Source organism: Schistocerca gregaria, chromosome 3 (assembly GCF_023897955.1).
Source record: "Schistocerca gregaria isolate iqSchGreg1 chromosome 3, iqSchGreg1.2, whole genome shotgun sequence".
Lineage (NCBI taxonomy): Eukaryota > Metazoa > Arthropoda > Insecta > Orthoptera > Acrididae > Schistocerca > Schistocerca gregaria.
In genome coordinates this window covers 919,136,591-919,208,679 of record NC_064922.1, presented here as the reverse complement: position 1 = coordinate 919,208,679, position 72,089 = coordinate 919,136,591, and the positions used below count along the sequence as shown (strand labels likewise).

Genomic DNA, 72,089 nt, shown 5'->3' with positions numbered 1-72,089 from the left:
TAGACCGGCAAGGGAACTTGCTGTTCCAACAGGACAATGCACGTCCGCATGTATCCCGTGCCACCCAACGTGCTCTAGAAGGTGTAAGTCAACTACCCTGGCCAGCAAGATCTCCGGATCTGTCCCCCATTGAGCATGTTTGGGACTGGATGAAGCGTTGTCTCACGCGGTCTGCAAGGCCAGCACGAACGCTGGTCCAACTGAGGCGCCAGGTGGAAATGGCAAGGCAAGCCGTTCCACAGGACTACATCCAGCATCTCTACGATCGTCTCCATGGGAGAATAGCAGCCTGCATTGCTGCGAAAGGTGGATATACACTGTACTAGTGCCGACATTGTGCATGCTCTGTTGCCTGTGTCTATGTGCCTGTGGTTCTGTCAGTGTGATCATGTGATGTATCTGACCCCAGGAATGTGTCAATAAAGTTTCCCCTTCCTGGGACAATGAATTCACGGTGTTCTTATTTCAATTTCCAGGAGTGTATAACATCGTATTTATTTCTGACTGCATATAAATGATTGTAATTATTAATGAAAAATATCGTAAATTGCTGTGTAATAGCCAAGGGAACTTTGTTTAAATGTATCGATAGCTACGAGGAAATGGCAGTAGCTGTGCCGTTGTTTATCTTTGCGTATGGAGAATCTCTATCGCGTAGCGAGCAGAGAGGACGCAGAGCAGAGTGCGGAAATGTTTGTTAGGCGCTCCCGCAGTCGCAGTGTGCAGCTATTATCGTGCCGTAGTATGTGCACCAGAGTTGTCAACTCGAAGGTACTGAGAAGACGGTAGGAGTGGACAAGCGGATGAAGCTGCAGTTGTAACTGATGCCTGTCGCCGGTTGGGGTGGCCGAACGGTTCTAGGCGCTTCAGTCCGGAACCGCACGACTGCTACGGTCGCAGGCTCGAATCCTGCCTCGTTCATGGATGTGTGTGATATCCTTAGGTTAGCTAGGTTTAAGTAGTTCTAAGTTCTAGGGGACTGATGACTTCAGATGTTAAGTCCATAGTGCCCAGAGCCATTTAAACCATTTATTGCCTGTTCCATAATTATCTGTGGCTCAGGAGACTGCTCGGGGTTCTCAACCAGCAGCAAGAGCAGCCGCTCAGCATTGTTGTCGTCTACATTCGTCATCATAGGCACAGCTACAACACTACAAGGCAGTTAAACGAAGGGTTATAAACTTATATAGGCATTACCCAAAGACATTTCTTCCGCAAAGAATTACTAACTTGAATAATAACGTGCAACAGTTGAAACTTCTAGAGCACCTGGGTTGTCATTGTTCTCAGATATTATTACCAAGCAGGGTCCCTCTCCTTTCCAGGCAATCACTGAGTGTCTTATAATTATGAAAATTGATTAACTATTCATTGACAGTTTTGTGTGTTTGCTAATGACCAGTTTCAGTCCAAATTTTCTGCCTTTGTAACTGTTCATTCTCTCATTGCATAACAGAGGCTTGATTAATTTTTCAGTTTTGGATATTAACAGAAAGAAACGTAAAATTTCACTGACAAAGCTAAAGACTAAAGATGCAGCACAAATTAAGAGTGCACAATTTTATTTATTCTATACATAGATTAGCAAGTGGCCTGTGCTGGCTTGGTATGTATTTTATTGTTCTTATATTAAAAATAAAATCAGTTGCTCATTTTTTAAAGGTAATTCGATTGAATCTTTTAGTAATCAAAAGTAAATTGCTTCCCCTTTTCTAAACTTTACAATGAGTTGCACAGAAGTTACTGAAAGTGATTTTTTGACATAACGAAGTTTTAGTTACATTTATTTAACCAGTATCTCCATTTAACATTACTTTCCAAATTTAGCATTTCAGAATAACTGCAAACTCAGTGGTTTTTGTTTAATTTTTTTTCTCGTGAACTGTTGTGCTGTGGAAAAGTGTGACAACCTTCTGCTGGCACGCCAGTAATTATTTGCTTAAATTTCTTTGCCATTACCTTTCTTAAGGTTCTGGAGATTCATTGCCCTAACGGGCTGGTGACCGTTTAATTATAACCTTTTTAGCTAATTAATGTTTTCTTTGTATTACCAGTAATTTTTATAGTAAATATTACATGGTCTCCTCCCCCCCCCCCTCCTCTGTTGTTCGTGAGCGATTGCAGTATATTCCACCAATTTCAGAAATATCACCAGTTTTCGATTAGGTTTAGAATAGATTATTTCTTCAGAAGGTTCTGTCGTACACTTTCCTCCAACTAACCGGTGTTATTTTCCTTCGGTAACAACAGTCCTACGCACTGTAAGATTTCGTTAGGCAAATGCCATCACTGTCAGTTATATCGCAATCCAGTAGGCCGATTAGGATGGGGCAGGTTACAGACGTTGCATCAGCTTACACTTTAACAGAAACGATAAGGCTGTATGGCCAGTCGTTACTATAAAGTACCGACCGAATAAATTAAATCGAAATTTTTTGAAGCCCCATTTATAGCAAGAGCGTTTTGTTTGATAGCTATGTATATTCTCTCACAGTAATATTTCAACATACTCGTGAGTAGAGCTGACAAAATGCTTCATCCAAATGGCATTCTGCTGAAATTCGTAACATATAACGTTATAAATTAACATGGTGACTGGCTGATTCCTGCTCTCCCACTACAATTCTATCAGCTAATTCTTGCTAGTAAAATATAAGACGTTTAATATTTTACACATTAAAGTGGTGGAGCATCCCATCTAGATTTTATTCTCCTTGCGATAAAATAATGTTGTACACAGCTCTTGCATCAATGTCGATTCCGTCAGAAACTCTTTTTTATTTATTTATTGTGCACAAAATGAATTGAACTGCGATCGTCTTTTCCATTGTAAACCTCATCTGCATTTGATACCAGCTCCCTGACTGCTTCTGTCGGAAGTATCCTTAACATTCCCAAATTCGCACCTGCAGGGACCACTTTATTGCCACTAAGATATCCTGTAAAACAAATCTGATCGATAACCTATAGATAGATGCAAACATGACCAAAATGTAATTTACACCTCACTTTTGTCGGTGCTGCAATATCCAAGATCGGTCCCACATTTTCACTATAAAAAAGCTATGATCATTATTTTCCTTTTGAATCTTGAGCTTCAACAGCACACGAAGTGGTTTGCTCTTATTACCAACAGTACTAACCATTGTAATTCTCTGAAGAAATTTACCGCAACCGCCTTCCACTGTGTGCCAGAATCCATCAATCAGACAGTTCCAATCCCACATGCGTCGATATTGTCACGTAGAAGAAGATGTAATTAGATGAATGACGAACACTAACGTCACTTAAAGAATGTTTGTTCAGTACTGAAAATACAAGAGCTCGGAGCGAACTGCCTCCGGCCAGAACATATACGGTATATATACAGTTACAGAACATTCCAGTACAATGATTCTTGACATTTGTGGATACTTCTAACATGTACTCGAACCGAATATAAAAATTAAAATTTTACATTTCAGGTGAATCTTGAACTCACGACCCTCCATGCAACAAAATGGTTCAAATGGCTCTGAGCACTATGGGACTTAACATCTATGGTCAGCAGTCCCCTAGAACTTAGAACTACTTAAACATAACTAACCCAAGGATATTACACAACACCCAGTCATCATGAGGCAAAGAAAATCCCTGACCCCGCCGGGAATCGAACCCGGGAACCCGGGCGTGGGAAGCGAGAACTCCATGCAACAGTCTACTATCATAACCACATTTTCAACTTCATAAGTTACATCAGACAACTGTTTTAAACCTTATAAGGTGCAAAGTAGAGCCTGAGGAGAATCTCAGAGAGACCAACCTTCCAAACAAGAGTGAAGATTCAGACGTGGTCACCAGGCTGGTAGACAACAGGGCGGTGGCTCGCGTCGTACCTTCGGCGATCGTTTTCTTGAGCCCGCAGCGTGCGGAACTGCCGAGCTTCCTCAGCTCTGGTAAACACCTGGCCGATGTAGTCGTCGTCTACGTCATCAGTATGTAACGGGAACACAGTGTCCATCGTCGTAGTCGCCTCACGGCCATGCGCGAGAGAGAATGGCGTAAATCCTGCGGTGTCTTGTTTGGTGGCGTTGTAGGCAAACGTCACGAAAGGTAGCACTTCATCCCCTTTGGTCTGCTCAACACTGACGAACGTTGATAGCATGTCGGCCAAGGTCTTATTAAGGCGTTCAGTAAGCCCGTTAGTTTGCAGATGGTAGGCAGTCTTCATGTGATGAGTAATGTTGCACCGACAGTTTATCTCTGTCACAAGATTCGATTGAAAAACTTTCCCTCGATTCGTAATTAACGATCTTGGGGCACCGTGTTTTTTTACAATGTCATCCACGATGAAATTGGCTACTTCGAATGCTTCGGCTGTTTTCACGGCTTTTGTAATGGCATAGCATGTCATATAATCAGTGCAAAGAATAATCCACTAACAGGCGTTGGAAATCGTCCGAGGAGGTCAATCCCAACCCGCTGAAAAGGCGTTTTGGCTGGTGGAATTGGTACGAGTCGGTCAGGTGGTTTCCGAGGAACTGCTTTCTCCTCTTTCACTCTCAACAGTGCGACAAATAGTGACAGACACTCCTAAATCAACCTGGCCAGAAAAATCTCTTGCGGATCCTATCGTATGTCTTAATAAACCCTAAATGTACGGCCTAAGGTGTGTCATGGAATTTCTGTACAACATCTAAGCGCAGGTGTTTAGCAATCATTGGTACCCACCTCTTTCCAAATGGATCAAAGTTTTTCTTGCAAAGTAATCCATTAACTACCTTAAATTGTCCTTTCACATCCTCTGACCGATTTAAGACAACCATAATTTGAGATATCTTGGCTTCCTTCTTCTGCTCAACAGAGAGATCCTGGAGTGCAGCGAGACAGTCACTATCTTCATCAAAGTCTTGAAGATCTTTCACACGGTTTCTTGAGAGGCAGTCGGCATCTTGGTGTTTTATTCCACTTTTGTACACTATGGTAATGTCAAACTCTTGAAGACATAGTGCCCATCTGGCGAGTCGTTCTGTTGGATCCTTAAGACCTGTCAACCAACAAAGCGAATGATGGTCTGTAACAACTGTGAATGGCCTTCCGTAGAGATACTGTCGAAATTTGCACATGGCCCAGATCACAGCAAGACATTCTCCTTCTGTAGTTGAGTACTTTCTCTCGGCTTTTGTAAGTGCCCTAGAAGCATAGGCTATAACCTTCTTTCCCATCCGAAATTTGCACCAGAACAGCATCGATTCCATACCCACTGGCATCTGTGTCGTCAGAGCTTTTCGCAGCACACCGTAAGCATCTTGTTGAACACCACCCCAGATAAATTTAGCATCGGCTTTTAACAGCTCTAGGAGTGGCCTGGCTTTGATACAAAAGTCTTTGAGAAAACGACGTTAACAAGAAAATAATCCGAGGAAGCTTCTCACATCTCAAATACTTTTAGGAATAGGAAATTCCATTATAGATCTCACTTTTTCTGGGTCAGGCCACACACCTTCGTTTGACACAAGGTGTCCAAGTATTTTGATTTCTTTTACTCAAAAGAGACACTTTCTTGGATTAAGTTTCAGTCCACCTTGTTGGAGACACTTACGAACGGCCGTCAGTCTGTTTACGTGTTCATCAAATGTCTGTTAGATTGCGATCTGTTGAATATGGCTCGAACTCGGGTTTCTTGCCTCGTAAACGGCGGCACTGCCGTGGCTTGATGGAAGCCACTGTGTCGTCGATAATGTGCACTATCACAAGTTCCAATACCCGGCGTCTCCGCCAGAATAATGTCACGTAGAAGAAGGTGTAATTAGATGGATGACGAACACTAACTGCACTTAACAAAGGTTTATTCAGCACTTGCACATACAAGGGCGCGGAGCGTACTGCCTCCAGCCAGAACACATTACGGTGTATATACAGTTACAGAACAGTCCAGTACAATGATTCTTGACATTTGTGGATACTTCTAAAATGTACTCGAACCGAATATAGAAATTAAAATTTTACGGTTCAGGTGAGTTTTGACCTTACGACCGTCCAGGTAACAGTCTAGCATCGTTACCACTACACGACGGCGCCTGAACTACTCAGATTTTTCTGTGACAACAGCAATAAACAGTGTAAAGACTTATTCCCTTGTTCTCTCATTTCCTTTACGTCACAATCAGGTTCATACTGTGTCACATAGGTCTTAGGGCCTGTGATCCATTTCCCGATTTGTGAGCTGCAGGTCGGGTCTCGTCCCATAGTAGCTTCAGTTTACCTAGTTGTACAGAGGCTGGCCTCGTTCATCATTCATCGAGCGTTCCAGTCAACGTTCAGAAGCTCTACACTTTTGATTTGGTTACTGGTTATCGCAGTTATTTTGGTAGCGGTAACTGTCATTATGTTGGTGATCATCTCAAGATCACATTACGTTTCCTTGATGATTTTACCTATTCGTTTGCCGATAATGTCTGTTTACTCTTGGCGGTGGTTCTGAAAGTCGAATCTTTCCTTGAAAACTTTTGTCATGTTCCCGCCGTACTTCGAAAGCTCCAAGGTGGACAAGGTAAACTTCATCAAAATCTTTGTTTTGAGTTGGAGCTGATTTCTCCCTCACCGCCAACTACTTTCTTCCTCTGTCTGTCTCTCTCTCTCTCTCTCTCTTTCACCACGAGATCTTTACCTTTAATCTGGTCGCCAAGATTCTGCTCTCCGTGTCTCTGCAGAAATTCTCTGATAGTGTCATCACTGCGTTTATAATTATTGACTACACAACCGTTGCCAGTCGCTTGACCAATATTTATCAAGAAATGAGACTTATAAGTCTTGGACATTGTTGAAAGTGTCTCCTAAGCGTATTCCCCACGAACGCACGCTGTTCCAGATGTAGCTCACAGACACACAGGGCTACTTGCTGTCGCTCCACTTCGGATTTTGTTTAACAAACATCACCGAGTGGTTTCCTTTGCTGTGTTTGAACTCTAAACTGCCAGACTGTCATTCCATTGTCCGTTTCTGAGCTTTGAACTGTGAATGAAAATTCGTTGTATCTGTCTTTCTAAACAGAATCTGCATCATAACGTTACAACATTTTGACTCCTAGGAATGCTTTATATGTAAAGTTCTGTCTTCTGAATTTGTTTTTCAACAAACATTTTCCAGAGTTGAGCATTGTTACTGCATGTCAGTAATCTGTTTAAGTTTAAGTGTTTTTATTTTGCACACATTATCTTTTTTTCGGTAACAAATTCAGCTCTGCGATTTTCTATTTGACCAGTAAATTTTTCAGTTTACTCTTGTGTTTGTCGTCGTTAACCATAAACATGAGTTTCGACTGAGTTAACGTGGTTGTCACCGTATGATAGGCTTTATCTGATATTCGGAGCGCAGTTCCCTTTGTTTAGAAACAATTAAATTGTCGACCTTCATCGCGGTATGCGTGACCATATTCTGCAGTTCACGACAGATTTGTTGAAAAGTCATGTCGAGAGAGCTTAGTTTTTTCAAGTACTCGGACGTATTTAACTATGGCATGTTGATTTTTGTCTATTTTTTGCCGAAACTGAAATGAAGCTTCATGATTAGTTGCTACTTATCCTTGTCTACACAGCGAGGTTGAAGTCTCAACATAATTTCAAACAGTCCAACTTCCTGAACCGCAGTCATACGAGGGCGTGCTAAAAACTTATATCTCCGATTTTTTCATGTGAAAATTCTCAGATCTTTTTAAATAAAACAAACATTAAAATGCTACATCTTCATCCTTCGTCTCTACATTTATATTTGTCTACATAGGCACCGTGGCGACGAACACATTTCTCCCGAGAGACCAGTTTGTTGATACGGTCAATGCAGACTGTGTGACTTTGTTGACGGCGCCTGTAGCGATAACAGATCAGAGGTTATCACAAAATGTAAGTGCATCATTCGGAACAGAACCTCCTCGAACATCAACTGAACTAGAATCGTCAATACCGCAATCCGTCTCCCCAAAATTTACCGCACCCGGAAATTTTAAGTTAACTGAACCAGGAATACCCTACTTTTCTTCAGTTTGGTTGAACATTACATTCGAACATGAAAGTAATTATTCAAAGATTATAATAACACGAACGATCGCCCATTAGTCCAAATCAGATTGGTTACCACAGACAACATATTCTTCCAAAGTGAACAACTCGTGACGTGTTTCTATCTGATATTGCAATGGCGAACCATGCTTAGGACGCAAAATTCATCGGTGGAGCACAATAACTCACGTGAGACCAAGTGCGAAACCATAAAACATGCAAATGCAGATAAACACACACAGAATACATAAACAGACAAGCCTAGGCACTTAGAAGCAAACGAAAGGGAATAAAACTGTTTGACGTCTAGTTAGTATTCATAGGAATTCTTTGCAATAATAGGGGCTATATGATGAGACAATGAGTTTGCAAAATCATTACAATAATGGAAAGAAATAAGTTGATGGGCGAAACTAGGTTTCAACTATTACTCTGAACGTTTTTATTGAAAGGAAATCAAAGCAGCATTGCAATATGACAGTTACAATTACGTAAAATAAATCACTATGGAAACTTTCTGTTGTTTATGCTTTTACATCGCTAATGAGAACAGCACAGCTCGCGGTATCTCTTAGTCAGTGTTCATTTAAAACAGTTTCCACTTAGCTGATGCTGTCGGCGATTTGCGGCGTCCGTCTCGTTTGTTCACGATTCTTGAGGGCGCAATCCTATGTTTGGGATTGTCTTGCTGAGCTCCTTGATCGAGGGGGTAGGGGGGGGGGGGGGCTGTTACATATCTAGCAGGAACGCTCGATGTTTGCAGCATTAATATCAATTTGCGTATCTGCATGCTACGACGACTACAGGACCGCTTCTTTCTATTAATGCGTGGCGTAACCTGACGAAATAATGTTTGTTGCACACATCACCCACGGTTTCCAGATTTATGATTTTCAGTCACGGCGTATTACTTTTCATAGTATATCCGCCCGCACAACGAAGGTAAATCAAATCAATCTGCACTTTAAATCATTAGTCTGTTGCCTAGCTGGAACAATAAATAACCGTGCGCAGTTGCCTATGCAATCATATCAATTACACGGCAATCAGTGCGTCATACAGTCACAGTTTAAGTTCATATGAGTATACGGCACGAAAATGTGTAAGCGTATTTTCTGCTTAATCACACAGTTCGTGGTATGTACTAAACCAGTTTGTGTTTAGAAAGGATAGATTGCATGCAACCGGTGGTGGAGTGTTCGTCGCTGTTAGTGGTAGTTTATCCTGTAGTGAAGTGGAAGTGGATAGTTCCTGTGAAATATTATGGGTGGAGGTTACACTCAACAACCGAACTAGGTTAATAATTGGCTCCTTTTACGGACCTCCCGACTGAGCAGCATTAGTGGCAGAACAATTGAGAGAAAATTTGGAATACATTTCACATAAATTTTCTCAGCATGTTATAGTCTTAGGTGGAGATTTCAATTTACCAGATATAGACTGGGACACTCAGATGTTTCGGACGGGTGGTAGGGACAGAGCATCCAGTGACATTATACTGAGTGCACTATCCGAAAATTACCTCGAGCAATTAAACAGAGAACCGACTCGTGGAGATAACATCTTGGACCTACTGATAACAAACAGATCCGAACTTTTCGACTCTGTATGTGCAGAACAGGGAATCAGTAATCATAAGGCCGTTGCAGCATCCCTGAATATGGAAGTTAACAGGAATATAAAAAAAGGGAGGAAGGGTTATCTGTTTATCAAGAGTAATGGAAGGCAGATTTCAGACTACCTAACAGATCAAAACGAAAATTTCTGTTCCGACACTCACAATGTTGAGTGTTTATGGAAAAAGTTCAAGGCAATCGTAAAATGCGCTTTAGACAGGTACGTGCCGAGTACAACTGTGAAGGACGGGAAAAACCCACCGTGGTACAACAACAAAGTTAGGAAACTACTGCGAAAGCAAAGAGAGCTTCACTCCAAGTTTAAACGCAGCCAAAACCTCTCAGACAAACAGAAGCTAAACGATGTCAACGTTAGGGTAAGGATGGCTATGCGTGAAGCGTTCAGTGAATTCGAAAGTAAAATTCTATGTACCGACTTGACAGAAAATCCTAGGAAGTTCTGGTCTTAAGTTAAATCAGTAAGTGGCTCGAAACATTATATCCAGACACTCCGGGATGATGATGGCATTGAAACAGAGGATGACACGCGTAAAGCTGAAATACTAAACTCCTTTTTCCAAAGCTGTTTCACAGAGGAAGACCGCACTGCAGTTCCTTCTCTAAATCCTCGCACAAACGAAAAAATGGCTGACATCGAAATCAGTGTCCAAGGAATAGAAAAGCAACTGGAATCACTCAACAGAGGAAAGTCCACTGGACCTGACGGGATACCAATTCGATTCTACACAGAGTACGCTAAAGAACTTGCCCCCCTTCTAACAGCCGTGTACCGCACGTCTCTAGAGGAACGAAAGGTTCCAAGTGATTGAAAAACAGAACAGGTAGTCCCAATCTTCAAGAAGGGTCGTCGAGCAGATGCGCAGAGCTATAGACCTACATCCCTGACGTCGATCTGTTGTAGAATTTTAGAACATGTTTTTTGCTCGAGTATCATGTCGATTTTGGAAACCCAGAATCTACTCTGTAGGAAACAACATGGATTCCGGAAACAGCGATCGTGTGAGACCCAACTCGCTTTATTTGTTCATGAGACCCAGAAAATATTAGATACAGGCTCCCAGGTAGATGCTATTTTTCTTGACTTCCGGAAGGCGTTCGATACAGTTCCGCACTGTCGCCTGATAAACAAAGTAAGAGCCTACGGAATATCAGACCAGCTGTGTGGCTGCATTGAAGAGTTTTTAGCAAACAGAACACAGCATGTTGTTATCAATGGAGATACGTCTACAGACGTTAAAGTAACCTCTGGAGTGCCACAGGGGAGTGTTATGGGACCATTTCTTTTCGCAACATGTATAAATGACCTAGTAGATAGTGTCGGAAGTTCCATGCGGCTTTTCGCGGATGATGCTGTAGTATACAGAGAAGTTTCAGCATTAGAAAATTGTAGCGAAATACAGGAAGATCTCCAGCGGATAGGCAATTGGTGCAGGGAGTGGCAACTGACCCTTAACATAGACAAATGTAATGTATTGCGAATACATAGAAAGAAGGATCCTTTATTGTATGATTATATGATAGCGGAACAAACACTGGTAGCAGTTACTTCTGTAAAATATCTGGGAGTATGCGTGCGGAACGATTTGAAGTGGAATGATCATATAAAATTAATTGTTGGTAAGGCGGGTACCAGGTTGAGATTCATTGGGAGAGTCCTTAGAAAATGTAGTCCATCAACAAAGGAGGTGGCTTACAAAACACTCGTTCGATCTATACTTGAGTATTGCTCATCAGTGTGGGATCCGTACCAGATCGGGTTGACGGAGGAGATAGAGAAGACCCAAAGAAGAGCGGCGCGTTTCGTCACAGGGTTATTTGGTAACCGTGATAGCGTTACGGAGATGTTTAACAAACTCAAGTGAAAAACTTTGCAAGAGAGGCACTCTGCATCGCGGTGTAGCTTGCTCTCCAGGTTTCGAAAGGGTGCGTTTCTGGATGAGGTATCGAATATATTGCTTCCCCTTACTTATACCTCCGGAGGAGATCACGAATGTAAAATTAGAGAGATTAGAGCGCGCACGGAGGCTTTCAGACAGTCGTTCTTCCCGCGAACCGTACGAGACTGGAACAGGAAAGGGAGGTAATGACAGTGGCACGTAAAGTGCCCTCCGCCACACACCGTTGGGTGGCTTGCGGAGTATAAGTGTAGATGTGTTGTCTACAGTCGAAAACTGTGTCTTTACGGAGTGCACACAGCTTACAAGTCAGCAAATCAAAGTTTTATAATTAATGTGTCAAAACACTGTTTCGGTAAATGAGCAATGCGACTCGTAAAGTTATTAGGTCTTTAACTGCGGTACACTCTGAGGACATAAATGTAGCTCTATTCAATCACCCATAATTATCACCGGTCACGAACCCATGTGTGGCACGATAACACCTCCACACTCTTCTTTCTCACTCCGGACTCTTTTTTGATACTTACTCTATCGACCTCTAGATTTGACTCTGCATCGCTCAGATACTCGTACCTCGCTTCACATAACACTTTCAAAAATTCTGATTACACCGATTAACAGTTTTATATGAAATCACAGTTTCACATTAAACTGTCCATATAAAATGAATTCAAATAACATGTTAGCGGATAAGGAAGTGTAGAACACCAGAATAACTGAAAATTGCAACCATATTCATAATAACGGCTTTAGGTAAACAGGTACCAAGAGCCAAATTTACAAAACTCATTCTGAAATAACGTTTTCCATGTATGGTTCAAATGGCTCTGAGCACTATGGGACTCAAGTGCTGTGGTCATTAGTCCCCTAGAACTTAGAACTACTTAAACCTAACTAACCTAAGGACATCACACACATCCCTGCCCGAAGCAGGATTCGAACCTGCGACCGTAGCGGTCCCACGGTTCCGGACTGCGCGCCTAGAACCGCGAGACCACCGCGGCCGGCTTTCCATGTATGATGAAAGTAAAGTAAAACAATAGCAAATATAGTAACAAGAAGGGAAAGAATAGTAAATCAGACTGTAGTGTATCTCCACAAGCCACAACCTCACTCTGCTCGACCCACTTCATCACTGTCAAAGTGAAATCTTGGAAGGTGTTCTTTCAGGTTTGGAAACAGATGAAAATCGGTAGCCAGACGAACTGTTGTGACAAGAAGTCAACACGATGCGGCCGCAATCTTCATAGTGTATGGCAGATGATAGATGACAGGGAATTCAAGGCATCGGATTGTTGCAGCTGTCGTAGCCCTCTTGTTTCGACTGACACTGTCTCGCTGGAGACAGTGCTCCATATGCGGAAGAACTCTTAGAATTCGAAACTCGATTATAGAATGCTGTTTCTCACGCACCAACATCATTACGTTACACATTGCCATATTACACGCTACAATTGGGAGCCTTCTTGTGGCAGAGGGCTGCAAATATGTAGTCACCAAGAGTAAAAATGTTCGAAGAGGTTTCGGGATTGTAGGCGCACGTCGTATACTTCACTCCACGATATTTCGACTGGACCCCTACCAGTCATCTTCTGCAATTAATTCTCAGTGAAACTTTTAAATTTCACAAGAATAAAGATGCTGAATATTTACACAGCAATTTCGGAAGCATTCATTTCAACTCGCCCTCGTATTTTCATTGGTATCAGCTATTTCAAAGTAAGTCATTGAAAAATGTCGCAAATGTATCACATTTGCCTGACTGAGGGTTCAAGGAACCACCTTCAAGCTGTCTCTCTACCGTTCCACTCTCGAATCGTTGCGAGCCCTGACTTCTCTTATTTTATCGTGATGATCATTTCTCCCTATGTAGGTAGGTGCCAACAGAATGTTTTCGCAATCGAGGGAGAAAACTGGTGTTTGAAATTTTATGAGAAGATCCCGTCGCAACGAAAAACGCCTTTGTTTTATTGATTGCCACTCCATTGCACGTATAATGTCGATGGCACTTTCTCTCCTATTTCGCGGTAGTACAAAACGAGCCGCCCTTCTTTGAACTTTTTCGATGTCATCCGTCAGTCCCGCCTGATGCGGATCCCACACCGCACAGCAATACTCCAGAATAGGGCGGACAAGCGTGGTGTAAGCAGTCTCTTTAGTAGACCTTTTGCACCTTCTAAGTGTTCTGCCAATGAATCACAGTCTTTGATTTGGTCTACCCTCAACATTATCGATGTGATCGTTCCAATTTAGATTATTTGTAATTGTATTCATTAAGTATTTAGTTGAATTTACAGCCTTCAGATTTGTGTGACCTATCACGTAAACATTTCTTTAAGTACTGAAGTGAATAACTTCTCATTTTTCTTTACTCAGGTTCAATTGCCACTTTAAGCACCATACAGATATCTTATTTAAAACATTTTGCATTTCATTTTGATCATATGATGATTTTACAAGACGGTAAATGACAGCATCATTTGCAAACATCTAACCGGGCTACTCAGATTGTCTCCTATGTCATTAATATAGATCAGGAACAATAGAGGGCCTATCATCTTCCTTGGGGAGCGCCGGATATTACTTCTGCTTTACTCGATGACATCCCGTCTATTACTACGCACTGTGACCCTTCTGACAGGAAATCACGAATCCAGTCACACGACAGAGCCGATATTCCATAGGCGCCCAGTTTTGTTAGAAGACACTTGTAAGGAACAGTGTGGAAAGCCTTCTGGAAATCTAAAAATGTGGAGTCAATTTGACATCCTCTGTCGATAGTATTCATTACTTCATGAGTATAAAGAGATAGTTGTTTCACAAAAACGATATTTTCTGAATCCGTTCTGACTACGAGTCAATAAATCGTTTTCCTCGGGGTAATTCATAATGTTCGAACACAGTATATGTTCCAAAACCCTACTGCAAATCGACGGTAGTGATATGGGCCTATAATTCAGCGGATTACCCTATTTCCTTTTTTAGGAACGTCCAATCCATTGTTGTTGTTGTGGTCTTCAGTCCTGAGACTGGTTTGATGCAGCTCTCCATGCTACTCTATCCTGTGCAATCTGCTTCATCTCCCAGTACCTACTGCAACCTACATCCTTCTGAATCTGCTTACTGTATTCATCTCTTGGTCTCCCTCTACGATTTTTACCCTCCACGCTGCCCTCCAATGCTAAATTTGTGACCCCTTGATGCCTCAGAACATGTCCTACCAACCGATCCCATCTTCTGGTCAAGTTGTGCCACAAACGTCTCTTCTCCCCAATCCTATTCAACACTTCCTCATTAGTTATGTGATCTACCCATCTAATCTTCAGCATTCTTCTGTAGCACCACATTTCAAAAGCTTCTATTCTCTTCTTGTCCAAACTATTTATCGTCCATGTTTCACTTCCATACATGGCTACACTCCATAAAAATACTTTCAGAAATGTCTTCCTGATCCTTACATCTATACCCGATGTTAACAAATTTATCTTCTTCAGAAACGGTTTCCTTGCCATTGCCAGTCTACATTTTATATCCTCTCTACTTCGACCATCATCAGTTATTTTGCTCCCCAAATAGCAAAACTACTTTCCTACTTTAAGTGTCTCATTACCAAATCTAATTCCTTCAGCATTACCCGACTTAATTCGACTACATTCCATTATCCTCGTTTTGCTCTTGTTGATGTTCATCTTATATCCTCCTTTCAAGACACTATCCATTCCGTTCAAGTGCTCTTCCAAGTCCTTTGCTGTCTCTGACAGAATTACAATGTCATCGGCGAACCTCAAAGTTTTTATTTCTTCTCCATGGATTTTAATACCTACTCCGAACTTTTATTTTGTTTCCTTCACTGCTTGCTCAATATACAGATTGAATAACATCGAGGAGAGGCTACAACCCTGTCTCACCCCCTTCCCAACCACTGCTTCCCTTTCATGTCCCTCGACTCTTATAACTGCCATCTGGTTTGTGTACAAATTGTAAATAGCCTTTCGCTCCCTGTATTTTACCCCTGCCACCTTCAGAATTTGAAAGAGAGTATTCCAGTCAACATTGTGAAAAGCTTTCTCTAAGTCTACAAATGCTAGAAGCGTAGGTTTGCCCTTCCTTAATCTAGCTTCTAAGATAAGTCGTAGGGTCAGTATTGCCTCACGTGTTCCAACATTTCTACGGAATCCAAACTGATCTTCCCCGAGGCCGGCTTCTACTAGTTTTTCCATCCGTCTGTAAAGAATTCGCGTTAGTGTTTTGCAGCTGTGGCTTATTAAACTGATTCTTCTACTCACCCGATCCGCCTCTACGCATAGCACTGGTGTAAATTCTGCTGAAACACACCGTGTGCTGCTGTGAAGCCATGGGTTGCATCGGAGATTGCGCTGAAGCGACGCCAGTTTGCCTTTTGCCGCTCGCCTAGCTAACAATTTTCTTGTGACCAGAACCACTGCTGATATCAGTTATTCAAAATTTCTGTTTACATGCTAATCAGTGTTGAACAGGAAGTACTTTCGTGGGATACTGTATCTCCATTTATTTTTACTATAAATAAATCTAAGTCGTTGTATCGCTTTGTAATTTTAGATTCCATGTAATATTTTGGCTGATACAGACATACCCTGTAGCAGGTGCGAATTTGTTTGACTGATTATGTTTCTCACTAGCGATGTTGTTGGGACATAACGTAATCTTGTATAGTGTTATTATAAGTATTTCTTTGCACTTTTACTTTTTATGAACATTTTTAGCGATATAAAACTTCTTGTGTTCAAATAATAATGAGAACAAAGGGGAATGTTGGAGTACTGCTAGGCAGGACGCTGTTGTGTTTTACCCAGGAAGGCCGACAAAAAGTCGAAGGTTAAGTGTCAAAAATGTTATATTCTATTTATGTATAAATTACTGAGTGAATTTTTAGTAACGACTGGAGTGTTGACAATAATTTCATAGCTATAAAACATAAATTTATACAATTGGAATAGCGATTTTAATTATTTTGATAAGTGAGGTATACAGCTCCCCAGTATAATGTTACCGCTGGTGTGCATAGTTACAGCATTGTAGGATTAATTGAAAGTTACGGGTCTGGATAATAACTATTAAAGGTTGCTACTTGAATGGTGAACACAATTTTCTCTTAGTCTTGTTGATTTATGAAATAATGAACTTCAATAAAATTTATTGTTGACAAAAACGACACCAAAAAATAAATAATATGTAATATCTGAATTATTTTCCTGAAGAACACTGGTTAGGACATGATATCGCACTTTAACTAGTTTAATATCAAAATTCCTCCTACAAGCGTGAAAGCAATTCTAACCACACGCAAGCTGGGTACCAGTCTCACTCCACTCGCGTAACCGGCGTCGTTAGTATAAAAAAAGCTCGTACTGTTAACAGTAGTCACTCATATCGGTGGTCTGCTGATGTTCTGGAATATTCTGACTGCGCGGCATTAATACAGGGTTACAACAATAAGTTAAACAAAATTATGGGCACGTGACCCACGACTCACATATGGAAAGTCTGAACTAGAAGCAGATTTATTTACAGTTTGGTAAACACACACACACACACACACACACACACACACACACACACACACCGTTAACTCGCGCATTGTGCAAGTAGTGAGTTCTTCTAGAACGAGTCTGATGACACCGCCCAGGTCGAACACTGATACAACATGCCTGCCAAAGAATCTACAGTAAACAGAAAATACTTGACCTCTTTTCCATTTATACCAATGAAATAAAATAATAATGTGCCCAGCAGCAACATAAAAGTGTCAGTTCCGTTTCCAGTTTTTATTTTTTTAAATCTTGGTTGCTAAAAGATAAAAGGCACTGCCAGGAGGACATTGTGGGTGTGCTGCGCTGCAGTTACCGTGCGACAGTCGGGCTCTTGGTGACGTGGCTGAATGTGTAGTGCAGTCAGGTGATGGCATATCACGGCGGCGTCTGTGTGGAGAGCGGTGCGTGCCTTAAGGGGGTTTCCCTGTCTCGAGGTTTTAAAAACAATTTCTTGGGGTATTCTGGCTCCTTATAGTCTTAAGAATATGTGTTCACCATGCTTTTGTCTTGAAATTATTCTTTAATAATCACGTTTCAATGGAAGTTCACGTACGCCCACTGCAGCCGTACCGGGAGCTTGGGCCGTTTGCAACTCAGTACCTCTTTCTCTGTAAATTTTTAGGCCGAAGAGGATATCGATATGGGTGTTGTACTTGCCCACCATATGTCGCAAATACATTTTTCCGACAAAACTGAGATGAAAGGGCAGTCGTGGAGACACTTTATCACAGGAGTTCAACGAAACACAATCCGCAACACGATTACCGTTCTGAAAATTCGTATACGTGGAAGCAAGCTGAGATGAAAGAGACACTGAACACTTTTGACCATGGGCTACCACTCAGAAGTTAAATTACTCAAGCTATTGTTCATGTGTACAAACATTTACCTGAAAATTTGATGGAGGGATGCTTTGGAGCTTACACGCGGAACAACAATGAATAATTATTTCGGAATTATGCACCACAAGACGTTTTTTCGAATGTAAAAGACTTCCGAGTAGCTGAGAATCGGGCATGCGCCATTTTAACGACGGATTTAAAGGTGTCCTGTGTAACATGAAAGTCGTGGATGCCATTATCGAACGCACGACTTGCTCATTCGTCACGAAAAGGGCCGAGAAACACTTGAAGCGTTCGGAACGGTGCTCGTTCCAGAGCACCGTCAAGGCTAGAACTGCTGCTAGTAAGACTCGAGCCTTAGAAAATGAGAGCTTCGAAGAAGAGATATTTACATAAATGCCCAGAAATAGCGGATTAATTGTAAGTTGCAAAATTTTATAGTTATATACACAAAAACCTAAGTCAAAACTTCAAATGCGTATTTCCCAAGACAACCACTGTTCAAATGGTTCACACGATTAAAAAAATGCTCTATAAAATTTAATACCATTTTGGATTTAATAAAATACAAACTTTTATTTTGGAGTAATCAAAAAATTTTTTTTTAATAATATTTGTTATTTATTTACATTTAGAGGCAATAAAATAGGTCGATTTTCAGTTTCAACGTTTTTAAATGGCCGTCTTTTTGAAATTCACATCAGGAAATTTGATTTTCGTGTTTTAGCTATAGAGAATTTAATTCTGATAATGAACATATGTTTCATTTTGATTCAAGGTCTGTAATTCACCTTCAATCGTGCGAATCATTTAGCTGCATAGTCCTTAGAAATGTATTTTGGCCGCCATTTTGTGCTGCATAGGCTCATCAATTTACAATTTACCAGTCAAAAATTATTTACACAGCATTTAAGATAGTTACTTGCGTTTGTTAACAAAGATTTGTACGAAATAATAATTCCTTGCAAAAAATGTTAATATGTGTACAATAACGACTGCACCCATAGTTGGATGTCCAGCGCTAGCGACAGTGATGCTCAGAAGCCAAGGTTCTCACCGATGTCCCTGCTCTGGTTTCTCCAGTTGAAAGTCTCCACACTCGAGAGTGCCAAATCATTTATCACCAATTATCTTAGCTGTTCTGTACTGCCCACAGTTTCATTGTATGAAGACCACGCACAGCTGCCAAGAAAGTTATTCTCAGAATGTATCCCCTTTCTTGGCTAGGTGCGTCTCGTCTATTAAGTGTTGATGTCCCGTGTCCTGTGATTGTGTCATCATCTCTGCCATCAGAAAGCACGTACACATTTTGCAAACGTCTGCTTTCTCTCCGGCCTTACAGTATGGGTTTTCATCCAAGACTGGTTCGACAGCTGTTTAGACATATAATAGAGGCTTTGGAGGGGAGACGACGCCTTGCGGCTTCCACCCGCGTGCGTGTCAAAACTGCGCATATGTTTGCAGTTTTCTTGCCAGGCGATTACTGAATAAAGGCGGCAGGCTAAGCTTGTCATTCCGCTACGCGTTACAGTCCTTTTCGTGGTGTCGTCTGAGTGGGAGAAGTTTGACATTAGGGTAATTTCTGGTGTTTATTTATTTTTTATATATTTACGTAATGAGTGTAAGGTGGCAAGAATATGCCACCATACGTTTAATATTCTTTTAGATTTTTAGTTAAATTAGATGAATATTTATGATGCACAGTCGGATTATTAATCATTTCATTAGCTGATGCTGACTAGTGCCACGTATTAACCATTTTTGTTGAACTGCATGTCTGGGAGTTAATTAGGGCTGAGGACTGACAGAAATGACGAAGTGGACCAAGCATTCCTCTAAAACCACTGTCGGATAAAGATGGGCTCGGAAGAGAGACGTTTTCTTCAGGGGTAGATATTTTTTGGCCATAGAGAGAGCACGGTGTGGAGGCAGCGGTTTACAATTCTGGAGACCGCAGAACCCCTGTAGCATGGACAGAGGGGACAGGAGTTTGTTCTGTGGTGGGACAGAAAAAATTGTAGAATAACACATATGGAGAAAGAGCATTGAGGGCCGATCAAGGTGAAATTACATCCAGGCAGTGTGATGTAATGCGTGGCGTCGCAAACAATAGTCGTGAGCTGACCTTCGGGGCATTTTCTCATCGAAAGTGCAGGGGCACATGGTTCCCTTCGGAACGCGGAGACGCGTTTTGTTGTGCCGAGTGCTAAGGATGTAGCAGAGAAAATTAAAACTTCCAGAAACTCTTCTGAAATGAGTATGAGCTTCAGCTTATTGGCTGACAGATTCATGACCCATACAGAGGGTTTTGTAAAAGGCGCTGGGATTCGCCGCCTGAGAGCAAATGTAGACATTGCGTGTCCAGAAGGGAGTGGGGTACGACGTTGAGAAAACACTTCCCTCCGGGTTTGATCAAGGTCCCTTCCCTGCCGGAGTTAGCAGAGGCTGGTATTGATTGAAGACAGTTCCCTCTAGGGATTCACCGAGAGACTCATTTGACCACAGAGAAAAATCTGGTGGTTTAATTTTGTGAAGCGTTGCTTTCAACACAAGAAGCATGTGAAGTCGTTTCTCTGTGACAAAGTTGTTATTCAGGTTACAATTCTTTAGCTCTCTGCGGAGTCTGACACAGAATGAAGTGCTTCTTTATGGAAGAATACCTGAGCCGAATTTCTGTTCCTGCTAGTGAGCAAACAGAGTTTTGACTCCTTTGAGAACCGTACGTATGCCACGTACATCATCTGCACAGCAGCCAGCACCCAGCGAGCAGATCATCCGAGCAATACAACTGCTCTCCATACTTCAATAGGTGATATGCGCACTCCATTATGGTGTATAGGGAAACACTCACAGTAAATATATTGAGTTCTATTTGCCTCCAACTGAGTGTCTTCTGAAAGTGTCAGTTAGGGTGTAGATCTTCTCTTTCTCACCATTAATAAGTGTCAGCCAATTAGTGTCCAGCTGCTAAAGGGAGGTGGTGGGGGGGGGGGGGGGGGTTGTGTGCAGTCTAAATAAACAGTATGTTCCGCCAATCTCGAAATTACATGTAAGAGACTCTGGTACTGTGTACTTCATATTTATACATTTTTTGCATTCTACATGCTTTTTTTAAATAAAGAATTTTCGCTCCATGACAATTCCATTGTGGAGATAACATTTGGCATTCACACATACACATGCTATATGTTACAAAGACCGCGGGGGCTTTCAAGGAATTTAAAAATAAATTCTGGAGGAAACGGTCTGTAGACCTGCCCAGATAGCCGCGGGTGCTAGCATGCCGCTTCCGGATGTAGGCAGGTGTACTGACACTGGATCAAGTTCTCCTGACCAATTAACGACGAAGATCGATGTTAGAGGCAGTCTGGATGTGGTTTTTAGGCGGTTTTCCACATCCGAATACGTGAATACCAGGCTGGCAATTTAGTACTGTCGCAGTTACACGATCTGCAAAAATTTGGAAAACGGTCGCTCTCTTTCACATGAGCACTACTACATGCAGACAGTTTGCGTTAAGATATTCCTCCTGGAAGGGGGGAGGGGGGGGAGGGGCCGTGATAGGAAGGCGTCTGGCCAGCCCTTCCATCAACAACGTAAATCCAGTAGTATCCATGTTGACCTGGAGTAGATGCGGAACAAAGTCACATGAAAGAAAAGCGGACGAAAGAGACTATGGGATGTCAGAGGTAAAGACCGGTTATTTTTATGCATTTATTGCAATGTTATTGTCTCGCATTTATTAATTTAGTCTTCCCCTCTTTTTTTTGGTTTCAGTCCAGGACATATTTGTTTTTATTGTCTGCGGGGATTTGCCAGGTGAAGGCCTCCAGTCTGACACCGAAAAGTGGAAATGTGATGGTTTATTTATGGGGCCTAATTGACAGATGGAATCATGGAATTATGTTCGGTAGAAGATAAGAGGACACACAGTTTGCTGGCCGCCGTGGTCGAGCGGTTCTAGGCGCTTCAGTCCGGAACCACGCTGCTGCTGTGGTCGCAGATTCGAATCCTGCCTCGGGCATGGATGTTTGTGATATCCTTAGGTTAGTTAGGTTTAAGTAGTTCTAAGTCTAGGGGACTGATAACTTCAGATGTTAAGTCACATAGTACTTAGAGCCATTTGAACACACGGTTTTCTGTTAATGTAATTAGACACCAGGGGAGACTGGAGCTCTTTGGGTTTTCCTGAGGCTAAGCTAGCCTTTACGCTTCAAAGTGTGTGAAGATATGGAGACGAGATAAGCAAGCGAGCTTCATTTTTGACTTACACTGGCATGTTCTCCTTATTGTTGAACTTTCTTCCTCTTTGAGGTATTTCACGTTAACGTAGTATTTCCAATGTGCGCCGTAGTATGTCACAGAATTAAGTGAACGGGAGAAGTGTTTTCTAGTTTTATTTGTTGTCGGTCTTTCGACGTTGATGTCCCCATATTTTTGCGATCCTATAAAAGGATATTGGATATTTGAGACAGTCCGAGAGATCTGTGATTTTTATTTAAATAATTAACCTGTCTCACATGGTGAATCTGTTACAGTTAAGCTGGTGACCCAGTTAATATGAGTTAAAACATTAACAACTAAAATACACAGATATTAGTCAAATGTCTAAGCTGTACACAAACTTGAAATATACACAAAGAAGGTATGTATCAATAAATCTTACATTAAATTGTACAAAAGGTTATAAGTATTTAAAAATAAAGGGCAAAACAATATATGAAGAGAGTACTGACACAGACTACTATGGTATATGCAGTGTAGGAAGTGGGGAACAGTTACACAATTTATAACACACATATCATCATAAGGAGAGGAAAATTTTAATTCTCTGCTTGTACTTCAACGAGGGTGAATCATGGAACTGTATTTGATCCTTAAGGATTAAGCCAGCATTCTGTGATTTATGTTTATTGATAACCAGGATATCCAGTAATGTTTTCTGCCTTTATATGATGTTTGGTGAACATCACTTTTAGTACCATAATAATGACATTCATTCAGAGCATTCTTAGCATAGCCAGAATCACTCATTTTTAAAATTATTTCATGTTCATTTGGTCTAGGAGTTATAGCCTTACCTGACTGACCCACATGTACTCTTCCACACAATTTGCAGGAAATCCTACTCCAATCTGTTCTAAAGATGGAATCTGGTAATTACTGTTGAAAAGAATGTGGGAAACAGTACTCTTGTGTAGAAACCTGGTGCGTATTAGCCAGATTTTAGTTTGCTAGCCAAGTCCCTGTGAAGTCCTGTCCACATATAACTTGGGGATCCATTTGTTATTGGTGTGATTTCGCAGCTTCTCAGGAGCATACAGAAGTGCTGTTATCCTCTGTCTTCTCTTTCGTTATCAATCAGGGTACGACTATAACCTTCTGTAACACAAACCAAATCAGATTTTCAAAGTAAATTGAAAACAATCAAAGATATTGCTCATAGTAATGGTCTCCCAATAAGATAGTATGCTTGTTGTAAATTATCTGTATGCACCACCCATACTGCGTTGTCTTCTTTCTCCACTCTGTCACTGTCTCTTTTCCCGGCTCATTTCGTTTGTCAACCTCCGAATTTTTCTCCATATACCTTGCTAGTCGATGACAGTATTCACACATTGAGCTGTTTTGCCATTTAATATCACATACGTATTATCTCTCTAGTATTTGGGTATATTTCAATATCAGTTTGTGTATTGTTTAGAAATGTGTAGCTCACCATCATTTAGTCAGTAAACATTGTTTTTACAGGCTTTAGAATCTAAATAATTCAGTATATTATTACACTATATTTCATTTTTTGTAGACATGTCGAACGAAGCATTCGAAATTTGTGTTTTTTCATACATGTAACATTTTTAAATCTCACATATCTTTAGAAATAGAATTACAGGTACGGGTAGAAGCTCTCGCTTATGTTGGATTGTCTGTTCAGTATTAAGTAGTCTGACACTGACCTAGAATACTGAACATGGCGAAAATACGCTCGTCAGTACAACGGCGGGCTCTTTTCTTTGCTCTGGGAGGAGACCGACATAACACATAAAATATTAGTTTACTTTATTACAACATAGATAAGAAGATTTACTTACCTTTGTAAAGTCCATTTCCACAGGAGTGTGATGAATATTCACTATTGTCTCTGAACATTAATGTACCACTTGATACAGACAAATTAAAAGTCTCTCACTCAGAGTATATTTAACAATAATTTTCACGTAGTGTTCTGACTGATAACACGGATCACACAGCTGGCCTACTAGAAGACGTCGCTGTCGTCTTAATCGGTGATCGTGGGCTGTGCTCGGCTGTGAGCAGAACATCCTTTGTGGCGACGTAGCAAAATGTTTATGGATGTGTCTACGCTGTGTAGCTCTTTCGTCAATGCGGCTTGCAGCGAATATCTTTTCTTGTGGTTGCATTACGAGGTATGAACCTTGTTTGGCACTCCACTCTTTCGATGACGCCAAATAGAAAGCTAAAAGTCGGTTGACAATGGAATATAAAATAAATTTAATTGTGGTACGTTAGTACTGTGCATTTTCTGTTTTTAAATATGTTTGTTGCGGCGAGTACCGACTTAATAGTTCATAAATGATTTAGAGCTATTGTCAGATTGTGTTGGTGGTAGCTGAAAGTGAATATCTTTGTTGAAGTGGCTACATAAACAGGTGGTACATAAAGGATGATTGTATTTTTGTTTAACATGCTGTTCTTAGTGTCTTCATAGTGCAAAACAATAGTACTGATTGACAAATGGTAATCAACACATCACTCTACGTTTGACCTGACCGTGAGCGTGGTAACATATGAGACACTGAAATGGCGATGGATACTTTCACCAAAAACAAATAGATTTTATCCAGCAATGAAAAATTCCTGTTTGGACATGGAAATTTGAGTGAAGTGAAATTTTTACTTTTATTGTTTAGGCCCTGTGTTAAAAGGATATTTCCATCATTCTGCGTTTGTAGATGGTGCAGCAGCAGTTAATAAACGTATTCATTGTCAATAAACTTGGTGAGAGAGTAAAGAAATGCCAGTTGTGAGAAAGGTATTTTATTAAAAGCATATCACAACTAAAAAAATTGATTTGCAATTGATCGGTAGCAACATTTGAGAAATGTAGAAAACGACTGACACTCTCAGTCTATAATGCTATTTTTTTCTAACTTGCAAGGATGTGCTAACTTCTTTACATTTTATATTTTGTCTTTTTTGTTTGCTGAAGTAGTGCATGGTATGACATTACATGACATTAATTTTATCTGAAGTCACAGTGTTCCATTTACACAGTCACATGAACCTTTTAGTTGGTTAACATCTGTCTTTTCCTGGAGAACCTGTTAAAAAAAAACAAAGACATAAAATCTGTTATTAAACAATGATACGGTATTAGAATCTGTTTTAATTTATTGCGTTTGCAAAGCTGAAATCTGTTGAAGCGACGAGACTGAACCGCAATACGTTTTATGTACCATCCCCCCAATATACTGTGCTGTTATTTAGTGTTTCTGTAAGTCAAATGTGATATCAAAGGACTACATATTTACTTATGTACTACTAGTAAATCTTCACTATACATTCTCTCATCTGAAAGCTTCAGGTGAAGCTACCATCAAGTGGAAGATAGTTTTGAACACAATATTGCTTTTCTAGCAAGGTCTTACTGTATGTGAAATGTTATTGCCTTGCTCCTACCTTTGAATTGACTAACCCAGTCGTTAGAGAGAGACCTACAATTTAATGCAGGATCACGGTGCAGCTCTGTATTTTTCAAATTAACGAACATTGTCATAGGTGTAAGAAGTAATATGTGACAGATTAAAATTCTAGGGGGTGACCTGTATCGAACCAATGACGTTTAATTTATATACCGACACCTTATCACTATTCTCTCATCAAAGACCTTCAAAAATTGACAATGTAATGTTTTCAATATCTAATCATTACACATGCCACTGAGTCATCGATAAGCACTTATTGATGGTTAAATTTAATCGTTGATTATTCCTGTGAAGGATCCTGTGTGGTAGATTTCTTTCTTTGAAAAGTACCAAATCAAGGCCTGTGAAACTGTTACAAGTGCAGGAAAAACTAATTCTGTAACATACGTTGTATTCCTTATTTGACTACCTGAGGGTATCTGGTGTATCTTAATGCTTTTGTACAGTTTTCTAGAAGGTTGTAATTGTTACATATTGTAATTGTAAATATTATCGTATTGCCTTGTTTTCGACTTCCTCTTACTGCAATATAATGTATTTCATTTTTTGTTTATCTTTAGAACACTTTTAAACTAGTCGTAAATCTGGTTCATGTGGCCACTATATGCCATCCCAGTAATAATGATAGATAATGAACATATATTCCGGAGAGAAATGGCACAGTGTCCATATCACATGATTATGTTTCAGTGATACTTATTTATATTTCCCTAAACTGTTTCTCAGAAGACTGATAAATTCTTGCATAGTTGTTGCGGTTTTTTCTCTGTAGATTTGTTTACTACAACCCTCCATACTACTCTATACTGTGCAAGTATCTACATCTATGTATAATTACTGCAGCCTATATCCATGTAAAGCAGGTTACTGTAGCTGAGCTTTGGTCTTGCTCTACAAATTTTACTATCCATGCTTCCATCCAGTACCAAAGTAACTATTTCTTCTAGTCTCAGAACGTTTCCTAGTATGTTAACTGTTTTTTATGTCAATTTGTGCAATAAAAACTTGCTTAAACTATAGAACTATAATTAATCTTAGTGTTGAATACATGATAAAATAAAATTCTCAACTATTTTCTCTAACAGTTAATCATCTAATTATTAGCCTCCAACTCGATTTAACAGCTGTTTACTGAGTATTCGATCTACCTACCTTATATTCAGCATTCTGGTGTAGCATAACATTTCGAAAGCTATACTGTTTTTGTCTGTACTATATATCGTCAGTGTTTCACATTCATTTTAGACTGAACACGAGACAACTACATTCCAAAAAGACTTAACAATACTTAAATTTATATTCATAGTTAACATACCCTTCTTTTTTGCTATTGCAGTTATCCATTTTATATGTTGTTTATTTTTACTATCATCATTTAATTAACTTGAGGGAAGACAATTTCTCATCAAAGAACACACTTGTAAATCCTTTACAATGACTGCTTTTGGTTAGATCTTTTAAATATTTCATAACGTAATGTAACTGCAATTTTTTTCGTTTTAGCTCCTTTTCTTAGGATTCACAAATAATTTTTTTAAAAACTGTAATTAAATGCTGTAGCCTTCTTAGCGGCCCTTTTGATTTGTAGGTGTCACCACACACAGACGCCCAGGATTGCATTGTATACTGGGCGTTTCACATTATCGAAGAGCTGAACCTCACTTTGTTTTACCTTCCTTAATCTGGATTATGCATGGACTAATCGTTTTGCTGTGACTTTTATATCCCTGCATCATATACTTTGTCCATGCTTATAACCACAAGTGCTATATCGAGTTATTACACCTCATACTTATGATTATAGTCCAGTTTTATCTAAATCCTTTAACATCTGGGTGAATTTTCTTTCTCGCTGCTGCCTTATTATTACCTTAGTTTTGATATTTAAGTGTTTTCCCTTTGTAACGATTGTTGAGGGTCCAAAATCGTATGTAATCTTCCGGCTACAAATCATGTTTTTCGCACAGATGACCTCCTACAATTCGTTCACCATTACATGTATATAGCGAAGATAGTGATGCTGAATTTACTTAATGAAGGATTGCTGTTTGTCATCTACATAAACAGCTACATATGAAGCTCTATACTGTGCAATCTCGTCGTCTTTTATGTTTCTGCTGTGCAAGCAAATTGTCAATAAATATTACTGTGTCATTATTTTGTCTTTCATCTGATATTGTACGTTGATAGCATTTTCAAACAGGACTTAGGTTGCCCTCCTAACGACATTCTGTCTTTTTGACTTATTGTTTTACACCTACATGATTACACTATTTTTCCTGTGTGTAGAAAATATTTTAACTTTGATCAGCTTTAAAATGTCTATATTTGTGTACCATATTCTACTTTTTTTATTAAAATTACAATTTATATTTACAGATGACAATGACATGAACACACAAGCGACCTTCAGCGCAATAAATGTCAACACATTCTGTAGTAACTTCCGCCATGAGTCAGTTCAGAAGTGCTCTTGTATTTAGGATTTACTCCGTGACTTGTAAAATGGGACAGTTGCACTTGCGAAACATATTGTAAATACTGGTTTTAACTTCCACATGTTAAAGAAGCTTATGTCAACAATCTAGCTAATTGAGATGTGGAGTACCTTACAGCTCGAATTGGGTACTGTTTTATCGAGATATGTGTAATAATAATTCACTCTGTGTATTATATTTGACATTGTACGCTATTTTGCACAGTTTAATACGATTCACACTTTATGTGCATTATTCACAGATCACATGATGGTAATTCTGTTTTACCAAAACCTGTCATCATGAGTTAAGGTTTTACAAATGCGATCTTGGCTGGAAGTTGAGTATTTAAAGATCGCCACCTTGTTTCTCAGCATTTGCAAGTAAACTTAGTCATTTTACCACGGGCTTAGCAAAACTTTTCTACAACTTTTACGGCCTCATTGCCAATATCTTTCCACAGTACACCCTGATTGTCTTTATTTTAATTTTGTTGGTGTTTACTTTATAACAAAAATGCGAATTTTGTTTCACAGGTGCAGAAACATGTTTAAGCACAAAGACAGCCTACAGGATACATTTTGGTACTTGAACTATGTACAATGTCTGATACAATATTGTTCAGTCCTACTCTGCAGTTCCTGTAGTAATTGTACTTCACACAGCTTAAGACGTTACATTATAATTTTTTCTCCTTGCTTGTACTTTCGAAGGAGAAGTGTTTCCGCAAAGATACTAGCGCCAGTCCTGAATCACAGGACTGAATGGCACCAGCAGTGCTCAGATAATGACGTTAATAGCTTTCACAAGGTGACGACCCTGATCGACAGAGCTATACCACACGTTACCAGATTGAATACAATACACTAAAAATTGTAGCTACAATTAACATCATCTCATTCAAGTAAACTGGTGTAGTGAGTGATGACTGGGCAGATGTAGGTGCAAAGTGATTAAATTTTCAACTAAGTTCTGTGTCGGTTTACGTTCCATGTGAGTTGTAGGGACATGGATGCATTATCCAAAAAGACCATACGAGATATGAAAAAAATTAAACCACTAACGGAAATGAGGAACTATTTTTCGTGGCGTATTAGTGCACTATAGGTTTTAGAGTATGAACTGTATCTTTTAGGCTGTGACAAGTTTTGTCAAAATTGAACAGCTCAGCGATTGCGGATGAGCGTTCTTATGCTCTACCATAAAATGTTGAACATGAGATCTGACACTTACGTGAACTTATTAATGTATTCTATTACTGGTGAAGAATTTCACAGAAGGATCCTTTTTTTCGCACTCTATCCCTTCCTCCAACTGATCAAAGCAAGTGGGTGGTTTCCATTGAAGCCGCGTGACCTCTGCCGTTGTATTGGCCGTTTCTGATGAAACTTGTCACGTCGAAGAGACACAGTTCAAGGTAAAGGAAATTACGCACTTTAGTGCCACGCAAACAGTCTCTCAGTGATGTGTGGACTCTCTTATCTTTTACGTCGAAGTATGTATGCTCAACGTTACTGGAGCAATGTACAGCGTTGAGGCATCTTCAGTTAATAGTTGTTTTAAAATGTTATTCGAAGCGTTTGTAGAAATCATCAGCCATTATGATTTCAACTAATGAAGATCCCATAAATGGATGCGTTACATAGTACAGGGGTACCACTAACAGCAGTGGGAAAGTGGTAGACACGTGTACGGCCTGCTGCTACCTGAGTACTGACTAATGTTGGTGAGTTACATATTGGCTGCGCACCGAGTGACCTGTACCCCCAACCTTCGCACCGGTTCTTAGCTTTCGTCGTCAAAGCGTGAGTTGTTGTTGTGAGTGAATTTGGATACGAACGTCAAAAACTGGCAGATTTCTTACTTTAAAGTAGAACTACCACATTCGTTTCTACGCTTAGTTCACAAAATACACGAAGACATGATGAAACGTAATAACTCCGAACTTTTTATGTGAAAACTCTTAAAGCTTTTTAAACGGTATCAACATTTTAAGTCCTTATTCTTCATGTCGACGTATTTATTTCTCAAGACATCACTCTGGAGATGAACACACATCTCCCACCGAGAGACCAATTTGTTAATACTGACGCTGTAGAATTTTGACTTTGTTGAGGAAGCCACAAGCTGACCTCTGCTTACACCGCTTCATCTCTATCACAGTAAATTCCTCGAAGGTGTTCTTTAACTTTCGGAACCAGATGAAAATCGGATGGATCAGATCGGCAGTATGTGGAGGATGGCCGATAACAGTGAACCTAAGGCGTCAGAATATTTCAAATGTCGCATCGCTCGTGTTTGGTGCAGCTTTGTCCTGATTAAGTGAGGCTGGCTGCTCCATGTGTGGACGAACTCTTCCAGTTCGAAACTCGATTACAACACGCTGTTTCCCGTGTACCGACATGGCTACGTTACATACCGCCATGTTACACACTACAATTCGGAGCTCTCTAGTGGCAGATGGCTGCAACTATGTAGATTTGCAAAATAAAGATGTTAGTAACATCTGTTTTATTTAAAAAGCTTTGAGGATTTTCATATGAGAAACTCTGAGGCATTATTCTTCAGCACGCCCTCGTATGTACATATTCTCGACCTACGTCTAAGTATTTGAGTGAATAAAATGTAAATATTGGCTTTACACACAATGCTGTTACTTACATATACAAAATGTTTAGATACCAATCTTACCAACATCTAGAAATATTTAAAATGTCTTTCCCCGTAACAGTTTAATGAGAGGAGCTATAATAGTAGCATTTTTAAAGAATTTAAGAGGCTATAAACTGTGTTCCATTGCACAGTAACCAAACAGTACACTCACCTTCATCAGTTCTCTTGCAGTTTGGTTGCGTAAAGCTTCAGCGTTTTCAACTGTTATTACTTTTGTCTTCACCATCTGTAATAAGAAACGACTTTTTACCAGTGTTAGAAGTGTATTGCAGATGTAGACATATAAGAGTGAAGGCGCAGACAGTTTATAAAAATAAAGTTCACTGTCAGGTAAAGGCCTTTAAAATCCTTAAATACATATTTATGCGATATTTATAGAGCATTTGTTTTGAAAAGCACTGTGGTGTGAGAGCGAATTATTTTGCATTATTCTGAGAGGTAATCAGAAATGTGGGATAAACTGCTATGAACAGCATAATAAGTACATCGTCACAGCTGGGCCAAATACAAAACCAAGACCCACCACAACAGTACAAATGCATATGCCTAGTGGTTTGGAAGATGATGAAAGATTGAAAAATATACTATGAGACAACGGGATTTATCAGGGTGTTGAGGGAAATGGAAAAATTAATTGTGCTGGTGCATCTGAATTCGAAACCAAGAAAACAAGAGGACATGAAAATAGTAGGAGAACATGGACTGAGAAACACCTAGGCAAACGTATTGGAAAACAAAGAAACTTGTGGAGAAAAGAAAAGCAGGTGTATGAACGTTAACATCCCCTATGAGAAGCAAAGAAAGGATGGTTCAAACGTGAAAGGTGTATATGGTAGGACTGTATAAAGGAAAGAAACGTGAAGGCATTATTAAGGAAAGGGAACAGGAAGTCGATGAAGATGACACAGCACTGACAGACCTTAATCGTATAAAATCACCTAATAATCATAAAAAATAATCATAAAAATATTTGAGAGAACCACCTGTGACAACTGTCCCACGCAGTATATGCAGGATGTTTGAGACAGGACAAATAATCTCAGCTTTCAAGAAGACAGTAATTATCTCAGTGCCAAAGAATACAGTTGCTGAAAAGAGTTAATTCACTGAAGAATCAGATTAGTAAGTCATGGTCACAAAATGCTAACACTTATTATCTGCAAAAGATGGGAAACCCTGACAGAAGCCAAGCTGGGGGAACGCAGGAGCCCAAAAGGCGCTATTAACTCTACGGCCTATAAGTGTCGAGAGACGTCGAAGATAGGCAGTCACTGCGAAGTGAGTAGGTCGGTGTTGTAGTTGTCTTTCATGCTTTCAGTCTGTACAATCTGCAGGAACTAAAGGAGACGTAAGAGGGATTATGGTTGAGGTAGCAGAAGTAAAAAATTCAAATTTGGCGAAGACTTTTTAATTCTGGCAGGGATGGCAAAGAACTTCACTAACTGAATGGAACAGACAGTATTTGGAAAGGGGTTTAAGATGAGTCTCAATAAAATTGAAAAATGGTGGTGCGGTATAGTCCAATTAAATCAGGTGACACTGAAGGAAAAAATGTAGGAAATGAGGCACTAAAGATAGGAACAGAATTTTGCTACTGAACAGTAAAATAACTAAAATGACAAGAGTAGATAGTACATGACATGATGACCAGCAATAGAAAGGAGGATATTTAAGAAAGAAAAATATGTTACCATCGAAAATGAAATCATGTCTTCACAAGTCTTTTCTGAAAGTACTTGTTAGAGATGTAGCCTTAAGTGGTACAGGGTGTCCAGAAAAGGGCTGCCAGATTTCAAAATTAAATATCTCGAAAACAAAGATCGATAGAGGAATGCAGTAAACGGTATGTTTATTGTGAAAACTCTAAGAAGTTTATACAGCAGTTTGAAATAATAGTCACGAAAGCTGCTAACAGATGGCGCTGTACGCTGTACAGCTCACAGCAGCATACATGAGTGAAATAATGGTATGAAAACAATCTTTGCAAACAATCACATCACAATGTTTTCAAAATGTTCACCATTTGCACTACAGAGGTGGCGCAAAAGAAGAATGAAATTCGCCATCACATTTCGTAATGTCTCAACCGAAATGGATCCACATGCCACAGAGATCGCCGATTCAAGCTCGTCCAGCGTGGCGGGATGCTTCAGGTAGACCATGTCTTTCACTGTGCCCCAAAATCACAGGTAGTCAAATGCGGCGAATATGGAGGCCAATCCATGCCTGCACCAATAAATTTGGGATATTCCAAAGCAATGACTCGATTGCCGAAGTATTCCTCAAGAAAGCGAAACACCTGTTCGGTCCGATGTGGTCGGGCTTCATCTTGCATAAACCATTTAGTACCTGGTCTATCCTATAACGCTTGCTGTGTGGCGACAAGTTGTTCCAAAATTGCAACGTAACGTGCACCAGTGACCGAATAAAAAAAAGGGCCAATAATGCCTCTGCTGCATACTGCAGCCCACACAGTGACTTTAGGAGAATACAGGGGTTTCGCTTCACACCAATATGGCTTTTCGGAACCCCAAAATCGCTAGTTCTGCTTATTCACGTATCCATTCAGGTGGAAGTGTGCTTCATCTGTAAACCATATGCAGCCAACATCAAATCCTTCACTATCAATCATTGTGAGCATCTGATTAGCAAAGGCAACCCTTTGTTGCACAGCTCGTATGGGTATAGCCTGGTGCGTTTGAATTTTGAATGGAAACATGTGTAGGCTCTTTCTCAGTATTTTCTGCGTGCTGGAACGCTTCAAACCAGTCTCAGATGCAATTCTACGGACGGATGACATTGGATTTCGCTGAATAATTCAGAAACTGGCGATATATTCAGGCGTAACCGCGGTTTGCTTGCGGCCAACATGCCCCACTAGATCATCAGTTACGCTGCCTGTTCGTTGAAATTTTGCGAAAAGCGTTCGAATGGTTTTCGCATCAGGTCCTTTTGGAACATTAAATCGTGCTTGAAAACTTCGCATTGTGCCTTAGGACTTTCTTCTAACCTGTGGTACTCTAACACCAGAAAAACGCGTTGTTCAATGGAGTACATGGTTTTAATCTCTTCCTTCCGTACGCTAACCTCCTTTCACGTTTCAATACTGGAACTGACCGCTCTGGGCTTCGGATCACTATTTGTACTAGGCATTACGTATGGAGATTACAGTGCCATCTGTTAGCAGCTTTTGTAACTATTATTTCAAACTGCTGTATAAACTTCTTACAGCTTTCACAATAAACATACCGTTTAGTGCATTCCTCTAACGGTCTTTGTTTTCGAGATATTTAATTTTGAAATCAAGGAGTCCTTTTCTGGACACCCTGTAAATACAGACAAGTTTGTCAATTGCTGTATTACAGAAGGATGATGAAGCTAAGGTGAGTGGATAGGATAAACAGTGGGAAGAGGTACTGAGACCAGCCACAGAGAAGCTATGGAATGCAATGTTTGGCTACAGTAAGCAGGTTCCAATGCATGCATGCTGCAGTAGTTATGCAGGGATGAAGTAGTCAGACAACTATGGACAGCTGCATCACATCAGTCTTCAGACTGTGGATCACAACATCAGCAGGGTCTTTTCTCGAAAATATTGGATATATAAAAAAACTATTATTAACAAATACGAAAATGTGAACTTACATACGTCTGCATTATGCTGGGGGAAACTGCGGTAATGTTGTGGACACAGTTTTGGTCACCATTAGATTGTAGCATAGTCTGTCGTGTACTCACGTTCGTTGGTCGTCTTGTAGTTGTTCTAGAAACACATAACTGAACGTCTTGGAAGTAAATGAAAACATTACGCTACCTGACTGTTCACATATGTTACGAGATGTATCGCGAGAATGTTTGAAAGCTCGAATTACTTTTTTGTCTTCCACTATAGCCTTTCGTAAGTAACAGTTTTCTTCAAATGTTAGTTTTTGGTGTTGTTGAGCTTGTTTATGGTGTCTGATTTGTATTTCAACAAAGCTGGTTTGATTACATTTAGTCTGTGAGTGTAGTTTACAGGTTTAAGAGGTGTTCTATCTATTCTGTGGAGCATGTGTGTGAATCAGGCATACTTACGAGCTGTCAAGTGGATGGGTGAGCTAGGGATAATAGCGTTTGTTTTTTCTGTTGATGGAAAATTCATGTTGGTTGTTCATTCTTACTATTGTAAGGTTCAGGAAATTTAGTTTCATGTTTCCTACAATTCCCATAGCAAAGTGTATTTCTCTGTGCTGATGTTACTGTGTACCTCTTCTACTTTGTTTCATCTGTGAGACTGTCATCCATATATCACTACCAGTTTATTATTTTATACCCTTCTTGTTTCACAATGTTATTGGATACTGTTTTCTATGTAACCAGTAAAAAGTTGGCTATGCCACTGGTGGAGGACCCCATAAATAGCCCCTTTCGTTGCAAATAGAAATGGTTGTTAAAAGTGAAATAATTTTGTTCTGTGATTAGGTTTATGATGGATAATCTTTCATTTACTTGTATATCTGGGAGTTTCTTGACTTTCATTTGTTTTTCTATGGTGTTCATAGTTTCTTCTGTGGGTACATGTGAGTACATGGATGTAATATCAAAAGATACCAGTGTTAATGTTAGGGGGATATGTGTGTTCTTGTGTTCCACTATTATGTCTCCTTTTTTTGAGGCTTATGTTGTTTATGCGCATGTTTTCTGTGCATCTGTCTCCATAGTCAATAAGGTAGAGCTTTTCTAAAGTCAACAACTGATCTGTCTGGAATATTATGTTTGTAGGTCTTTGTAGGGCTTGTTAAAATTGGAGCCTTGGGATTATTTTGTACCATTCTTTTTTGTCTGCTTTTTGTGTGAGAGTATGTGTGATGGTTTTTAAGAGTGTCATCAGGTTCCTTTGATATTTTTGTGTCAGGTCATTGGTTAGATTGGTTGTTCATTTTATTGTTTCAGTTTTTTGTATATACTGTTTATGGTTCAATCATCAGATGTTTGTGTATTTATATAAACGAATTGTTTGTTCTTTCTGATTATTTGTTCCATTTCCTCTGCCACGATTTCTCTCTTTAGATCTAGGTTGAAGTCTAATGTGTTTAAAATCTTGAATGCTTGGTGCTCCACAGTTTTCAGACATTTAACAAAAGACATTTTCTATACACCAAGAGCTGCAGTAGAAATGTTTTATTTGTCAAACATGGTTTTCGGATTTAAAACCGATTATCAAAGATACCTGACACAGAGGAACAGACAAAAAAATAACTGTACATATATTACAATAATATAAGTCTACTTACATTATGCACTTCTATAGCAATGGCATGCTTGTAAGTTAGTATGACAGGATCTGAAGTATGCCCTTTAACATAGTACACTGTTTAACAAGTACATTACTGTTGTAAAATTTTAGACAGTGAGAAGTTTTGATAATGTTTGACATAACCATCATGTAGAGTAAATGTGGAACTGCTGTGTATCGAAAAAAAGAAACAAACATAGAATACATGTCGATAAAACGGCTACAGACATGTAAACCATGCATTGGCTCAAAAGTACAAATGTATTATAAAACTATTCATGTAAAGATATTCACACAATACAGTATCTGGAACCAAACATACACACATAACATTTTTGTAATGTTTTGTACGATACTAATTTTGTATGTATTAGAATGAAGAAATCCAATGATGATGGCGATATTTTAGCTGAAATATTTGGACAAGAAATTGAACAAATGTGTTTTCCATCAAGGTAGATCCACAATCCCATACCGTTCTATGCAAACAAGGACCAACAGTTGATTTTTCGAGTTAGAACGACTGTTCATATCTATGTCTTCCACATTACTAGAGTCCTTGGTTCGTTTGATTGTTTTGCTCTCTCTCCTAGCGATTCCGAGGACACTTCTTTACGTCGCTTTCAAGACAGGAAAGGCACCAAAAAGAATTGCAACAATGAAAATGTTCCCAAAAAATAACAACAACAAAGAGATATCTCGAGACGAATAAAACGAAATATGAAAAGTTATTTGTCTATCGTAAGCGAGCTCAATCTCCCGAAAATTCATATTAGACATAGAAGTAATAGTTATCGTAACCATAATAATAGCAGTGTAGATTTATGCATCAGAAGATCACTTTTAGAAGGATACTGGACATGACGTGGTGTTACAATTTCAGAATAAATAAAACATAAATCATATGTACATCATTTACATCAAACAGGTCTAGGCTTACAGATATGGGATATGTAGTTGTTTGTGTTCTTATAGCAGGAACCATCCAGACATTTAGAGAAACAATGGAAAATGTAAATCGGGATGGGTCGATGGAGACTAGGGCTTTGAATGATCCTTTAATGAAGCGCGCTGCTCTCCGTTGGTTCCTCTCTATCTCTTCTATCAACTCTATCTGGTATGGATCCCACACCAGTGAGCAGTATTCAAGTAGTGGCGAACAAGTGTACTATAACCTACTTCCTTTGTTTTCTGACTGCATTTCCTTAGGATTCTTCCAATGAATCTCAGTCTTGCATCTGCCTTACCGACAATTAACTTTATATGGTTATTCCATTTTAAATCACTCCTGATGCCTACTCACAGATAATTTGTGGAATTAACTGCTTCCAGTTGCTGACCTGCTATATTGCAGCTAGTTGATAAAGGATCTTTCTTTCTGTGTATTCGCAGCACATTACCCTTGTATACATTGAGATTCAATTGCCATTCCCTGCACCATGTGTCAATTCGTTGCAGATACTCCTGCATTTCAGTACAATTTTCCATTGTTACAACCTCTCAATATTCTACTATGTTTTCCACACAACGCTTTCGACGGCGATTCTACAGGCCACCTCCTCATTTTCACCTTACCACTTCACTTAATTTTCAAAATCCTTCTTTAACACCTCATTCCACTGCTTAGATAATATTTCTTTTCCGGTGTACCCATAGCCCAAGAGTTTCGTCCGTACACTGACGTGCTTAAACATGTATTTTCAGAAATTTATTCCCCAAATTAAAACCGATATTTGATACTAGTACACTTGTTTTGGCCAGGAGTGATCCCTTTACCTGTGCTTTTGATGTCCACCTTGCTTCATCTATCATGTCTTATTTTGCTCGGAAGGTAGCAGGACTCCTTCACTTCATGGTCTCTAATTTTGATCTTAAGTACGTTGTTAATCTCACTTCAGCTACATTTCATTATTTTCGTCTTTCTTTGGTTTACTTTCCATCCACATTCCGCGATCATCAGGCTGTACATGCAATTTAACAGGTTCTGTAAACCTTCTGTACTTTTATTGAGAATAACGACACTGCCAGTGAATCTGTCATTGATATTCTTTCATCCTGATTTCTGATACCGGTGCTGAAACTTTCTTTAGTTTCCGTCATAGCTTCTTGGATGTATTAATTGAAGAATAGGAATGAAATCTTTCATTCCTGTCTTACACCCTATTTAATCCGAGAACTTTGTTCTTGGTCTTCCATTCTTACTGTTCTCTCGTGGTTCTTGTACATCTACTATTAATATTACTCTATAACTCTACACTATTACTCTGTGGCTTATACCCATATTTCTGGGAATTTCAAAAATTTGCACAGTTTTGCATTATCAAACTCTTTTATAGGCTGACAGATCCTATGGACGTGTCTTCATTTTTGTTAAGTTTTCCATCCACTATTAAATGCAACGTCGGAACTACCTCTCTGGTACCTTTATCTTTCCTATAGCCAAACTGATCGTTATTTGATAAATTCTCTGTTTTCTTCTGCTATGTGGTCTTAAATTTTCTTGTTATGTTTATTTTTAATCTCATTTCTGCTACTTGGAGAAATGCTTGATACACACTGTGCTGTCTTACAACATATTTATTCACAACCGGTTTCGATCACTTAGCATCTTAACAGTGGAAAAATATCTATTGTGAGAACTTCACATGTCTCACATGCTCTTTAACTAGAAAAGTGTACGCCACAGCTGACGTGCCGGTTGTTCATAAATACAGTGTAAGAAGCACAGTGTACATCACGCATTCCTCCAAGTGCATCGATGGTGTTGACAGTAGCCTGAAGGAAATTTTCATTTCTGCTAGTCCGTGTTACTTTCGTCTTTCTTTGGTTTACACTCCGTCTATATTCTATGCTCATTAGATTGGTCATTCGATTCAACAGGACCAGCGATTCTTACCCACTTTAACTGAGGGTAGCAATGCTATAAGTGAATCTAATCATTGAGATTCTTACACAGGTCAGTCAGCAACAGTCTGAATAGCTTGTAAGGGCGTTGCACGGTGGTTTGTATTGAAAAATACCAGGGTTGGAACTTTAATAGTGGCAACTATTTATTTACAGCTCTTACAAAATAGATACGTATTTAGAAGTTTTACTGACCCTCAAAGTTGTCACCAGCATTGTGTACAACCCGTTGCCGGCAATGTGAAAGTCGTAAGATACTCCTAGCAGTGCTAGTTGTGTTGACAGTTCGAGCGAAGCGGTGTATTGCCCGACGAATTTGTAGCAGTTCTGAAGCGAATGCCGTGAAGTGCTTCCTTCAGTCTATAAATCGAGTTGAACTCATGAGTGCGTAAGTCAGGGGAGTGCAGTTCGTGGTGTAGCACTTAGCCGTGAATGCGCTTAGCTATAGCCACGTGGCACCTTGCAGCTACTTACGGTTTTTCTGTTTATTACTTTGAGCACAACGTCATAATGTCGTTAGAGCACAGACGTCACCGTTTTTACTCGGCGTTATGTTTCAACCGCACGCCACGACTTCCTTTTTCAGTTCGATCACGATCTCATGAGTTCACTACTCTCTCTCTCTCTCTCTCTCTCTCTCTCTCTCTCTCTCTCACACACACACACACACACACAAGACAGAATCTATTTATGCATACCTCCCGAGTTCACTACAAGTGTAAGTTTCGTTTAAACAACTTTGTATCTTTTCATGTAGATGCTGTTAATCCCGTTTTCAGGTATCTTCGATGTAATCTTGATTTCTTTGTTTGATATAACGCAGTGAAGGCCGCTCTTGGCTCATTTTTGTTGCACTCTGTTATAAGAATTCAGGGTGTCTATAATTAAAGTTCCAGTTGCAAAACACTGTAAAAAGAGAACCACTGCTCACAACGGCGTCAAGTCTGAACAGCACATTATTGCCCCAGGGGGAAACGTCACGGGGAAAAAATAAAAATTTGACCAATAGATGGTAATGTGAATGTCAGCTATAACCGTCAGAATATGCGCACCAGCCGACGCGCAACACACGGATGTTCCTCAATTTGCTTCTGAGACATGATTGTCTCCATGAACAAAAGTGCGCTGCTGGTAAAGCTCTTTCACAGGAACGATGACTGAGAGCCAGTAGCTTTTAGAATTTCTGGACAATCAGGGAATAAAAAAAAGGCACTGGCCCTGTGTCTGCTAAAGATCTACAGAAAATCATTACAAAATCCGAAAATACAGGTTCTTTTGAAGAGCAATGTGGGAGAGGGAGGAAATCAGTTGATCCGACGTCTGTCGAAAATGTGACCACAGGCGGTGGTGAGGAAACATGCAGCGCATGGCGCATTGCCCGAACGTTGGGCATGACTGCGAGTACCGTGCATTCAGTCCTACGAAACAGTTTAAATTGCAATCCGTACAAAATCAACCATCTTCGGGAAATGCTTCCTGCTGACCTGCCAGCAACACAAACGAATTTCTCGCTCTCATGGAAGTGGACAATGAATGGTCACGGAATATTCTGTGGGACAGGCGAAGCCCATTCCCATCTCCAAGGCCATGTCAAGGACATTGCAGAATGCGAGCAACAGAAAACCTGCAAGCGCATCAACCGATACTTCATTCTGCAAAGGTGACAGCGTGGTGCGGGTTGACGGCATCGTTTATCATACGACCGTATTTTTTTCGAGGAGATGATCCCTATGCGCCCTGTTACTTGCACCGCCAGTGGTAAATGCTGTGAAACTCTTCTGCGCCCCAACGTCATTCCAGTCGTTAAACAGCGTGGATGTACCGGTAGGATCATTTCTACGCAAGCTGGCGCTCCTCCGGACGTGCACAGCCAGTGAAGCGACTGCTGCAGAGGCATTTCGTAAATGCTGGAATTATCAACCGTTATTTCCTTACTGCCTGGTCATCCAGATACCTGATCTTAATCCACGTTACTTCTGGCTGCCTGGTTATCTGAAAGATGTCTTCACTGCTCCAATTACGAAAGTAGCTGAGTTAAAGGAACGTATTGCGGGAAACATTCTGAACATGACTCCCGAGACACTTCGATCTGTTGTGGAACATGCTGTTTCTCAATTTCAACCTGCGTCAGAAAACTGTAGACAGCGTATTGAACATGTCTTGCGGCAGTCTCACGACAATTATAAACGATTTTTGTGCTGATTTTGCCCTCAGGACAATTAAAAACCGATTTTTTTTCCTGTTCGATGTGATGCGAATTTGTCGTGGTGTATGGACGTACCAAATTGACAGTGCCACAACTGTTGCGTGCCGAACTTGTGCTGCCATGCTCATTAAATAGTATGGATGGTGTAATGTGCAACTCAAACCACAGCCCTCGTGCTGCCATTCATCTGTCATTTTAACCCGCCCCATTTACGTTAAGAGGCTTACAGCGTCATATATTGGTAAATTTTTCATTAATTCTCCTATTTTTCTTTTGGTTACGTGAGTTTCTGCCTGCGTAAATGAAATGCTGTTCACATTTAATTTCATTCTGAGCATTAGTTCTCTTTTTACGGCGTTTTGAAATTGAAACTTTGTAGCGGACACCAAGTGTAATTCATCGTCAGTACCTAAACTTTTTTTTTTAAAAAAATCGAGCTGTATCTCCTCTCCGACTCGTTCCGTCTCCACATAAATCAGTGATCCGTGCAAGATAATATGAAGCCGATTCTTTCATTGTCGAAACTGATCAGGAACTTAAATTAATGTCCAGCGGCCTGCTAATTTTGCCTTACATGTATACTGCGGCAAGCTCTTTGTAGACTGACGTCTGGAGGAGGGGTAGGGGGAGGGGATGGCGCACCCGTCGGGAAGGTGGGTACATTTTCTCTTATCCACATCCTCAACACAATTTTTTTTTCTGTGAGGTTTCGTGAAGGATAATGTTTACACCCCATCATTTTCTACGTTTCCACATGTATGCAGGTGCGTACAATTGCCTTCGAAAATAGTATGCGAGTCTTGCTCAAGAAGGAATAGCATCTGGACACACGTCGTTTTATGCAAGCTAATCAGTGATATAAGGGCGTGCAAAGACAATCTCACCTGTGAAGGAGGCAAGGTTGTGCAGTGGTTAAGGTACTGGACATGCATTCAGGAGAAGAAAATAAGATTTAAATTTCCATCTAAACATCCCGAGCTAGGTTTTACGCACATTCCGTAAGTCAGTTAAAGAAAATGCAAGAGTGATTCCTTTCAAGGAGCCACAGTCTATTTTCTGCTTCATCTTTCTGCAATCTCAGCTTGTGTCTCCATAGTCCTCAGCAGATCATTTAGCTGTCCGTTGTGAAACCATTGTGCAACTGTACCATGACCTAAGTATGGCATTATTAAGCATCAGTTGTTCAAAATGTTTGATTTATTCAACACCACACTTTTTGAGACAACATAATCCCATTATCAAATTCTTAAAATCAATATATCATCGACTGAGCGTAATGATCGCCGGAATGGCAGTGGGTGTTAAAGCGCCACTGCCAGAACAGGGAGGTGTGCGATGCCTGGACCTAATCAACTTGGCGTGCTGGTGTGTTAACCTTGCAATACAAAGGCAAGGGGTGGGGGGCGGGGCTTAATATATGCACACCTTTTGTAAATTTTGTAATCTATGAAGTTACTTCATATTTTAAAATTTTGAAAAAAAATGTTTATTATTTTTAATAGACTTCTTCTACCAGATTCCACAAGTGCTTTTAATTTTTCAGTCAAATTTAACCCAAAACCTTAAGACTTAGCTGTAGATGTCCATTTGCACTCTGAATGTCACATTAAATATTTGCTGGTTTCCTTACCCATCAGTATCTCTTAGAAAAGTATGTTGTGAGTAAAAATCAACGAAAAATAACGAAATTTGCATTTTTTAATTTATTTTCGTCGTGCAAGTTATATATCTATATGCTGTTTCTGAACCAAAAACACATTTTTTTTAAATTTCTCGGTATGTAACTAGGATTTCAGTTTTACTGTATCTTTCATTTAAAAAATTATCTAACCAACAAAGAAAAATTCCATTAAACTAAAAAAATTAAAAAATCTAATAATCTTTTATAAATAGGCATTCAACAAATCATATTTATCTATACCAATGAACAAATAAGAAATAGTATTTTTCTTTTTTGTAAATAATTTCTACAAAACCCTGTCTACCTACACCAATAACTGAAATTTTCATTTAATTAAAAATTACAAATCTAATAAAATTTCTTTATAAATAAATTCTACCAATCTGATCTATGTATACCAATGATTGAAAGTTTCATTTAATTAAAAATGTAATAAATTATTTCTGTGTAAACATGTTCTACAAAATGGTGTTTTTCTATAAAAATGAAAGAAATTTTCATTTAAAAACTCAAAGGTACATTTCACTGTTAATGTTTTAAAAATTAAAAATCTATTTTTTGTACAAATAAAAATAGAAAAATGTATTACAAAGCTCATTTATTTCAAGACTTAGAAAACTACTGTAAGGAAAAATGTGGATTGAATCATAGCTAGTTAGAAAATTACTCTAAAGAAAAAGCTTATGTAAATGTAGTTACGCCAGATCTCTTAGAATTTATTGTATATTTTAATATCTATGAAATGAATAAGAGTCAACTAAAAAACTTGCAGAACTAGCAATACTGGAAGGTATGGTATTGCAGCGACATGGCTCTTCGAAAATGTAGGAGATGATCCAGAATGAAATTTTCATCCTGTAGTGGAGTGTGCATTGATATGAAAGAAAAGCTGTGAGGACAGGTTGTGAGCTGCACTTGGGTAACTCAGTTGGTAGAGCAATTGCCTGTGAAAGACAAAGGTCCAGAGTTGAAGTCTTGATCCAGCACACAGTTTTAATCTGTCAGGAAGTTTCAAATATATTGAGATTTCATTCGAGGGGATTTTGAATTTTATGACTTTCGAAAATGTGTAGTAAATATTGGAATAATGTTGACTTTCATTTCTTTTGAGAGATATGACCAGAAAAATAACAGTAAATACAGAGAAGGGATTAAGAATATTTTGAACACTGAACATATATGTTGAAAGTAAATATTGAACATAAATGTTCAATGTGAATGTTGAACATGAACTTTGAATGTAAACATTTTATATAAAAGATGAATGTAAACATTGAACATAAATGTTGAACATAAATGTTGATCATAGACATTTAACATAAACAATCATAAATAATGAACTAAACAATGAATGTAAAACATAACTTATTATGGTTTTTGTCGATAGAAAATGTTTACAAAATATGATCCAGAAGTAGTTCAAAAAGCTACATGAAATAGAGAACTAAAAGAACAATTAAACGAAGAGTTAATAATGGAAAAAGCAACCAAGAACAGTATATGAAAAATTTAATTGAATAAGTTAAACAAGGAATCAAAGGATTAGCTAATAATATGTTGAATATGATTGAAGAAAACAGAGAAGTTCACAAACAAATGTTCCATTATCAACACTATTATTTAGAATAATTTAACGCTAATCTATCACTTAAAGAATATGAAAATTTACTAAGTGGTTACATGTTAAGTGAATTGAAAATACAAGATTTAGTGAAAAAAATATGAAGAAGAAATTAAAGATAAGAAAGTTAAAGAAACGAAGGGTAATCATCGAATGTTGGAAAAAATAAATTCGATAAGTGAAAGAATGTTAGAATTTATCAACCATAGTGAACACACAGTTTCTGGATTAAGAGCAGTTGATGGATTAAAATGTGCTGGCAGATTGCCTTAAAATTTGATGGTTATAACTTAATTGTATTGGATAAAGAATATACAAAGGAAATAATGGACTGATAAATCTTTTAACAAAAAACAAACAACTATTAAAGATGTGACTGACAAATTTGATTCTACTGCTTTATCAAATTATACTGACAATGTTATTCAATTCAGCAGCATTATATTCTGATAATAATCCGAATAAAATAAAGGTAATCAATACAATTACGTATGTGATATAAGAAACTGTCCATGTTTATTTTTACAAAAAATACCACTATATTCCGATTCTAGTTTAGATACAAGTGTAGACGAAAAAATGGGTTAACAATTAATTTAAAAATATACAGAAAAACCAACTGGATGGATGATGTTTGTCAGTTAATTAATAGATGATTAGTATTCCATACTGAAGAATTACCTGGTAATAAAAAATTTCATAACGAAAAAGTTGGAATAACTCATATGTTAACTAATAAAATTTAGTGAGTTCATCATCAACAATCCAAAAGGAAGTCCATATTTGATTAGATTTTGAATAATCTTCCTCACACATTTTGGAAATGAAACAAATATGGCAAAAGTTTATTTAACACATTAACAAATAAATTATCTTTTGCAGTACACATTCCTGGTTATAATAACAGTGATCCTCGAACAAAACTGGAGGGAGGAGTACCTAGAGGTGACCAAGTAAAAGTTAAATTTCTTAATAGAAGAATACTAAAGGTAAAACATACAATCGATAAAGCAGATGTTGTTAATAATCAGTGTTTAGAAAAAGATTTTAAAAATCTAGTTACAAAATGAAAATATATCATTATTTTAAAACAAATCAATAATTAAGTCAATAAGACGTCTATTAATGAAAAAATAATAAAGTAGTAAAGTAGTAAAGTAGTGTAACTAATTCCTTTAAAAAAAACTGAAAAAACTTTTTCAGATTACTTTGTAAAGGCAGATTTAACACCATACATAAATCAAATAACTAATCTCAAAATAAAGTCTGTGATAAATAAATAATAGAAAATTCGTTTATAATGAAACTGAACAAAAAATTCATTATTTCAATGGTTGTGGTATTTTCTTAAACAGTGACGTTGGTGAAAATATAAATAAAAAATTATCTTTCATCGTTTTTTATATTTTTAAGTGTTTTTGATAAACTTTATGAAATAACTGCAACTGATCAATCAGTAGATTTATGGATAATTTTATTTGGTGAATTGTTGAATAAAGACAATAGATGAGAAAAATAGTTTCTTTAAATTTTTTCTATATAAATGGACAACCATCGATTCTCCACAATTACCACATACCCTGTTTAAAATTTACTGAACCAAATAATTCTCAAAGAGTGACAACTAAATGTGGTGGACCATCAATTGAAGATCTTCGTTCAATTTAAAACCATAAATAGCCATTATAAAAATATTAGATTTTTGTTTAAATGATGGTGAAAATGTTATTAATGCATTACAAAAGCGATTAGAAAGATTTTTTTCAAATAGAAAACGTTTTTTCCTTCGACACAAATGCTTTATGGCATGCTATTTAGTCGATATGGATTCTATTAAGATGAAACGAATATCAAAAATAAATAAAAGCTATAAATAATTATTAACTGAAACAGATATATTTTTTTAAAATTTGCTTGAGCTATTCCAGTTAAACATAAGTAAGAATATAACTGATTTGTAGATTAATATTTAAAATTAGATCACCAAAAAAATGTACAAACTGATATTTTCTAGAATTTGTGAAAATAAAATAATTATCTTTAAATGTTTTCTGAATAAAAAAGTCATGTGTTGTTGAAATATTTTAAAGAACATTGAATGAAAAAATGTGGAAAAAATTTACAGAAAATTTTAAACTGATAGATTTTATTACAAATCTAGCTAATGGGTTTATAACAAAAATGTTCACAATAAAATCGATACCCAAAGATGTAAATAGAGAAACTGAAAAACAATACTGAAAACTGATTACTTAATTAATTTGTAAGATCTTGAAAAAGAAGAATAACAATCCATGTTTTAAATGATTGAGATTTGATAATTCACAGAATAGTTGGATTAGTAACAATAAAATTACTCTTCAAATATTTTATATAAATGGAGTTAGTGATTGAAACTTAAAAATATATGGTACTGAATATAATATTCACTATGCATATTGTTTTATTAAACAAGATAGCGTATACAGTGATATCAAAATAAAAGGTAACAAGAATGACCTTATGTCAGAATTATTTCAGAGTTTTAAATTTAAATTAATTAACTCAAATGGTTTTGATAGTTTTAGTTTATTAGCTATATAAAAAAATCGTTATGAATCTTATATTGGTTTTGAAAAATAGCAATTGGATATTCAGTTTTATATTCTAAGAAACATTAATCAGATTAATTACATCATTACACAATTGTTTTTGAGTATAAGTATCCGAGATATGGAAATAATGTTCACTACAAACAAGCTCCAACTATTCTTTCATTTTTTAGAATTAAAATATCAAATTAGGTACATAATAAGTGCTCAAAAATGTGTGTTTCAGATAATATGTATTTACTTTACGACCATATTAAATTGTGTTCATGTAACCTACTAATCACGATCAAAATTATAATTATATAATGTTAAAATAACAAAAGTAGGCCTTTTATCAGTGAATTGAGCAGCAGCATGTGGTAATATGTATTTATTAGTTCGTTTCATTCACATAAAATTTCTACTAGTCTATCGAATTTTTCATCTGTTAATTATGTAATGATCCTTAATATTATTTAGATCTTTTAATTGATTGATTAGAATTCACAAATTTTTTGTTTTACATTATCCTTTATTTAATATTCACCATGTTCTGGAGTCGAAGTTAAAACTACTTCATAAATCAAGACTTCCAATTTTTCATCTTGTTTGACCTTTGTTTTCAAAATTAAAGAATAGAAACTTCTTTAATAAAATTGGCGTCTGAATGTAAGTGTAACTGTTGGTTACCATTTAATTTTTTATTTTCTTTCAAATCTTTACTTTTAACATCGCCATAAAGCTTATCTAGAATTCGATTACACCTACATATCAGAAATCGTTTTAGGTTTGAACCATAGATTATTACTTTCATTAATAGTTATCAAAATTTTTAGCATTAATTACATCTTTGTTATTTCTAAAATCCCTTTATATGTAGCAAAATTTATTAAATCATTATTGTTTAATATCATGAACTTTAATTCTTTATAAATGAAAAATAAATGTAATGTGAAATGCCCATTGCATAAAAAGGTAATTTAATAATGAAATAAATATAACAAAATTCGTTTCCCAATATGGGTTCTACTGATTGTGTGGAAAAGAAACAAAGAGATTAAAAAGAAACTATTTTCGAACATACAAAATAATTTACTAATGAGTGGAAAGAAAACGCACTTACTTGAGAATTTTGTTAAAAGGTAGTTCTAAACACTGGAAAATATATTCATAGATGTAAGTATAATCCGCCAAAAAAAAGAGAAAACTGATTTCAATTATGAAAAACAAAGATATATATTATCTCGGAGGTTGAATGATGTTATGAAAAATTTCTTTGTGCAATATATTTGAAAACACCAAAAATTGATTTATCATGAAAATGTATTAATAACTGATACTTATATTTTATTTCATAATGTTCAAAAATGTTTTTTTTAAAAATAATAAATATATATATTCATTTAAAAGTTTCAAAATATTTAATTTCTGGTAATCATGTACTTGTGCATTATAAAATAGTAAAATTTTTTATTATAAAAAGACATATGTATATACATTATAAAGTTTTGTAATGTTTAAATTTAGAAATATATATATATTACAAAGTTTTAAAGTTTTTCATTTAAAAAATCATGTATATACATTATGAAGTATACAGTTTCGATCATAAACAAATGTGTTCTAACATGATTTTTCAACAATTTTCGCCTTTCATTTTTCCTATACATTTATTGTTCAATTGTGGAATTTCATAATTATTATTTTTGGAGTAAACACTTGCATCAACTCATTTGTCAAGGATTTCATATTTAAAAGTAATCACTTTTTATATCACACACAAAAAAATCTGTATTCATATGACATATATCAATATTTTTGCCAAATTTTCGGTTTCTTATATTATAATGAAAATGGTACATTTTTAATTCGAAATATCTAAAATACTCATTCCGCGGAAAACTGGTTTATTGAATTTTGCTATTTTTATATGAACTGCTACTAGATTTTCATTATTGTCGTAATAATTTGGTTTTGATATGTACTATGTGTTCTGTTTTGGTTTTGTTGCTATTTTAGTATTCTGTCTTTTTCTAATATTTTCCATCATTTTGTCAAAAACAGTGTTATTCATTAGTTTTCAAAAATCCTTTTCATATTCGTTAGCTGCTTTTTTTCTCATTTCTGTATAAAAATCTTTTTCAACCAACTCAATTTTTCAGATAATATGATTTTAATAGTATTCATTAATTTTAATCCAGGTTTTCAATACCGTTTAAAATTTTTATAACTGAAACATAGTTTTCTTTATTATATAATGTGTTAACAATTTATTTCCTCCTTAAGGAGCTAATGGTAAATCCTTGTTTAAATCGTTTAATATGACTGGATATCCTAAATTGACTTCCAAAATATAACCATATTTATTGTCATCAAGGTGTTCAAGTAATTTTTGAAATTTTACAATTTGCTGGATCTAAACATTCTAAATTTTTTAACCGTATGAATTACTTGTGTTCAAGTACATAGTATCATTTGATTGTTGTTCTGCTTCAAAATTTTCTTGCTTATTTATTGATTTAGCATATCTTTTAGTACTTTGTAAAATTACTCCTTGTATTCTTTTTTCAATATACAAATCATATCATAATCGTTTAATATATGTAATACAGTTTATGTCATTTTAACATAGAATCCCAAGACGATCCTGGTGAAGTAAAATACCAATCTGGATCAAGTTATAGGATTTATTACATATATCTCTAAAACTTGCAAAAATATCAGATAATATTAAAGCTTCAGAATTATTGTATAATTTTGTACACTCATCTAAATTTTTAACATAGAATTTTTTCAGAACTAGTTTTGCATAGTTATAATGCTCATCAGAAAAAATCGATTTATTAAGTCTTGAATAAAAACATCCTTTTTCGTAAGTTTTGTTACTTTTTATTTTTTGGGAATTCATATATTCTTTTTAAATTTAATTGTCCAGATTTGAAAATTTTTGACATTTCTTTAAATTGTTCTTTTCTAAGATCAGATTATAATTTGTCAATACTTGAAGCTATAAATTTAAAAATATCTAAAAATCTTAAAGTTAAACCGTTTTCAATTATTTTACTAACCAAATATAGATATTTGTTCATTAATTTGAATAGTGCCAGTATTTTGATTACTGTTACTAATTCTTTCATAAACAAATGAATATAAACTGGGAAATAACTAAGATTTTTATAATTAAGATTACAGTCTTCATACAAAGCCAATATACTGGCATATTCATAAAATGACATAAATATTCTTATTACAGGTTGGAGTTGTGGCCTCACAAATACAATCTCTATGGTCGCCAGACAAGGAAACATAGAACTTTGATATTCGAAATATATATGTTGCTGGTGTGAAAGGACACATATTGTGATATGAGGCCGCTAATAAAAAGTTAATGGGCATTACGCTTCATCAATTATCCTTACACTCACTGCTACACAAATAAAAAATGTTTATGACAGAAGCAATTAGGTTCAGTATACAGTCATTTTAAATAAATCACAGATACTTTTCATGATTTACTTTATCACCTAAGTTGTTGTCTTTGTCTTTTCTTTTAGAAATAAAATTATCTGAGATATTATCTCTTACACCTATCACAGACATAAAATTTAATTTTTTTGCTGCTATGTGGCATATTTATAGCATGCAGAATTTTCGTTTTCCCTTAAAAGATCTATTATCCTGCCCCCTAAATAGTTAAACTGAGTGTCAAACTACAGTCAAACTAATTAGTTATTAAGGTTATTTATAAGATTTTTCAAAAAGGTGCATGTACCAGTTCTATTTTAAATTTATATACAATAATCAAATTTAATTTCTCACGTTCTGGTTCTTGGCGCATTATTGTAATCTCAGTGTGAACAGAATGCATCACACACGACATCACATGAGATTCATAACCCAACAGTCTCTGATATGCACAGTAGCTCGCTGTTTGCCAGTCTTTCCAGAGTCCAGTGTGCAACAGTTTAATACTTGTCACACAAGGTTAAATATTTGGCTTCTTACATCAAGACCATCAAAAGAAGAGGAAATGATATATTTTAACATAAAAATAACAAGGAAAATATATAACTGATAGTGCAATAAATACAATTCGTTTTTCATGCACAAAATAAATGTTTCATATTTACAGTACATGTACTGATGTCATCAATTTCGTAATTTTTAATGTCAATGCTGATTGTCCATCATAATTAGTGTCTGTTAAGTGCCGAGACAAATTAAAATCACCCTACAGTTAGTGCTCCTGAAGTTAACTATTTATTCGACATCATTGTTAAAAGAAACTTTTCTCCTAATCCATGTGCATTCCATACTGTACATACAATGTCTGTTTTCTTACAATGCTACTTTTTTTCAGAATAACACACAGACAGAAACACAATAATATCCATCGCTCAGTCTTTGTGGTGACGTTTCATTTTGGAATATGTGCCATAACACACTCGTTCTTTGCGGAACTGTGAGGAAGAGAGACTGAATTTCTGCTTCGACCCCTGTTTTGGAGTCTGCTTGGTGGTTGGGTTGTCGTCGAGTTTCTGAATTTATTTCCCCCTCCAAATCCCACATTACTTCTCATACCTGTAGTATTCACTCATTAATGTTTGTTTTTGCTACTTCCCATAGCCTTTTTTTTCACTGTACACTATGCTCAACTTCAGTGTTTGAATTTACCATATTTTTATGGTGCCTTAAAACATTCCTGTCAGCATTTATACGCTTTTGTTCACTCTTTTAAAATATTTCTGTCTGATTACTTCTGTCATTCTAAACATTCCACTATACATTTCTATATGCAGTAATTCTATGAGTATGTTTCTTTTATGTAACCATAGGATTTCTTTAATTACTACTGAAACATGAAAGAAAAGATTAGGCCCAGCACAAGCTGCACAGCAACACATGAGGTAAAGCGCTTATCTGTGAACTAAAAACTACACTTACAGTAATAATTAAAATTGCTCTGAATCGAGCTACAAGATACAGCACTTGTATTTATGGACCCTAATATATTTTTCAGTGTTGTGCAATGACTTCGTTCATCTACATCATTTGTCTGTTTCCTTTGACATTTTGAAATCTATGTTATATGATGTATTGTTCGGAAGGATGGCGACAGGTTTGCCTTTGCTAGATATATAATCTCTACTTACCCATTTAATCCTTATCTCAAGATTTAGCCTGCAATAAAAAATGTGTGAAATGGTATTCAAGGAACTAAACCGTTTTATGTGATTGCACATGTCAGGGACTCATTCCAAGTTGGTGAACCATAATACATCTATGGAAATTATGTTAGATAAAGGGTCGTACAGAGTGAGTATATATTTGACTCCTCCTCTGCTTCTAGGATATGGTCCACTTATGTCTGTAGCTATAGTTTCTTTAGGTTTACTGGGACTTGACAAATAGTACATGTTTTGATAAATCTGTGATTTTCCTTCGCGTGTTTGTGAAATAACAGTAACTGTTTTGTTCCTGCATACACATCTTTGTGCCACTGTGTATAGAAGTAAAATGTGTATGCCATGTTAGATTTGCTTCTTGGGTCTTGTGAAATACGGTTGCACATTGGTTACTGTCTGATAGTCGATGGTAAAATAAGATGTCCTGGTATAGTTTATAGTGATTTCCAATAGGCTGGTCAGCATAATTTGCTATTGTCAATCTAACTTTGCTCCACCTACTGTCAGCCTTCTGCAGTGTCGACATATTCCTACACAGATCTAGATAATGCTGACGGCAGTGTTTGTCCTGCCTCAACATGATGCAATAATCATTCATAGCTGCTTGAGGTAGCTGTGCAGTTTAAGGTGCCTTGCCACAGTTCACGTGGCTGCCCCCGTTGGGGGTTCGAGTCCTCCCTTGAGAATGAGTGAGTGTGGTTTCCTTAGCATAAGCTTAAGTTAGATTAAGTAGTGTGTAAGTCTAGAGTCCGATGACCTCAGCAGTTTAGTCCCATAGAACTTACCACAAATTCCATAATCTTTCATATTTTTGTAATCTTCTACCTCACGATATAGTCCCTGAGGTAGACGTGACAAACCATCAGCAACTATGTTGTCTTTGCCTTTAATGTATGCTATTTCGAACGAGTATTTCTGCAAGGTCATTGCCCATAGCGATAAACGTGGATGTACGAGGTTAGCGCCTGGTGGTCAGTGTATAACTTTACATGTCTTCCAAAAATATAATGTTTACATTTCTTAAAAGCCCATATAATTCCCAAGGTCTCCAACTCTGTGGTTGAATAAGTATGTTTGCACTCATTTAAACTTCGACTAACAAAACCAATAATTTTTACCTTTTGGTTGTCCCCAGTTTCTCTTACCTGAAAAGGGAATGATCCAAGCCCTATGCATGATGCATTGCTTGCAATACAGAAATCTTCATTAAGATCAGGATGACTTCCTTTATTCTGTTAAAATCTAGTGTACACGGTTCTGTCCACACCCAAGCATGCTGCTTCTTTAAAAATGTCAGCAAGTGTTTGCTGATGAGTAATTGATTTGGCACAAAGTGCCTGAAAACATACGCTAAATCCATGAAAGATTTCAATTGTTTTCTTGTATACCGGTAAGGAAAATTCTTAATTGCATCCAATTTACTAGGATCTGGTCTAATGCCTTCACAAGTGATTAGGTGTCCCAATCACTTAATCACATGTCGCACAAACTTTGATTTCTGTAGATTTGCTGTAACACCAGTAATTGTACTTACCAAAACGAATGTATTTTAAATCCACAGTTGATAATTAGTTTACCCCTAAAAGTTTCTGTAATTGTTCTTCAAGATTTTCTTATTTTGTATAAACCAGCAGAATAATTTTGTTGATCATGCTCGCATCAAGAACTAAGTGTATATTTCTGTTTGATTTGATTACAGTTAATAATTTACTACAATAAGGAGATGTTTATGGTTTTTCGACACAGGAATCTTATATGTGTTACAGAAGAAGATTTCTTGAGGTTTAACTTCCGTGATATATACAAACAAATTGATCATACCTGGTTTCTTTGTAAATAGGTTGATTTAGTTTAGCAGTGGTAGTGTACTGTTTCTTGTTAACAGCTGTAGTTTCATTTACTTTATGATCAATTAGGGACTGCAGGTCTTCCATCTCATGATGAAATACAAGTTCGTTGCTAATAGTATCATCTTGTTCACACACTAACTGGATCTTGTATCCTGAACAGTGTTTATTGCACAGGGAGTGCGTACAGTCTGGGAACACTTTCAGTTATTTATTGCACAAGAACCAAACATTGTACAGATATAATGCGTATGTCATTTTGAAGAGAAACCCTGAAAGTTTTTTTCATGTATACTGTGTAGCATAGTTTGGTAGTTTTCCGATTGTCAGCGCTAGTCGCAAACACGGCAAGTTCAGGTGGGGAGCGAGCTTTCTGTGTGTTGGAGTCTGACAGAAACAAGTATGCTACAGCTCTTCAACGGATGTTTAGAACCAAGTACTGTAAGAATACACCAACACGGAAGGCCGTTTACCACTGGCACAACAAATTCATTAAGACAGGTTGCTTGTGCCTGGCAAAGAGAAGTGGACATCCCAGTGTGAGTGAAGTGAATGTGGAGCACGTATGAGATACATTCATAAGGAGTCCAAAGAAATCAGTGTGTCATGCATCACGTGAACTCTAAATGTTTCCAATGACAGTGTGGAAAGTCTTGTGGCAGAAGCTGTCTATGAAACCATTCAAATTGGCGCTAGTGCAGAACCTTGATGATGACGACAAAGACAAGCATTTTGAGTTTTGTTCACAATTGCAACAACTAAATGAGAATGGGGATGGCATTGTTGATCGCTTCATTTTTAGTGACGAAGCCACTTTTCACACTAATGGGAAAGTGAACAAGCATAATTGTCAAATCTGGAGTACAAAGTATCCACACGAATGCATGGAATTTGAGCATGATTCCCAAAGGTAAATGTTTTTTGTGTCTTTCACGTCAAAAACTGTATAGGCGATTCTTTTTCGCCAAGAGCAGTGTCACTGGATATTCCTATTTGGACATGTTGCAGCAGTGGCTTATGCCTCAGATGCAATTGGAACCCCCGTTCATCTTTCAGCAGGATGGGGCTCCACCCCATTTTCATCATGAAGTTTGTGGGTATCTGAGCACGGAGCTGCTGCATCGATGGATCGGCCATTCTACAGATGATGTAGCCAAGTGAAGCAATCTTGTGAGATCAATGTTCTATGTTTTGTTGTTATAATCTATAGTAGTTTGAGTGTATGTTATATGAATTTTGAAATGAAAAGTGCTGCATCAACTTCAAACTAAATAACATTTCACATAATAAAATCTATAACATATAAGCGCTCTTGCTAATGTGCTGCCACTACGCACTGCTGCACCTTACCTCTTCTGTTCTTCTCTCTTAAATTCTCCTTCTAATTTTCTCATCAGATAAATTTTACTTTTCTGTTCCAGTTGTTCTCCAAACATCAACAGTTTTGTAGCATGAAATAACAAATAAATAAACACTAGTACACAATTACAATGGTCCTGTCATACTCGCTAATTATTTGACATATTCATAAAATGAAACAAATATTCTTATTACAGGTTTCTGTTGTGGCCTCTCAAATAGAATTTCTACAGTCGCCATCAAGGAAACGTTTTACAGATTTATAAAGATCTTTAGATGATTTATTCTTCTATTCAGTATCATGAATATTTCTATTGTCGTCAGATTATTTGATGACATGATTAACGGCTGTTTATTAAGTCCACAATAACTTTTAAAACTTTTCCTTTACAGAGTTCATGAAGTTTTTTTAAAGATTTTTTATTCAGATCGTTATCATTATTATTAATATTGTCACTGGATTTACAATATGTTGAATGAATTTTTCTTTATTAAGCTTAGAATAATTTTAAAATTTTTGCGTTTTACACAATATTTGCAGTTTTTTATAGTTTTATATCATAGTTCACTCTTATTCATTTCCTTCTTTTAAAATATTTAATACAACTCTAAGAGATCTTATCTAATAACAATTAAATAACCTTCTCTTTAGAATAATTTTCTAAATAGCTGTACCTCAATGTACGATTTCCTTTACAGTAGTTTTCTAGCTACAGGTTTTCGAGCTACAGGTAACATCAGACTGAGGCAAATACAAACAAGCTATTTAATATTCAAAATATAGACAAATGAATATTATGATAAACATTATTTAGTACATGAAGTAATTCCAATATTTTATCTGACACCAGCAGACATGGTAATATTTTGTGTACATAAGAGCTTAAAAGTAGAGCATAAAGCCTGAAAACGCCATAATAGAATTAAAAAGGCAGCTGAATAACCCAGCGATTAGAAAAACGATATAATGTGGAAAGTAGCCAATATAAACCATTTAACAAAATTATGAGTCGACTTAGATAGAAAAAATATTTTGGTAAATGTACGAGGGAACATGATATCAAATAATGGCTTTACACCATTGAAGAACCTTGCATTATGTAATTGTTGCTGCTCGTTAAGAATTAGGCCATCTTTTCGAGAAAGATATTTAAAAAATTTCTAATTCTTCAAGAATATCAAATCTACACCCTTTCTTCTCATTGTGTAAAATGTTGATATCATGAAAAGCTTTAGGCACATGACCTGTAATCAGAAGAGGGTCAGCAAAAGACGAATTTTGGGTGCCAAATGACTGTAAAGGCATGTCCTGTTTCTCCCATGTGGTAAGAAGAGCAGGTGTCGCAAAGACTCTTATAGACACCAGAGTTTTCCAAAGGGGAACAAGTCGATTTTAACCCTCGAGTAGGTGTGCTGATTTTCGTAACACAAGCGGTTGCGAGGTGCACTTTATACACGTGTAGTCAAAAGCTGTCTATGAATAACAGAGTGAAAGAAAACGTTTTTATGAGATTTTGGGTGCATGGAAGATGTAGGTATGATCTGATCAGTTTTTTATTTTTTAACTAAATGAAAATTTCAATCGTCATATAGATAAATGTGATTTGTCAGAACTTATTTACAAAGAAAAAGTTTATAGATTTTTATTTTTTAAATTAAATGAAAATTTCACCCATTGGTGTGGATAAATTTTTGAATGTGAGATGCAGTAAAACTGAAGTCGTAGTTTCATAACAAGAAATTTCAAAAATATGCTCTTTGGTCCAGTCTGGTAGTACAAGTTATTGAAAATATATTGTTACTGCTAAGCATGCTAAAAGATATTTTAAGGTTCAAGATCCTAGTTACACATCAGTACCTCTTTAAAAAGCATGTTATTAATATAAATAAGCAACAATTGATGAATTTTGTTTTCGTGTTAAACTTTTTATGGTAGGCATAAAGTGCTCCCCCTCCCCACCCATCCCCCTTCTTGGTAATGCACATTATGGAAAATGTGTTGATATTGCTAGGTTTAAGGTTGAGTATTGCTGTGCCAACCAGTCTGAAGTTTGTTTTAGGCAGTTTCCCACATCCCACTAGGTGTACAAGGTGCGACAATAAAGTAACGAGACTGATTTTCTTTTCAAGATGTGGCAACCCTGAAGGTTTGCATAGGCACAATATCTTTGACCTTGGTCTATAAGATAGTTCAAGCAGCACATGGATGCAACTGCTCAGTCATGAGTTCTGCTGTAATAAGGTAACACGTGTTTGCGTCTCTCATCACTGAAATGGAACGCATAATATTGTGCAACGGTGTGCCATTTCTTTTTGCATTAAATTGGGTGAAAACGCGACAATAACTTATGGTAACCTTCAGAAGGCTTTTTGAGAGGAGGTTATGTCAAGAGCTGAAGTTTTTCATTGGCATAAAATGTTTAGTAAAGGCAGAACGAATGTTGAAGATGAAGACCGCAGTGGATGACCATCAACCTAACGGACAGATGTCAACTTGGGCAGGGTGCATGAACTCGTATGATCTGATCGAAGATTATCCGTGAAAATGATTGCAGAAGAACTGAACATCAATAGAGAAACGGTTCGTCTAATAATAACTGAACATCTTGGTATGAGAAAGATTTGTGCAAAAATGGCCCCCAAAAGTCACACCACAACAGTGAGAAACACGGGAAAATGTGGCGGACGTTCTGTTAGAGGAAACGGAAAGCAGTCAAGAATTGTTGAGCCGTGTTAGCACTGGTGATGAAAGTTGGTTTTTTCAGTATGATCCAGAGACAAAACGCCAAACTTCGCAATGATGCGCAAAGGGATCATCCAGACCAGAAACAGCTCGCATGTCAAAGTGAAGTTCATTCTTGTGTGCTTCTTTGATTCCCAGGGAATTGTTCATGAAGAGTGGGTGCCTCAAGGACCAACAGTCATCCAATATTACTACAAAGAAATTTTAGAAAGACCTCGTGAAAGAGTTCTTTGTGTGCGTGCCAACATTGCTGATAATTGGATTCTACATCATGATAATGCACCACCCATACTGCTGTGTCAGTACAGCAATTTTTAACCTCAAAACAAATTTCAGTATTACCACAGCCATCTTATTCACCACATAACACTTTGTGCGACTTTTTTCTATTTTCATGAGTCAAAATGGTGGTCAACAGACAGCATTTTCAAACAATACAAGATGGCCAAAAAGCTGTTACAAGGATCTTGGAGGACATTACAGAATACGAGTTCCAGAAACGTTACCATCAATGACAGAAGCGCTGGAAGAAGTTTGTGCAATCAGAAGGGAACTACTTTGAAGGAGACAACAATAAACTTGACTAAAACGGTAGCCAACATTTTTTTCACATGATGCTCATTACTTTATTGTCGCACCTCATATTCCCGGCTGGGACGCAAGTCCCAGCTCAGTTGCATGATTCACACATATTTAAAAAGCTTTTGCTCACTTTCACGTGAATAATGCCACATGTGTCAGTTGGGATATGCTTAGTCCATACCTGGGGATAACGGTGGGTTGCAGGAAGGACATTTGGTCACCCATTGAATTAAACATGCCAAATCCGTTAATAACCACAAAGGGAAAAGAAAATGTAGATAAAAGAATGCGCCTAATGGTATATTAATTTTAACTTGATAATGGTATAATATAGACCCAAAAATATTTTGTTAATTGAATCTCACATTATGGTCAACTGGTGCGTCATAATCTCTGTACTCACGAGGAGAATACGATGGTACCACAGCCCAACTTCTCAGCACGTCTCCCAGTGGAAGAGGAGACAAAATAAACGAAAACATGTCTCGTATTATCCCTGGATGCTCGGCCATTCCTGAGAAACTACTGTCAAAGTCATTAGTGTAATTTAAAATTTAGCCAGTGTGGCGGCATGAAACTTTCTGCATCCTATGTTCGAAATCCTTTTATTGTTTTTGGTTGTTTTATATTTTTCATCTCTCTACCCGTATCCATAGCAGATTACTATACGAATGTTTCTTATCAAGTTAGAAGATACAAGGGGAAATAGTATTAGTAAAATAACAACTGGGTTTCACAATAAGTGCTATGTATTTATTATATAACATATGCATATATGATATTTTCAGTGATTTCAGCCTTTTAAATTATCATATTCTCCTATTTCAGTCTTATATAAATTCTTAATTCTTTTGTGTTGTTCATATGTTTATTCTCCAGATCGATGTATACATAAACATTATAAACATAGAAATTTCGAACATCATGAGCATTGCGCGAAGGCAGGTTTGCCACTGTGACATTTCTTCGTGTGAATCTCACTTGGACAAGCAACGTTATTAACAGTGCTGAAAATTTCACTCGTTGGCAGTAATTAGGCGGCAAATAACGCATAACAGATCAGTTTTCTGAAACCTGTCATTTGAAATATTGTCATGAATCAAGATAAACTGCAGGTGTTTCACCAAAAAGGATTAGGTGTAAATTTTTTATTCATTTATTTTTTTAAATTTTTTCTCCAGACATACAAATATCTGTTGAATAAGGACAACGTTATTTCAACATACATTGGAAAACATTCTTGTATTAATCTTCTGTGGACATGGGCAGATAAATGAAAAAATAAATAAAAATAAAAAGCTAACCCAGCAATGCTTTGTAAATACTAAATATGTATAGGAATTGAAAATACATCCTAAATTCCTTGCCCCCTCCTCCTGTCTTTGCCCATATTCTCATCTCCCCTATCTTTCTGTACATCTCTTCCCCCCTCCCACCACTTCTCTGTGCATAATCTCCTCTCCCCTGTCTCTGTCCATTTCCTCGTGCTCCTCTCTATGTCTATTTCTGTCTGAATGTTCAGTAGAGTAACATGTAAAAATTTGAAGTCAATCCGTCAAGATCTTATCGACATTTTTGGTAACTATTTTCCTCTTTACAAATTACATAAATATTTGTGTATGTAATATATTACAAAAATGTATAGCCTATGCCATCCGAATGTTCATGAGAGTAACAAGCAAAAATTGGAAGTAAATCAGTCAAGAACTTTTCGAAATTTGTGATAACAGCACTTCCCCTTTATGTGTCACATATATACATATATATCATGTATACCACAAAATAATGTAGCCTATCTCCCTGTGTTTGCTTGAGTACCGTGTAAAAATTTGAATTTTCGAGATTTGTGGTAACTACGCTTCCCCTTTATGTATTATGTAATATATGTTTGTATTATATATATATACTACAAAAATATGTAGTCTGTGTCTGTCCAAACATTCGTTAGAGTGTGGTGTCAAAATCTGTAGTAAATTAGTTAAGAAATTTTCGAGATTTTCGGTAACAACTTTTTCCTTTCATATATTACACATGTCTGTATTTATTATATACATAAATGTCAAACCGATTTTTTTGTTATGAAAACTTGTAACGGGAAAACAGTCAAACTAAATGCATTTTCTTATTTTCTTTTTCATGCCAATAATGTCATTACCATCCATAATGAATCAGATCAGTTGAGCTACTCTTAGGTGATGATTTTTCACAATTTATTTTAACTTCCGATTTTTCTGACCGTTTTCCAAAAATTTTCTTTCACAAAAACCTTGTCCAGACAATAACAAAGTCAAAAAAATCAAGCAATTAGGTCAAGTCATTCGTCAGTAATGATCTATCATATATATGTGGAACTGACTTTTATTTATGTAGGTAATCTGACTTCGTGCATGAGGGGCAAGAATGGAGAGAATGGAGACCGCACGCTAGTCATTGTGCCACTGATTCAGCTGAACAATTTCCTAGGTGAAACACACATAAAGTACCTGGAAAACTTTGAGTTATCTAGGAAGATCTGAGACACATGTTCACTTATTTTGACCACTCTTCCACTGAGCGAAATTTCTGGGAAACTGGGTTATAGACTTGCTGTGTTCTGCTCGTTAGACCATTTAACGCTAGTCTCCTATCCTTCTCTGTAGCAGCTATAAGACCATGTACATACTAGGTGTGACAGTAAAGTAATGAGACTGATTTTCTTTGCAAGATGTGGCAACCCTGTAGCCTTGCATAGGCACAATATCTTTGAGCTCGATCTATAAGCTGCTACTAGTCCAAGCGGCACCTCGATGCAACTGCTCAGTCGTGAGTTGTGCTGTAATAAGTTAACACGTGTTTGTGTCTCTCAACACGGAAATGGAACCACATAATATTGTGCAATGGTATGCCACGTCTTTCTGCATTAAATTGGGTGAAAACACGACAACTTATGGTAAGCTTCAGAAGGCTTTTGGAGAGGAGGTTATGTCAAGAGCTCAAGTTTTTCGTTGCCATAAAATGTTTAGTAAAGGCAGAACGAATGTTGAAGATGAAGTCAAAAGTGTAATGAATGCTTGTGTGCTTCTTTGATTCCAAGAGAATTGTTCATAAAGAGTGTGTGCCTCCTGGACAAACAGTTAACCAATATTACTAGAAAGAAATTTTAGAAAGACTTCATAAAAAGAGTTCTTCGTCTCCATACCAGCATTGCTGATAGTTGGATTCTGCATGACGATAATGCGCCAACCCATACTGCTCTGTCAGTACAGCAATTATTAACCTCAAAACAAATTTCAGTACTACCATAACCACCGTATTCACCAGATATTGCACCGTGAAACTTTTTTCTATTTCCAAGAGTCAAAACGGCGCTCAAGGGAAACAATTTTCAAACAACACAAGATGTCCAAAAAGCTGTGATGAGGGTCTTAGAGGATATTACAGAAGATGAGTTCCAGAAATGTTACCATCAATGGCAGAAGCACTGGAAAAAGTGTTTGCATTCAGAAGGGAACTACTTTTTTCACATCAGTCTCATTATTTTATTGTTGCACCTCGTATGTTCACTATTGGTGAAAGTATTTCTTTTTAGAAATAGTCTGTAATTCGGATTTCAATAGCACTTATTTGGTACTGGGTATCGCAAAAACTATGAAAGCTATAACAGTACTTTGCAGGCAGGCGTGTCAATTAGTATCATATTAATTAAAATTGGGGATAAATAGACTTTATTTTGGAAGAATTAAAAAGGGAAAAGTAATACGAAACTTTAATAACTGCACAGTATTACTAAGAAGCAATATAATGAAAAGTAATAAAAAGCAAAGAAGCAAAGACCAAGCAGGACAGAAAGATATTGAGGTGCGTTTGTTTTTTAATGCATATAAAAGAACATGTAACACATTATTAAGCTCTCTACCTTCAGTTATCGTGATCGGGCTAGTCAATGAAACAGTGGTACACGACTGCAAAATTCATTAAGGAGATTATTTAAAGACTCTTCGAGCATGTTTAAAATACATTACGTGTGACGAAGTGATCAGAGACGTTTATCGTCGGGTGAAGTGAAAATGATTCCGACAACATAATTCGAACTTTGTGTTAACTGGGAAAAATACTCTTGGGAAACTATTATGGTTGTGGAACCCACGAAAGTTGTACACAACGGAAAGCTATAGTTTACGTAATCCTGCATTTTATGAAATTGTGAAACGCGTGTATGCAGAACATTAAGAGAATCTTATCCTTGGACGGTTGCGGGAGTAACTGATACAAACAACGCGCCAACATAAAAATTGTTCGCTTATTAACCACCAGATATTAATTAATGGGGACCTAAAATACTAAAAACAGTGGATACACCGTTACATTGAACCCTGCGTGTAAAAGACAATCACATCGAACATTTCGAGAGCGAAGAATAGACATTTAAGTACCGAATTGACAGCCTGGGTCGTGTCGATATTTTGACTTTATATGACACGCGTTATTCAGAACACGATATCGACCATTCTAAGACTGGAAAGAAGTATAGGATCATCACCTCCAATCCCGATTCATATTTCATATTTTAGTTAGTGAAAAGAAAAGTGTTAATAAACGAACTACATTTCAGTTTTATCCACGATTTGGGCTACATTACGTACTCTTGACTACATGATAAACAATATCTGTGGAAGTTGTATACAACGTATCGTCGTAATATTTAGCCAACCAATATTGTGGGACACCAAAAATGCAAATGCATGAAATTGTTCTTACAGCGGATGTATAATGTGTGAGTGCGACGAACTATATTGAGAAACTGAACATCCATTACGTATTGGCATGTTATCTGGTCCTTGTCGGTACATCATCACAGAGTTCGAATAGAATCGCGGGAACATTGCATACCCTTCAGATTAATCTAACATCTAAATATGCATTATGCTGGTATCACCAGGATGTGTTCTTTCTCCTCACTCCCGTGGCGGTAATTGAATTAAGACTCAGCCGGGAATAACATTTAAATCAACCATTGAGCTTGCCATGTATGAAGGCGAGTGACACCACGAGTGCTAACGTCGATCGAAGGGTGTCGTCGTGATCGTATTGAATGACATTGAGCGCTCACAAAGTCCAGTGATAACTGCGATTCTCGCAAGTAAGGCAAATACTGCATACAGTGCTGCGCAAAACAGGTAGCCAGTTGGTACTCTTACCTGGTTGAGAGATGAACAAAATTCATCGAACGCCTTGTTCACATTATCTATTCCCACCGGCCCTGCCCTTGAGACGACCACATTCAGGCCGGCGGTGCCGGGCAAAACGCTGCTGAGGACGCGGAAGAACTCCCTGCCGCCCGTTTTGAGCAGCCTACCCATGGCGCCCCTCAAAGCCCTGAAGCGCTGCACACCTTTCCTGACGATCCCTACCAGGCGAGGGGCTGGGCCGACTTGGGTGCTCACATTCAGTGCGGCGCTGCGCCCGAGCGCTTCCAGTTCCACGCTGCCGTTCACACTGAGTGCCGTAAGCACTGCGGGCGCCAACAAGAGCCCAACCAGGCCGAGAACTAACAGGTGCTGCGACGCCATACCTGCACCAACTCGCCGCTCGTCGCTGGCACTGTCTTATAGCGGTAATGCCGCCACGGTCGATCGCCACTGGCGTGAACGGCGTTTACTGCCTACTCTAACCAAGTTTACGTTCCGTACCAACAGCAATAAACGGCTCCTCAACTTGGCCATTTCGCAACTGATGTTGTGCGGTTTTTATTGCAGCAGACGGCTTAATGTTGTTTCGAAAGTGATAGGCGTCGTAAAATCTGTCTAGCGCACATATAACACTTTTTTCCATAATCGGTCAAAATATCACAAACTTTATAAAAACTCTGTTCACCTCCGTATTCAAGTTAACCAAAGCACACAGTACAAGTACAAATATTAGCCTACGTTTGTGACCGTACGTGTGCTATTGATGCAATATTATGCATTGGGGGGGACTTCAAAAGGTAAGCTAAACATTGTATCTTTTATGGTAATTCAAGTGGTGAAAGGAGGAAGGAAAGGAAAGGGCACTTTATATGGAATCAGCGGCGACAAATGAAAATGTGAGCCAGGCTGGGATTAGAAGAGCATTTCCTGTTTACTTGGTAGCTTCATTAACTAAGGCGCTATCCAGACACATCGTTCAGAGTATTTGCGCGAACTACATCGGCACGCCTCCCGGCCTATCACATTCCCATCTAACGTCACCTTTCCCAGTCCTCGTACGTGGCCTCAATGTTAGCTGCTTTGAGATTCCCAGGAGATGAAATGTAATTGTGCATACGCAATGCAGGTGTTGGATTCACTGCCCATCCAGGGGAACCAGTTGTGTGGCGAAGAAAGTACAAACACCACTCATTCATATAAATAAAACACGTCAGACACAGATACGTGGCGCTGTTTTCGCAACATAATTACCAAGTGTCTGTAAGCAAGGTTCGGAATGTATGATCAAATGTTAAACTCTTCGGCAATAGAAATCTTTTCCTTGGAGCCGAGAACCCCTGCTTGAATTACGTCATTGGAAAATCTCTTCCCCCCCCCCCCCCCCCCCGCCCTCTTGATGTTCTTCCTTGATAGCCCCGACATTGTCCTCTGTGGTCAGTGGCCAGTGGCCTTCCTTCAAGCAGGCCGGTGTGGCCGAGCGGTTCTAGGCGCTTCAGTATGGAACTGCGCGACCGCTACGGTCGCAGGTTCGAATCCTGCCTCGGGTATGGATGTGTGTGATGTCCTTAGGTTTTCTAGGTTTAAGTAGTTCTAAGTTCTAGGGTACTGATGACCTCAGTGCTCAGAGCCACTTGAACCATTTGAACCTTCCTTCACGATGGGCACACTCGCGTCTCTGCGGCCTTGACCAAATTGTTGGCATGATTCAGTACGGCTGGACGTGACACTGCATTTTATCCATATACCGACACAATTTCACGGCGAATCTTTCTGGAGTTTAGACGTTTTGCTCACAAGGATCGCACTGCCCCGCGTACGTCTAAGTACGTTTCTAGTTGCCAGGCCGTTACACTCTCAAAATATAGTGTATCTGTTATCCGTGTCGCAGCAGGACTACACACGAAACCCGGAAAATTTACTCTCCTCTGACAATGTGCCACTGCCGTTTCACTATGGTCTTTCTGTGAAACGACAATTAATGTACACTCCTGGAAATTGAAATAAGAACACCGTGAATTCATTGTCCCAGGAAGGGGAAACTTTATTGACACATTCCTGGGGTCAGATACATCACATGATCACACTGACAGAACCACAGGCACATAGACACAGGCAACAGAGCATGCACAATGTCGGCACTAGTACAGTGTATATTCACCTTTCGCAACAATGCAGGCTGCTATTCTCCCATGGAGACGATCGTAGAGATGCTGGATGTAGTCCTGTGGAACGGCTTGCCATGCCATTTCCACCTGGCGCCTCAGTTGGACCAGCGTTCGTGCTGGACGTGCAGACCGCGTGAGACGACGCTTCATCCAGTCTCAAACATGCTCAATGGGGGACAGATCCGGAGATCTTGCTGGCCAGGGTAGTTGACTTACACCTTCTAGAGCACGTTGGGTAGCACGGGATACATGCGGACGTGCATTGTCCTGTTGGAACAGCAAGTTCCCTTGCCGGTCTAGGAATGGTAGAACGATGGGTTCGATGACGGTTTGGATGTACCGTGCACTATTCAGTGTCCCCTCGACGATCACCAGAGGTGTACACCCAGTGTAGGACATCGCTCCCCACACCATGATGCCGGGTTTTGGCCCTGTGTGCCTCGGTCGTATGCAGTCCTGATTGTGGCGCTCACCTGCACGGCGCCAAACACGCATACGACCATCATTGGCACCGAGGCAGAAGCGACTCTCATCGCTGAAGACGACACGTCTCCATTCGTCCCTCCATTCACGCCTGTCGCGACACCACTGGAGGCGGGCTGCACGATGTTGGGGCGTGAGCGGAAGACGGCCTAACGGTGAGCGGGACCGTAGCCCAGCGTCATGGAGACGGTTGCGAATGGTCCTCGCCGATACCCCAGGAGCAACAGTGTCCCTAATTTGCTGGGAAGTGGCGGTGCGGTCCCCTACGGCACTGCGTATGATCCTACGGTCTTGGCGTGCATCCGTGCGTCGCTGCGGTCCGGTCCCAGGTCGACGAGCACGTGCACCTTCCGCCGACCACTGGCGACAAAATCGATGTACTGTGGAGACCTCACGCCCCACGTGTTGAGCAATTCGGCGGTACGTCCACCTGGCATCCCACATGCCCACTATACGCCCTCGCTCAAAGTCCGTCAACTGCACATACGGTTCACGTCCTCGCTGTCGCGGCATGCTACCAGTGTTAAAGACTGCGATGGAGCTCCGTATGCCACGGCAAACTGGCTGACACTGACGACGGCGGTGCACAAATGTTGGGCAGCTAGCGCCATTCGACGGCCAACACAGCGGTTCCTGGTGTGTACGCTGTGCCGTGTGTGTGATCATTGCTTGTACAGCCCTCTCGCAGTGTCCGGAGCAAGTATGGTGGGTCTGCCACACCGGTGTCAATGTGTTCTTTTTTCCATTTCCAGGAGTGTATTATCAAATGTTAAACTCTTCGGCAATAGAAATCTTTTCCTTGGAGTCGAGAACCCCTGCTTGAATTACGTCATTGGGTAATCTCTTCCCCCCCCCCCCCCCCCCCCGCCCTCTTGATGTTCTTCCTTGATAGCCCCGACATTGTCCTCTGTGGTCAGTGGCCAGTGGCCTTCCTTCACGCAGGCAGGTGTGGCCGAGCGGTTCTAGGCGCTTCAGTATGGAACTGCGCGACCGCTACGGTCGCAGGTTCGAATCCTGCCTCGGGTATGGTTGTGTGTGATGTCCTTAGGTTTTCTAGGTTTAAGTAGTTCTAAGTTCTAGGGTACTGATGACCTCAGTGCTCAGAGCCACTTGAACCATTTGAACCTTCCTTCACGATGGGCACACTCACGTCCCTGCGGCCTTGACCAAACTGTTGGCATGATTCAGTACGGCTGGGCGTGACACTGCATTTTATCCATATACCGACACATTTTCACGGCGAATCTTTCTGGAGTTTAGACGTTTTGCTCACAAGGATCGCACTGCCCTGCGTACGTCTAAGTACGTTTCTAGTTGCCAGGCCGTTACACTCTCAAAATATAGTGTATCTGTTATCCGTGTCGCAGCAGGACTACGCACGAAACCCGGAAAATTTACTCTCCTCTGACAATGTGCCACTGCCGTTGCACTATGGTCTTTCTGTGAAACGACAATTAATGTACTTTCTGAAGTTCCTCCGCAGTTTTAAAGCAATCAATGAAATTCCTGAGGTAGGCAATAGAGCAATAGTATGGCGCACGTCTGGTGGCGTACAGGTTGCCTCATTAACGATTTCTCACACTGGCCATTTCTTGGAGATGGAAGTGAGAGTCAGGCTATTACGTTCAAATTCAGCCAAGAAAACGTAATTGATGTCAGTAATATAAAATGTAATTGTCGTATGACTAGGAATTTTTTTAGTCACTGTAAGATTGTTGGGTAGCAAAAGGTCCCATACATCTAAGCAAAAAGTTCGCCGGGTGCAAGTCTTTCCATTTGACGCCACTTCTGCGGCTTACGCGTCGATAGGGATGAAATGATGATGATTAGGACAACACAACACCCAGTCTCTGAGCGGAGAAAATCTCCGATCCAGCCTGGAATCGAACCCGGGCCCTTATAAGTGACATTGTGTCGCACGGTCCACTTTTTTTTTCTTTTTTTCTTTTTCTTTTTTTTTTTTTTTTTTTTTTGACGTGGCGAGACGCGAACCGCTGCCTTAACTTGCATCCAGCTCTTTTTTTTGTTGATCTCATTTTGTTCTACATTTCTCGTTGACCGATGACACCCTTTACGTTCTTCGTTGATCCGTTCACTCAGTTTTTTTTAGTACGGAGAGTAGCTAACCCTCTGACCGAAAACGCTGAGCTACCGTGCCGGCATCATTCAGCTACCGGGAGCGGACAGTTGATATTAGTGTTAAAGGCACATTTACATGCTGAGCTTTTAGTTAAAAAAAGAGTTTTGATCGTCATATTATTGGCCAAAGAGGAAGAGTCACATTTTGTTTTCTAGGTCTTGTCCAGATCGCAAATATGTGACACACCGCCATTAGTACTACATTATTTTATTTACATATTGAAGAGTTGCAACTAAACGGCACTCGTAATGTTAGTGTCGTGATTTAAATTGCGTTTTTATTTCGGAATATACTGTTATTACTAACCTGTGTATGTTTTATTTTGTGTCTTTAGTCATTGTAAGATTGTTGGGTAGCAAAAGGTCCCATACATCTAAGCAAAAAGTCGTCCAGCTCGCTCCACCGTCGTCTTCAGGTTCCGTTTTTTTCACGAAGTCCGATGCACCACAGAGAGAAGAAACTCGGTTAAAAATACGTGAACGGACCTTTAACGAAAATGCCAAGCTCAAGCGCCGAGAGTCTGTATGAAAAATATTTCAACAATCTGTAAACTTAATTAAAATCTAGTTAATATTCATTACTGTAATTCATTGTATTGTCTCGATCCAGTTACGAATAAGCCAAAAACAATTAAATGGTCACAGGCTTCACTTCAAAATTGACTTAACCGGAAGCCAAACAGAGGCAAATCTTTTATTGTGTTTTGGTAAGGGGTGAGCCCATAGTTAGCCCTCTAAAGACAACCGCCGATAAAAGGCCAATGGGTTTCGTGCTCGAACAAGAGCCCCTTATAAACCGGTAATGTTAGGGAATAGACGTCTCACAAGACTTTCTGATAATGAGGAGCCTCTGCTTTAAAGGGTATTCAAGCTAGTGTTGTCTGACATGACCAGGGCCTCTCGGAAAGTTTGCGTCAGCGCACTGCGCCATGCGTAGTGAAGAAGAAAGTTTGGCTGTGTTGACGATTGTGCAAATCCCCACTCCTCGGCTATGCGCAATAGTGCTCTCTCCCTGTTTCCTTAGGCTTGTCTCCCTCGCTCCGCCTGGTCCCGATCTTTTCCAATACTTCACCTCAGTTCTCTTCGTCATGACCAAATGTATATGTTAAGAGGGCGGAGAGCTTAGCGCAGAAGACATTTAAATAATAATAATAATAATAATAATAATAACATTAAATTTGGTTTCTACAAAAAATTGTCTATTCTGTTTCCTTCTTTTTTATTTTCCATTATACTATTAAGGTCCGGTACAAGAGATCGGCTGACAGCAATTGTTGGAGAATTTTTTAAACTACGTACAATCAGAAGTACTTGCACGCAATCTTGTTGTCGAACAAGACAAAGCAGAAGTAAACTTTTCATGTGTACATGTGGAATGAAACATGTAAATAACCTTCGCTGCTTCTCTGCGCAACTTAGGAAATTCTTCCTTCGTCAAATTCTTGTGTAATTGGATCAAACCCTTGGTATTGTAAAATAAATTGTTTCGGTGATCATCCGTTTGCGAATCGATTAGTTTCCAAATGTAAATTTCTGACGAAAAGGGCTTTACAAGCAAATTAAGTATTACCTGCAAGTTAGTAATTTCCTGTAACGCCGGCCGGAGTGGCCGTGCGGTTCTGGGCGCTACAGTCTGGAACACCCGCTACGGTCGCAGGTTCGAATCCTGCCTGGGCATGGATGTGTGTGATGTCCTGAGGTTAGTTATGTTTAATTAGTTCTAAGTTCTAGGCGACTGATGACCTCAGCAGTTAAGTCGCATAGTGCTCAGAGCCATTTGAACCATTTTTTTTTTCCTGTAACAAAAACAAAAACAAGTGTCAATAAATGAAAGTAATGTATAAAGCCGCTTTGAAGGGCTAAAAGGCGATATGTTCTATTAAACAGGAACTGGGGAATATTGTTTTTAATGTAATGTTACACTTGTACATTTAAGAAACTCGACTTTATTTTCTTGTTAATGATTTACCGGTACATTACTTACAATCTGTCGCTAAATTCATTTTTAAAGATGTAGCAGCTCGACGTATGTTTCAAAGCTCGGTCTTTTCGGCACAGACGCTGAAAATAAAACATAGTACCGTTTTAAATAACGCACTTTTAAAAATCAGAATGCTTTATTAAAGGTAAAGTTTATACATCTCTTACCTGACTCACGAAAGTGTTGCGCAGTTTTCCTTTGAAAGCTTGTTTTTGAGCACCTGAAACTTATGTTGGGAAGCTTTTATTTTTGCTGCCAGTATCGTTGATGAGATTATTTTTTTATTTTCGTTTTGGTGTTTCAAAGATAAATCATTTGGGAGAACATAATGCCTGCGAAAAACGGTATAGCAGGTATCCGTTCAGTGACATGCAAAAGTGACTGCGGACGTAGTTTGTCCTCCAAAAACCGAGCAGCGATGAAGTGTTTTCGAGAACCTCGGGACATAACTTTTGCTTTAATCAGCCAGAAGACCTCAGCGTGGTAGGGGACATGTTGATACTGCTCTTCAAATGATATAATACATTCTTAGAATTGACGATGAATGAGCCCATGAGAACGAATATACTTCGTAGTATATTCATTATGTCTCTAAGCGCCTCTTGGTGTGCAAAATAATGAATAGAAGGCATGTTTAGTTTTTTCCGCAGTAAGGCAATAAACTCTTTTACTTTAGCGCGCGTTGCTCTGCTTACGGAAAACAGCTTTCCGCATGTGAGCCGTATTCCATCAGCTGCCATTTCGAGCGCTTCTAAAACATCTACCACCTGTAGCAGTGTCCTTCCTCGAAATCACATCCGGAAGCTCTCCCGTTACATTTAGGTCGTCGTCCACGCCACGCAAAAAAATGGCTACCTGACACGTGTCGCTAATGTCCGTGTACTTGTTGTTGTTGTTGTGGTCTTCAGTCCCGAGACTGGTTTGATGCAGCTCTCCATGCTACTCTATCCTGTGCAAGCTTCTTCATCCCCCAGTATCTACTGCAACCTACATCCTTCTGAATCTGCTTAGTGTATTCATCTCTTGGTCTCCCTCTACGATTTTTACCCTCCACGCTGCCCTCCAATACTAAATTGGTGATCCCTTGACGCCTCAGAACATGTCCTACCAACCAATCCCTTCTTCTGGTCAAGTTGTGCCACAAATTTCTCTTCTCCCCAATCCTATTCAATACTTCCTCATTAGTTATTTGATCTACCCATCTAATCTTCAGCATTCTTCTGTAGCACCACATTTCGAAAGCTTCTATTCTCTTCTTGTCTAAACTATTTATCGTCCATGTTTCACTTCCATACATGACTACACTCCATAAAAATACT

The 72,089-nt window shown here is 38.3% G+C and overlaps 1 protein-coding gene across 1 annotated transcript; it reads right to left on the bottom strand.

Moving 5' to 3' along the window:
* Nucleotides 1-25,091: 25,091 nt before the first annotated feature.
* Nucleotides 25,092-64,374, bottom strand: LOC126356126 (uncharacterized). Its single transcript, XM_050006834.1, has 3 exons — nt 64,012-64,374; nt 31,012-31,086; nt 25,092-25,326 (listed from the first exon to the last, which is right to left on the bottom strand). The coding sequence occupies exons 1-3, from the start codon at nt 64,171-64,173 to the stop codon at nt 25,258-25,260; spliced, it is 306 nt and encodes a 101-aa protein (XP_049862791.1). The 5' UTR covers nt 64,174-64,374; the 3' UTR covers nt 25,092-25,257.
* Between the last annotated feature and the right edge of the window lie 7,715 nt (nt 64,375-72,089).

Bases quoted from the DNA above. Each gene is read 5' to 3' on its own strand.
- LOC126356126 (XM_050006834.1), bottom strand. From the start codon at position 64,173: ATGGGTAGGCTGCTCAAAACGGGCGGCAGGGAGTTCTTCCGCGTCCTC. The intron at 31,087-64,011 runs GTAAGAGTACCA...TTCTTATTACAG, and splicing joins TTTGTTCATCTCTCAACCAG to ATGGTGAAGACAAAAGTAAT. The intron at 25,327-31,011 runs GTGAGTGTACTG...TTTTTTTAACAG, and splicing joins CTGCAAGAGAACTGATGAAG to GTTCTCCAGGAAAAGACAGA.